This window comes from Macrotis lagotis, chromosome 1 (assembly GCF_037893015.1).
Source record: "Macrotis lagotis isolate mMagLag1 chromosome 1, bilby.v1.9.chrom.fasta, whole genome shotgun sequence".
Lineage (NCBI taxonomy): Eukaryota > Metazoa > Chordata > Mammalia > Peramelemorphia > Peramelidae > Macrotis > Macrotis lagotis.
In genome coordinates this window covers 663,760,135-663,832,223 of record NC_133658.1, presented here as the reverse complement: position 1 = coordinate 663,832,223, position 72,089 = coordinate 663,760,135, and the positions used below count along the sequence as shown (strand labels likewise).

General features: G+C 36.0%; 1 protein-coding gene across 5 annotated transcripts; it reads left to right on the top strand.

The window, feature by feature from the left end:
• The first annotated feature begins 31,892 nt into the window (after positions 1-31,892).
• NABP1 (nucleic acid binding protein 1) lies at positions 31,893-45,665 on the top strand. Of its 5 annotated transcripts, none has more exons than XR_012474209.1 (7): positions 31,912-32,323; positions 32,558-32,696; positions 38,556-38,627; positions 40,348-40,423; positions 40,884-40,950; positions 41,934-42,162; positions 44,595-44,682. XR_012474209.1 is itself a non-coding variant. In XM_074215469.1 (6 exons), exons 1-6 carry the CDS (start codon positions 32,233-32,235, stop codon positions 44,751-44,753), a joined length of 633 nt encoding a protein of 210 aa, XP_074071570.1. In that variant the 5' UTR covers positions 31,893-32,232; the 3' UTR covers positions 44,754-45,665. The 5 variants fall into 5 exon arrangements, 3 of the variants coding, with proteins under 3 accessions (XP_074071570.1, XP_074071569.1, XP_074071568.1); XR_012474210.1 differs by having other exon boundaries at positions 44,566-44,653; XM_074215469.1 differs by lacking the exon at positions 41,934-42,162 and having other exon boundaries at positions 31,893-32,323; positions 44,566-45,665.
• Positions 45,666-72,089: the final 26,424 nt, after the last annotated feature.

The following is a 72,089-nucleotide window of genomic DNA, read 5'->3' as shown; positions in this document are numbered from 1 at the left end:
TGGTTCAGAGAATGGAGGAACATGAGGCAAGAAAACCAATTAGAAGCTTATTGCGATAGTTAGGCTAGAGGTAATGAGGGCCCAAATTAGGCTAGTAGCTGTGTGAGTGGAACAAGAGATAGATTCAAGAGAAATGCTGTCAAGGAAGAAATGACAAGATCCAGCAATAGATTGGTTATGTGGGGGAAAGTGAAGAGCAAAAAATTACATATGATTGGAACCCAAGTGACTAAAAAAAATGATGATATCCTTGACAGAAATAAGGAAATTTAGAGTAGGTAGGGTTTGGGGGGAAAGATAATGTAATACAATTTGTGATCCACCTGCCTTATGGCTACTGTCTTCTTCATTTCCATCCCACCAGAAATCTTGAACTCTAACCCTGGCTTTGAGAGGTGAGCTTTTGCTTTATCCTGCTCTGAATCAAGTTTCCATATCACTTTACAATCCTTTTCTGACCATCCCCTAACCATGTCACTGAACACCATAGCCTGCATCTCCAACACCTGCTTTCTAGCTCCCCTTGCTTTCCAACTCCTTCTTCTGCATTACATTCCCGCTTTAGAACATATATTCCTTACTGATGCTGAGTGAAGGGAGCAGAAACAAGAGAACGTTGTCCATATTAATAACAACATTGTGAGTTGATCAACTGTGATTGGAAGCAGCTCCTCTCTGCAGTTCAGAGAGCCAGGACAACCCTGGGAGATCCTGGGAAAGGGAAAAAAATCCCACAGAATCTTAATGTATAGCATGGTCACTTTTATAAAACTTCTCTTATGTTTTTCCTTCCCTCCTGCATAATGGTTTTCTTTCTTTTCCCTAGGTCCTAATTCCTCTTGCACAAAATGACTAATAATGAACACAAATATACAAATACAAATTTCACCAGGCCGGTTGCCAACCAGGGGAAGGGGGGACCTCTGGGACAGGAAGCACATAGGCTGGTGGGAGTGGGGAGGGAATTTTTCCAGTGGCCTCTCCATAGTTTCTGCTATGACTCCCTATGGATTTTAACTGCCCTGAAAGATTTATGATCAGTTCAAAAGGAAGAAAGGGAGGGAGCAGAAGAGAATTAGAGTATTGGGATTTGTTAAGTGTAGAGTTAGTATGGCTATTGGGGTGACTAAAATTGTCCCACATACAATCAAAGAGCCTGAGGCAAAACTCAGAACCAATGTCACTTTATTAAAGTGTTCTTAGTCCCCCTCTAATGAAGTGGACCTCAGATCTTCCTCAGGATCTTGGATGCTTTCTTCTTCCAGGATCCTACTTTTATAGGAGTTGGTAACTAGACATAGTAATTTCATTAGTTGACATATAACATATAGGCTATAATAAACTATAATAAGCAAAACAATATGTCAACAGGGTTACTGGTTGGGCAAGGCAAAAATATCTTCACTGACTAGGTAGTCAAAAGATGAATGAACTCCTTAGGATAGAATGGAGGAGATGGTACAAATCTTACATACCAACTCGGTGATCATAAGATGGATGGGCTCCTTCTCAGGTTAGGTAGGAGGAGATGATACAAACTATACATACTGACTAGATGGTCATAAGATGGTCACTTACTCCTGTTGGACAAGAATGGTTTGGAGGTACAAAAATAAATTGAAGGACTTTCCATGAAGCTGATTAACTTCTATCTTACTGGATTTTGTCACCAAGACAAGGAAAAATAAGATGAGAGGGTCTCTAGCTAGATTCCTATGACTACACAAGTCATCTTACAATCTATAGTTCATGACTCTGGGACTTGATATACAGAGCTTATAATCACTACCCCTATAGAATCATATCCAAAATCATTGATATTGATTAGAATAGAGTAGGGTTCCAAATGAATTATCTCTCTCACTAAGTTGGAAACAGACTGCATCATAAACTATGAGTATAAAAATAGGTGGTGATCTGTCTTCTTATCCACTGATGAGTTGATCACATACCACTTTTTTAAAAAATTTATTTAAGGCAATGGAGCTAAGTGATTTGCCCAAGGTCACACAGCTAGGCAATATTAAGTGTCTGAGGCAGAATTTGAACTCAGGTCCTCTTGACCAGTGCTCTATCCACTGTGCTTCCTAGCTGTCCCAATCACATACCTCTTAAGGTCAAACCACCCATCACCTTGATAGATCTCAGTGTTAGTTGACTGGCTTTTCATAATCTATGAGCTAAGAGATGGATTGCTAACAGGACTCTTCCCTTTCTTTCAATGGATCTGAGTTTTACTGATAGCTTAGGTGCCATGACTTCAAGATGCAAAATGGAGTAGCTATAACTCCTGAAGTGACTCAGCTTCCTTGACCTTGAAATTTCCTAGTTGCCCTCAAGGACTGACCAATGAACTTCAGACCACGGTGGCCTTCCTTTAACTGGCATGGCCTAGGATGCCCTGTTGACACCCCTGGCTGTATTTCTTCCCTCTCCTTTGGAGGTCTTACCTGGAAGAGTGTTGTTCAGTTATTTTAGGCATGTTTAATCAATTCTGAGAACCACTGGACCTGCATCCATGGGGTTTTCTTGGCAAAGATACTAAAGTGGTTGCCATTACCTTCTCCAGTAATGGAGGTTAAGTGACTTGTCCACGGTCATACAACTGGGAAATTTCTGAGTCTGCATTTGAACTCAGGTCTTCCTGATTCCAAGTCCAGCCCTCTATCCACAGTTTAGTTACTACCAGAAAGAGTAGTCTATAGAAAAATTAACTTAAGATCAGGAAGACCTGGCTTCAAGTCCTGCCTCTTGAAACATTCCTGCTAAGTGACCCAGGACAATCATTTATCCTCTCAGTGACCCTAGGTAACAATCTAAGATTATAAATTATAAAACAGATTCAGGTAAGCTTTAGTAGACATATAGTTTCTTCACATACCATTTTCTACATAACAAATCACAGACTCAATTTTTTTTAATAAATAGCTTTAGTTATTTGCTGCTTAACCTAATTCTTCTCTGCAGGCCCTTTAATCACAGCAATGAACATGCAAAAGTTTTTTAGCTTTTTTTTTTCTGCACCACCTTTATTTCCAAATATCTCTCCTCCTTTATATTCCCAGGGAGTCATTCTTTGTAACAAAGAATAAAAATGGCAAAAGCAGTTCAACAAAACTAAGCAGGGGTGGCTAGGTGGCGCAGTGGATAAAGCGCTGGCCCTGGAGTCAGGAGTACCTGGGTTCAAATCTGTTCTCAGACACTTAATAATTACCTAGCTGTGTGGCCTTGGGCAAGCCACTTAACCCTATTTGCCTTGCAAAACATATAAAAAACAAACAAACAAACAAAACCCTAAGCAACACATGAATTGAGTCTGAGAGCTTATGCAATATTCCATACCTGTAGTCCCCTACTTGTGCAAAGAAGTGAGAAAATTCCAACAATGGACTTAGAGCATATGCCTGAACTATCTCTTTTTTTAAGTCCTAAAGATCTCTTCCTAACATATTTGAAGACTTCTTGTAATTCTTTTGAAATTCTGTGAATGTCAGGAAGCACACAGATTTGTCTTTCCCATGCTTTTCACACATAGCCACTAGGCTTACCTCTCTTAGTCATACCTTTCCCAATTTCTTTTTTTTTTGTCATTTCTTATACCCAAGTCATTGTTGACAATATTCTGTACCATACTTAGTCTAAGCATTCATCTCTTCATTACCATTTGAGTTAGTCTCAATTAAAATTTTTGGTACATAATAGTTTCTTACACTTTTTATTCATATATTGAATAATATTGGTGCTAAAAAGATGGATTTTTGTGTCAGGCATTTATTAGTTTGGGATCATTTGAAGTTCTATATAATTTACTAATTAAATCTAGCTCCTTCCCTTCCTTTTATTTCTCTTCTGAGTCCATTTCATTTTCCATCTTCAGTGTCTGTTCAAGATGTGCTGATGAATGAACTAGAGGGGCTATCTATCTAGTTGCATCTCATAGTCTGGATAAAAGGCATCCTTTCTCCATTTGATTTTTCCTGGTAAACAGAGCTCTTTGAATGGTCATAATCTTTGTTGTTGAAGAGGTCCTTTTGTATTTTGGGGGATTGATGCAATCAGCATATTATCAGTCACAAACAGGAACATCTGGAGGATGTCATTGTCCACAGGGAATCCCTCTTCTATTTAGACTGCGTACAGGACATCCTTCATGACTGAGGAAAGCACTTTTGAGAACATATATTTCTCTTTTTTTTGCTTGTGTAAGGTATGGCTTGCCAATTTCTGTTTGTATATGTCCTCAGTCATGGGATATCTAAATGTAATACTGATAGATAGCTCTAGAGGCATGTCCACTCCTCTTCAAGGGAGTCTTTGATTATTGCCTAGAGGGGAGCTTGCAAAGATACCATGAGGTTGACTCCTTTGGCCTTCTCTGAAAGAGCAGATATTTGACCTTGCTAGCCTCATGTTATCATTCTCTCTATCATTTAGGAGTCCTGTGTCAAATGTTTCAGGTTTATTGCACAGGTTGCACTTGATGTTGATGGTGCAATGATCATTACATGAATTTGTCACCACAGTTGCATCAACCAAGGACTATTTCTTTAAGGCTACATTCTGCTATGCCTAATCAAATAACAGTAAATATTCACTACAGCTTTCATTCAAGAGAGACAGTTGCTTTTGTGAAGCAAGTGACTTTTCTTCTCTGTAACTTACTTATTTTTACCTGTAAAATGAGGTGGTTAGATTAGATGACCTACAAAGTCCCTTCAGGTCTAAATTGATGATCTTATGAATTATGTGACTTTGATATACTATTGAAAAATTTATGAAACTTTAAAAACTTGTTTTATTCTTTTTCTCATGATTTTTCCCCTTTTGTTCTGATTCTTCTTTTACAACATGACAAATATGAAAATATGTTGAACATGATTGTACACTGATAACTTCTATCAGATTATTAGCCACAATGGAGAGTGGGGCGGGAAAGGACAGAGGTAGATAAATGTGAAACTCAAAAACTTGCAAAGAGATGAATGCTGAAAACTACCTTTGCATGTAATTGAAAAAATGAAATAAAATATTTTAAAAATTCATGAAAGTCTTCCAGTTTTTAAATTTTTATAAAATATACCCTTGATATACAAGGAAATCATTCCTATAAAGATGGTAAAGATGAGAAAGTAACGATTGCTGTTCTCTGAGGCATTAAAAATGTTTGTAATCAGAATCTCCTATTCTTTGAAGCCCCCAGATTTGGTTATACCAAATTTTATGAATTTTCTTCTATTTGTACTATGAATTTTAACCAGTATAAAATGGCACAGTGACAAAATGCAGTAGATTAGAGGAAAAATCACTGGCCTTGGAATGGAGAGAACTAAAAAATAAAACTGAATTTTAGTCCTTATTTCTGCCATTGACTTTCTGTGTGACTCTGAGCAACCTCTCTGAGCCTCAATTTCCTTATCTGTAGAATACTACAATATTCAATATTCTGTGATTTAGTTGGAAGGCTATCAGCAGCAAACTGGAGCCAGCTCTTGGGATCTGATTGTTAAATTTTCATTGTGAGCATTTATATTTTGGATATTGGAAATCAATAAATACTATAAACTAGGGCTTGATTTATTGGGGGTTTTTATTGTCTAGACTTAAGAAAGTAATGAAGAGAATGTTAATGATGTAGATAAAATTTAAAAGTATGTAATGAATACAGTTTCCCCAGAGTCAGTTTTTAAACATTTATCATTATAATCATGATTAAAACTATGTTTGATATATCCAGTAAGTCTTAATAAATTCCTTGAGGAATTAATTATTTGAGGCCCATAGAGAAGCAGCTGGGTGGTAGGTATGGTAGACAGAATGCTGGATTTGAAGTCAAGAAGACTTGAATTCAAATTAACCATGTGACCTAAGGGAAATCGTTTTCCCTTTTTGTCTCTGTTTCTTCTTCTATAAAAAAGGAATCATCATCATCATCATCATCATCATCATCATCTCATCTACCTAACAAGGTTGTTGTGAGAATAAAATGAAATAACATTTGCAAAGTGCTATGCAATCCTTAAAGCACTATCTAAATGCTAGTTATAATTATTATTATTTCTTCCCCACAGTCATATAGCTAATAAGCATCAGTAGTGGGATTTGACCCCAAATCTTCCTGACTCTAGACCCAGCATTCTATCTATTATGTCTCATTCCTCATCTATAGAAAGGGGATAGTAATACTTTTATTACTTGCCTTACAGAGGCATCATGAAGAAAGAATGTTACAAATGTTAAGCCCCATACATATAAATTTGATCTGGTATTTATGAGGAAGCTGATGATGGTGATGATGAGGATGAGGATGACGATTAGCATTTATATAGTACTTTAAGGTTTGTAAAGTTCTTTACAATTATTATTTCATTTTTATCCTCACAAAGAGATAGGTGGAGATAGGTGATATAATTTCTCCGATTTTACAGATAAGAAAGCTAGCACAGGCAGGGGTCAAGTGAGTTGCCTAGGATTCTCTCCCTGATTTCAAGCTCTCTATCTATACCACCAGCTAGCTTTTATATATAGAGAACAATTTTTTGAGAACCATGTTGATTAGAATCAGAGAATATATTGATAATTGAAATCTACAGAAAAATCTTACTTTAATCAAGTATTTTAAGTCACTTTTCTTCCTTCTATTCACATTCCCTGACCTCTTTATCATAAAGAACTCACAAGAAATACAAAGAAATGATTTGAAATGTCTCTAATTATCTATTATTCAGACTGTGAATAATAGAATAAACAATTATATTTGAGTTTAAGAAATTATCATTGTTATCAGCATCATAAACAATTATGTTGAGTGCTCATCGAGGTCCAAAACACAATATACCAAGAAATAAAAAGATGTTGGATGCCATGCCCTTCCCCCAATTGACAATAGAAATAGAGATAAACTCAGAGTAATATATATATATATATATATATATATATATATATACATATATATATATGTATATATATATATATATATATATGCATATATATGTATATATAACTGTTGGTTATATAAGTGAATGGAATAGATTTATTCCTGGGGGAAAAAGTGAGTGTAAATGACATCTCTGCAAATTGAACCTTATTGAAAATGCTCTAGGGGAGACTGATATTTAAAGTAAGCCTATAGTGAAACCTTTTATAAAGTGAAAAATTATTTCATAAAGGATGATCATCACTATGCAATAATCTCTTTGCTCCTAGATTTTCATGGGCAGGATTTTTGCTAGCTTTGGAATAAGCAACTGCCAAGAAGTAGTAAATCAAAGGGCTCTTAGTGGGATACCCTGGCTCCAAATTTGTACTAGATTTGTTATGGATTCCTGAAATCTTACCATTGCAATTTAATTTCTTTGTGACTTTTAGGTTCAAACTTTAAAATGTATATATACCTCTAGGTAATTCCTTAAATTATTGTAATAGTTATGATAAATAATTGTAATCAACAAGGGGTCAGCTGTCCACAAAATCTCTGGAATTTACGGTTCTTCCCAGTTTGGAAAGAGGAAACTGAAAAGTGAGTTCTCTATAGAAAGAATGAGAGTAGAAGGGAGACGAGGTAGTTGTCTCATGGCAGCAGCACCATGATTGTGGTAGAAACTAGCTGTCATATCTTTAGTTTCCTCTGCAATACCATGAAAAATGACTTCTAAATGGAAAGATATGTGCCTAAGGTCTTGCGTGTGTATGTGTATGTGTGTGTGTGTTTAAGTCAAGGCAATCTCTCTATTATCAGGAACACCAAGCCTCCTGTTGAGGAAATAGGGGAACTGGAAGTCCCTACTTCACCTCTCTGCCTTACTACAATTAAGTAAGGGTTTTTTTTTCCTATTAAAAAAATACATTTACCAGAATTACTATTATATTATTTCTCATAAACACCTGAGATTGACTTTCTTCTTGGGATGCCTCCCTTTATTTGTGGCATGAAAATACAGTGAGAACCATACAGGAGCCAGAGAGTCCTTTTCTATTACAGGGCTCTTAATAAATCCCAGGCCATTGTTGGAGAGTTGTGTTTTCTATCTGGAAGCATAATAAGCACTAGCCATCATCTATCTAATTTCCAATACAATGACCATATTTCCATATCTATATATGAATCTGAGAGTAATGGAATGTTCACTATTATCTATTGATCTGTAGCATAACAGAAAACAAAACCTTGAATAGGTTCTTGAAAAGAAGCAGGGAAGGCGTGGCTAGGTGGTGTAGTGGATAAAGCACCAGCCTTGGAGTCAGGAGTATCTGGGTTCAAATCCGATCTCAGACACTTAATAATTGCCTAGCTGTGTGGCCTTGGGCAAGCCACTTAACCCCATTTGCCTTGCAAAAAACATAAAAAAAGAAAAAAAAGAAGCAGGGATATAAAGAAGGACAGAATGACACTGTCTCAAAACAAACTGGGGTCATTTAATGAAACAAATGGAATGAGGGCTTTCTGTGAGTTGAAAGACCTTAAAATTGATCAATTTCTTCCACAAATTCTAATTTTTATATTTGCCTACAATTACCTATACAAGTGATTGGTAATTCCATTTGTCGTAACTCAGCTACCACATGAAGAGGAGGCAGAGAAGGAGAAAGCCTGTACACAAAATTCAGGTGTTCAAAAGAGATTTAATACAGGAAAAGTCATTGCAACTAGAAACAGGAGAGTTAGTAAGTTAACAAATTTTCATCATTCATGCATTTATTTTATTTTAATTTAATTAATTTTATTCTGATTAAAAAATAAAATGAACATTTCTATAACTGTCCAATTGAAAAATGATTGTACATAAAACTGCAAATCTATTTATTATCTATAAGTTACTATTCCTTTTAAGTATATAATTAAATTGAAACAACCTTGAGATTACATTTTACACCTATCAGACTGGCTAAAGTGATTGAAAAGGAAAGCAAAAAATGTTGGAAGGGATGTGGAAAAATTGTGATATGAATTTATTGTTGATGGAACTGTGAATTGATTTAGCAAGTATTTATTAAGCACTTACTGCAGACCAGGCAAAAATAGGATTCCTGCCCTCAAGAAGCTCAAAGTAGACAACAACTACACCCATACAACAAGTTTATAGGGTAAATGGTTGACAATCTCAGAGGGAAGACATTAAAAAGTGGGAAAAGAGGAAAGGGAGAGAGAACAAAGAGAGAATCCTTTTTTGCAGAAGATTGGATTTGAACTGAGGGAGGTGCTATGGTCTCCAAAATCTATGTCTAAATTGGGGTGATGGTGTGGCAGCTCCTCCAAGATGGTTTCTAAGCTTTTCCTTTTGAATAGAAAAATTCCCTAATTAATATGTTACAAATGTTTCTTTCTTTTAGAGGATTCTAGGATGTCCGTTGGTAAGGACTAAGCAGTTATACATTACCACCTTTTCCAGATTTGTCTTTTGGATTCTTTAATCCAGTAATTTGTCAAAGAGAATAAGTACGAGATTAGAATTCTCCCAGGTTACACAAAGTTGGTTAACAAGAAGAATATGAAATCTCTTATCTACGATTCTAAGAGCTTTGGGTTATTTGAGCCCAGATGGGTATTTATAAATTATGATTGGGTAAACAGACCTGAGGTGTTCTCAACTGATTTCTGGGGTAAAAGAAAAAGAAGGAATAAGCACTCAAGACTATACAGATATACAGGAGAGTAGCTAATTTATATAACTGGAATTTCCCAGGGACCTCTATCTCCCCACCAGTGTTAAAAAGTACCTTGGGTTATTCTCTTTGTGAGGATCAAAGGAGTTTGTAGAAGTATTTGTGATTTTCTCATATGATTCTATATACAAATGTTTAAGATTCTATAGGGGAAGGAGAATAAAATTTTGATACACAAAGATCTTAACAGAGAAGAGGGGCCTTATTCAGGAATATAGTTTTGTATTATAAATGTGTGTAGGCAGGTATGCAGTCTATCCAGTAGCATCAATTAATTTATATTACCCAGAGAAAGGAAGGCATTTGTAGTTACAAAATTCAGAGAAGCAAACATATCCTTTGCATATCATAAAAAAAGTAAAAACAAAAACAAAAAACAAACACACAAACCAAACACTCTGAAATGAGTTGTGGCAGTCACAGTTTATGGACCCTACAACAGTCATTAATCTACTTGCAGTTTATTGAGTGCAAGCAGTGAGATGTTGATCTAATTACATTTTTCACTGTTGCTATTCAATTTTCCAAACAATTTGTATTAAAATGATTCCCTTTCAGTGTAATCTTGAAATCATCTAGTCCTAATCTATAATATACCTTTAATTCTAATGTTAGATTATTGCAATAGTTTTAAAATTGTTCACAATTTTGCCTTGTATCTCATTCAATACTTAAATTAAGTTCACATATAGCTATTCCTTTTTTTATATTTGACTCATTTTTAAAAACCCACTCAATTACTTTTTGCAGATCACATTGCAAATGAAACAACCTAATAAATTGTCTCAATCATTTGCTCCTAAGCTTTTCACCTATAGCTTTGTCTCATTCTGCATTACCTCTTGGGACTTGGTGATTGTTAAGTGCCCAGGGTTTCATCTTATTTTGAAAACCAATAAATAATAATAAAATCATGACTATCACTGAAAGACAGGGAGACATTCCTCATCAGTCCATTTCCTAGAATATTCCTTTTGTGTTAATGGAATATAGAACTCTCATTTTGATTGCTCTTAGGGAAGTCAAGTCAGTTATGAAATGCCTTTTCTAGGATAAGCTTTTGTTGTTCAGTTATTTCTGTTGTGTCCTACTCTTAGAGATCCTATTTGGTATTTTTTTGACTGAGATATTTTTCCTGCTCCAGGTCATTTTTTTTGCCTTTTTTTTTTTTTGGCCAGGCAATGGGGCTAAGTGAATTGCCCAAGGTCACACAGCTAGGTAATTATTAAATGTCTGAGACTTGATTTGAACTCAGGTACTCCTGACTCCAGGGCTGGTTCTCTATCCATTGCACCACCTAGCTGCCCCTCTTCTCCAGTTCATTTTTTTTAGTTTTTTTTTTTTTGCAAGGCAAATGGGGTTAAGTGGCTTGCCCAAGGCCACACAGCTAGGTAATTATTAAGTGTCTGAGACTGGATTTGAACCCAGGTACTCCTGACTCCCAGGCTGGTGCTTTATCCACTATGCCACCTAGCCACCCCCAGTTCATTTTTACAGATGAAAAACTGAGGTAACTAGAGTTAAGTGTCCTGGCCAGAATCACAAAAATAGTAAACAACTGAGGATAGATTTGAACTCCTAACATCAGACTTGGTATTCTATTTAGTGTCTCACCTAGCTACCCAACTATACGGCTACTTCAAACCTTGATTGATACCACCTCCCTCAGCCTCCTTTCCCTTCTGATTGGAGGGTTGGAGGGTGAAGTACCAACCTCCTCCTGATGCCTTCCTTTATAGAGGGCAGAAACTGGCCTTACCTTCCTTACTTTGCATCTGCTGCCCTGCCTGGTTTCCACAAAACTAGATACTCTTTGGAATCCCATTTCTTCCTCCTCCATTCCCTATTTCCTTTTGTGCATTGACTTTCCCTTTAGATTGTAAGATTCTATAGGGCCACTGCTTTAAGCATCATTCCAAGTACATTGTAGGAGGTTAATACATATTTATTGAAATTAATCTATTGCTTAGTTATTTGCTTAGTCTCAATGGCTACCAGGGATTACCATTCACAAGTTTTTTAAAAATTACATGCACACACACATAGAAGTGTGTATGTGTGTGTGTGTGTGTGTGTGTGTGTGTGTGTGTGTGTGTGCATGTGTGGGACGGCTAGGTGGCACATTGCATAGAGCACCGGCCTCGGAGTCAGGAGTACCTGGGTTCAAATCCAACCTCAAGCACTTAATAATTAGCCAGCCGTGTGGCCTTGGGCAAGCCACTTAATACTATTGCCTTGAAAAATCTAAAAATATATGTGTGTGTGTGTGTGTGTGTGTGTGTGTGTGTGTGTGTGTATTTATTTGTATATCACTATACTATGGGTAGAGAATACTTTTAAGAGTACTAAAGTGATTTTCTGTAAATATGCTCAGTCTATAGACAACATACTTAAAATCTGACCTTTTTTTCCCATAGGAATATTCTAGCCTTCCCTTGATTTTTTAAAATTTAAATTGCTTTCTTCCATGGAAATCAATACTAAAATAGCTTTTTAATACTGACAGAATGCTCTAATCCCTTAAATAAAAAGTGCAAGGAAAGGGTATTGGGTTAGGGGCCAGACCTGTGTTCAAAATGGTATAGGAACCTCTGCCAATAAGTTTGGTATACTGGTACTGACCCTCCTCTCTTCTCTTTACATTGAGACCAGGACTGATACCTTTAAACTAAGGCAACACATCAACCTCCCACAATGAGACTGGGAATAATATCTCCAAAGAAGGACAGGGAAGAGGAAAAACCAGGGATGCATCAGGGAACCTTAAACCTGGTAGCTTTGAGGTCATGGCAAAGGAGAGAGGTCATAATGGTCTAAAAATCTCTAGGTCAATGGTGTTATTAAATAGCTACTATGTGTTAGTTCTTTGCAAGACTGTGTACATAAATACTGAAAAATAAACAATCCCTACTCTTACAAAGTACATGTTCTCTTGGGGGGGGGATAACACATATGCATATAAGCGTATATAGAATAAATGTTCCCTGAGAATGCATCAGAGAGGCAAGGAAGGCTAGAGGTCATGCCAGGGCCTGACACTGAACCAGAAACAATCTAGATGTCAGTGAATGGTTACTCAACCCCTATTTCCACAGCCCCTTCTGAAACAGTCCTACAAGTTCTAGTGTCTTATTTCCAAAATATACTGGGATGTCACAAAAAGATGATTATCTGAGGATTTATTCCATTTTCTTATTTCAGTTTTCTGATTGATTGACTGATGCAACTTAGGAGCCTCTGGCCAAGCAGCATAGTGTGAAATACAGGCTAGGGGTCAGAATTCCTCTGGGATTGTATTGATTCCTATAAAGTTCTGGGCTACCTGCCCTTACTTTTGTAATAACGTAGGTAAGAGATAAGGAGAATGTGAACTAGTCTAGTGCCAATGCAAATAGAGAGGAGAGGATGCATGTGAGCTATACCGTAGAGATAGAAGGATCAAGACTTGGTGAGTGATTGGATGCAGGAAATGAAGCACAAAAAATAGTTAAGTTCTCAAGCTGGGGTTGTGAAATGCTAGTACCATTATCAGGACTAAGGAAGTATGGGAAAGGAGCAAATTTGGGAGAGAAGATGGAGAATTCCATTTAGATTTGGAAGGCTAAGGGAGCATCCAGATGAAGATATTGAATATGAAACTAGGAATTTAAAGAGAAGTTAGTAGTAGTTACATATTTTAAGTTATCTTCAGTTGGTTGGTAGTTAAAATTATGCATTAAATTTATATGAAGAAATATATATATATATATATGTATATATATGGAGAGGGAGGGAGGGAGGGAGGGAGAGAGAGAGAGAGAGAGAGAGAGAGAGAGAGAGAGAGAGAGAGAGAGAGAGAATGATGTTCAAACAGACCCTGAACATTGTACTAGGGAAGGAAGATGAAGTATGGGAAGAAGAAAGATCTATGTCTTTACTGATTTGGAGGTATTGGACTATCCTTATTCTTTCTATTTCAAAATTTTCACTATCAATTGAGATTGTTATCAAATTTGGTTGTCATATTTTCTTATACATTATATTACTGCTCTACTCCTCAAGTGGCTAATTAGATTTGCAATATTTAACACATTATTTAGACAGGGCCGAAAATGGAAATAGACAAAAGAAAAGACATTTCTATGCCCTATTACTACTACTTCCTACTAAATTTTAGGCAATACAAAATAAATGCCACAAGGAGGTCACCTAGAAACCACCTTGGTCAGCAAATAGAACTTGATTGCTGAAGTAGTTGCCAATGGGAGAGAGGAAAAAGCCAACAAAGAATAGCACTGGTGGTCCTACATGTAAACTAATTTGCAAAACTTTACAAAGAATATGAGAATTGATTCATAATGTAGCAATGAGAGGAAAACAGGATTACTAGAAGTTTGTCTTGAGATCCAATTCGGCCAGTTCTTCCAAAGAGCACTTGAAGATGGAAGTAGAATTAGAAGATCAAACCAATGAAAATTGGAAAAAAAAAAGAATCAACATTCTTACAATAAACTATCAGTAACCAGAGCCATTTTATGTAGACTCAATATCACAGCTCCCAATAAAAACTGAAGATGGCAAACAAAAAGCCCTCAACAAAAAAATAAGAAACAAAATCATAGATAAAAGCCAAAGTTGCCAAATCAAAAATACATGAAAGAAATCCATGCAGAAGATAACAAAATTTCAGGGGTATTGAAAGACTGATTTTCTCTGAATGTGGTAGTTTTGGTCTAGCTTCTTATCTTTATTTTTTTCCTTTTGAGAAAAAAAAACATAGATGCCATTACTATCCAATAAAGTCTGCATAAAAATGTAATGGAATATTATTGTTCTATGAGAAATGATGGGCAGGCGGATTTCAGAAAAACCTGAAAACTTACACAAACTGATGCTGAGTGAAGTTAGCAGAACCAGAACATTGTATACCTTCACAGTCATATTGTATGATGATCAACTATGAAAGACTTAGGTTTCCTCAGCAATACAGTGATCAAAGACAATTCTAAAAGAGTTGTGATGCAAAAATGGCATCTACATCCAGAGGAGTCTGAATACATACAGATGAAAGCATGCTATTTTCACTTTAAAAAATGTTTTTTGTTCTTTCTCTTGGTTTTTCACTTTTGTTCTGGTTCTTCTTTCACTGCATGACTGCTATAGAAATAAGTATAACATGATTGTGTATTTATAATCTTTATCAGATTACTTGCTATCTTAGGGTGAGGGAGGAGGAAAGGGTGGGAGAAAACTTTACAAAAATGAATGCTGAAAACTATTTTTATATATAATTAGAAAAAACAAATTAATATAAAAGGGGAAAAGTCAAAAAGTCAATTTAGGAACTTCAAAAACTATTAATTTATATGCCAACTTTTTCATTGTTATAAAATCTTTATGCAAATAAACTATGCACATATTTAAGGACATCTTTGATGAAAAGATAAGAAGGGAACAGGCAGGTTTTTCTTTTTTTAAATTTTATTTATTTACACAGTATTAAAAGTCATTGTAAGACTAAACATAATCCCCCCTCCCCCCACAAAAATAGAAAAACCTCATGAAAAATAAAGTGAGAGAAAAAGAGGAAAAAAATGGACTTCAGTCTGTATTCAGATACAATTAACTCTGTCTCTGGGATGGAATGCATTCTTTATCCTAAGTCCATCAGAGGAGTTGCTTCAATATTTTTTCCACAGTTGCTATTGCTAATTGTATTTCCTTCTATCTATTCCTCCTCACTCTTAATGTTTTATTCTCTATCTCCTTTCACTTCGTCCCTCCTTAAAACTGTATTGTGGGGCAACCATTTTGAACAGGTGAGAGAGCACTGACCCTGGAGTCACGAGCACTTGAGTTCAGACACTTAATAATTACCTAGCTGTGTGGTCTTGGGTAAGCCACTTGACCCCATTGTCTTACAAAAACCTGAAAACAAACAAACAACAAAAAACATAATTAGCCCTTCTTGTCCACCCTCTCTATGCTTCACCTGAATCCTGTACTTGGAGATCAAACTTTCTTTTCAGTTCTGTTCATTTCAACAGGACAGTGTGAAATTTCCCTGTTTCATTGAAAGTCCATCTTTTCCCCCTGGAAAAGGATGTTCAGTTTTGCTGGGTGGTTGGTTCTCAGTTGCAATCTAAGCTCTTCTGCCTTCTGGAATATTATATTCCAAACCCTACAAGCCCTTAATGTAGACATTGATAAGTCCTGTATAATTATGACTGTTTTGAATTGTTTGAAATATTTGAATTGTTTTGTTCTGGCTGCTTCTAATATTTCTCTTTGACTTTGGGGGTTCTAGAATTTGGCTATAATATTACTGGGAGTTATTTTTTGAGATCTCTTTCAGGAGGTGATCAGTGGATTCCCTCAATTTCTATTTTATCCTCTGCTTCTGGGATATTGGGGCAATATTCCTGTATAAATTCTTTAAAATTGAAGTCAAGACTCTTTTCGTTGGTCATGACTTTCAGTAGCCCAATAATTTTTAAATTGTCTCTTCTAGATCTGCTTTCCAGGTCTGTTATCTTTCCAATGAGATATTTCACATTTTCTTCCAGTTTTTCATCCTTTTACTTTTGTTTTAATGTTTCTTGATTCCTCACAAAGTTATTAGCTTCCTTTAGCTCCATTCTACATTTAAAGTTGTTTTCTTCAGAGAGTTTTCTTATCTCCTTTTCCATCTGGCCAATTCTGCTTTTTTTAAGACATTCTTCTCATTAACCTTTTAGACTGCTTTTTCCATTTGACCTAAACTGGTTTTTAACACATTATTTTCTTTGGTATTTTTTTTTGTTTTTCCTTGTCCAAGCTGCTGACTTGGTTTTTTGTGATTTTCCTACATCGCTCTCATTTCTCTTCCTAACTTTTCCTCCACATCCCTTACTTGATTTTCAAAATCTTTTTTCCACTCTTCCATAACCTGAGACAAATTGCTATTTTTCTTGATGGCTTTGGATATAGAAGCTCTGACTTTGTCATCTTCTGGTCAAAGAATATTTCATAGGAAATGATATTTTTATAGTTACTCAATTGACTGAAAAGTACAGAAAAATCATGATACTACTATGTTTATTGTTTCTTGGATTTTTTAAAAAAGCATTTCATTCAATAAAGTAAAATACATTCTTAAAGGCTCTAAGTGAAGAGAACAACAGAGATTTTTGCTTGTTAAAAGTGGTTGTCACTATCATGGAGAATATCTAACCTACAATCTAAAAGTGAGAAAGATTCCCTATAGAAAATTAAATCCTCTAGATGTCCAGGTTTTGGTTTGGCACTGCAATTTACATGAAGTCTTGAAATATTGAAGAGTTCCCTAAATGTGATCTGAAATCAATAAAAATAAAGGAAGGAAAGAAAAGGAAAAAAGAATTTAGTTTATATACATAGAAAATAAAAGTAATGAACAAAAGTCTTTTGTCTGGGCTATTATATGCAATTAGAAGAATAGCTTATGAAATTGTTTAGTCGGAATCATATACTTGGACATACCTCGAAGATAGAGATAAACTAGGACCAGAATTAAATTGAAGGAAGAGAGAAGGCTTTATTTCATTTGGGAAACTACACAATACCTTCAATGTGACCCCATCAATAGTCTGATGAGAGACAGTTTGGCATAGCAGATATGGATAGAGTATTGGGCTCAGAATCAGAAAATCAGAGATCAAATTTCCCTTCTGACACTTAATAGCCATGTGACCTTGAGTCACTGACTTTATGCTTCTCAGGCAAAAGCCTAGGACTTTTCTATTCAGTTAGAAATTGTAATTTGTACTGATGTAAGAAATTGCCACGGGGAAAATTTCCCACTCTAAGAAAAATCTCAGATCCTTTGGGGAATTCTTATTTTCTTCCAGTGGTGTTATGTGGCTATGAATCACATAATTTATAAATAATCAAATATATGGGCAGCTCAAAGCTTAAGGAAGAAATTATTGAGGGTGTCAATTTGCTAAAACATCTCACTAAAAAAGTGATGTAGAAGCTCTCATCAAAAAGATGATTAACTGAAAAAAGAGCTATAAGAATTCCCTTCAGCAGCAGTTCCCTTTCACCTACTTCAATGCCTCAGTACTTCAACATTTCATTCTAGCAATGCAAATCACAAATTTTCCATATTTCAAAAACAGAATCATTTGGTTTCAGAGTTGGAAGGGAAGTTAGTGGCCATCTAGTCAACCCTATTCCTGAAAAATCATGCCTTTTATATTACACTTAATAAATTACTATCCATGAATGAACCTTTGCCCAAAGATGTCCAGTGAAGGAGGAATCCTCTGCTGCTTAGGGTACCGTACTTCACTTTAGGATAGTTCTAATGATTAAGAAGCATTTATTTACACATAGCCTAAATTTACCCTCATTCAAGTACCACCTAGTTCTGTTAGTTTTGTCCTTGGGTCGAGCAGAGCAAGTCAAATCCCTAACATGACTTTTTAAATACTTGAAAACTGCTAAACTTCTTCAGGCTAACCAATCTTATTTCTTTTAACTGATCTCTTTATGACAAAATTTCCCACAAAATGCTCTTAAATGCTCTAAGAGTAGAATTCTTGTAGATTTTCAACTCTAACATTCTACAATTTCATGATTCTATATGCTCTTATCCAATTGCTTACCTCTGGTTATTAGTTATTATTTAATTTCTATTTTCTTTTTTTAATATCTCTTTTTCCTTAGGGATAAGTCTATCACTTCCTCTATTAAGTTAGTCTTCTGTATATAAATTCTTTTCCTTTTGTATAGCTTCTGGTCACTGAAGGTGTTTCTGCAATTCACTAAACGATTGTAATAATAATATGTAGAATTATACTGATGGTGCTTTGAGCCCAAAATGAAATTTTTCCTGTCAAGAAAAAGGGATAGCAATGGGAGGAGGTTTACATATTTCCAAGAAAAACTGTTGCTTCAGACTTCCTGAGAAATAGGATAATGATCAGTGCAGCAACTGTTACAGATGGTAATAAATGTTAATGAGAATCTTTTCCTTGAATCTTTTTTTAAAGATGAAAGCAAAAGTTTTGGAGCCTCCCAATGATTTTTTCAATTAATTATTTATTTAATGCTAATAAATCATGGTTTAAGTTTTTCTCTTTTCTGTGCCCTTATTATTAGTGCTTTCTAGAGTCAAATAGAATAGGTTGGACTATTTCATTTCCACTTTTACAAATGCCATTTTAACAATAAGTAACTTTAACATTCCCAAAAAGTAGAATCTGAAAGTGAAAAGGGTTAACATTTATTGTAAAAGTTCTTATTAACTGTAACTCAACTAAGTGAGGCCTTGGAGAACATTTTTATAACAGAGACAACTGTGTTTTATATTGCAACTTTATTGAATGCTATGTGATCAATAATATATATATATATATATATATATATATATATACATATAGTCATAGCAAAATTATTTAATAGAAAACTGGAAAATAAATTATCATTTTTTGGATAACAGGCTACCTAAAAGGAAGAATGCTTCCCCCAAAATGAGAAATTTCTATTGCACTAGACTTAGATAAGAAAAGGGAAGATAAGAAGTTAAAGCCATGCTGTTTTTAAAGTCACATCTATAATAACTGAATCAATATCTCCTTTTCCAAGTAGGTTTATTACTGACAATAGAAGACTAATTATGCTTTCATTTTACAATGGTCCCATTATATAGTCTTTGAGAAAAACATGACAAAAATGAATCCAGTCTTCTTAATCAGAAGATACTGGAAGCATGATGCTGTGGCCATAGTGCAGCTTCTGGATCCAGAGGTGACTGATTTTTTTTTTATTAAATTAGATTTTTCAAGGCAATGGGGTTAAGTGGCTTGCCCAAGGCCACAGGGCTAGGTAATTATTAAGTGTCTGAGGTTGGATTTGAACCCAGGTACTCTTGACTCCAAGGTGGGTGCTCTATACACTGCATCACCTAGCCACCCCAACAGAGGTGACTGATTATTGTTGGGACCTTTGACTCTTTGTTAACCCAATTGAGATTTTCTTAGCAAAGATACTGGATTGGTCTTCCATTTTCTTTTCCCATCTCATTTTAATGATAAGGAAACTGAAGACTTGTTCAAATCTTGATTTTGTTCCAGAGGGAACTTGAATAAATCTGTTTACTTTTTTGGGCCTCAGATTACTTAACTTTAAAATTGGGAGGGGTGTTAGGCTGGAGATTATTAAAGCCCCTTTTAGTTCTAAATTTAAAAGCCTATATTCTAGGACAAAACAGAACACTTTTATATAATTTTTCAAAGCCCATGCCTCAAAACAACAAAGTACTATTAAGTATTGGCTTCCAGAGAAGGCTTTACCATCATGGTTACCACTCAAATTCTTTCTGGGTCCTAGGAGCAACCTTTATTGGGAGAATTTCCTCCTCCTCCTCCTCCTCCTCCTCCTCCTCTTCTTCCTCTTTCTCCTCTTCTTCCTCTTTCTCTTCTTCTTCTTCCTCTTTCTCCTCATCCTCTTTCTCTTCCTCCGCCTCTTATTATTATAGCTCTTAAACATTCTTAGTCTGTTTCCATTTATACAAAAAAGGTCACTCACAATATTGTATCATTATATCTTACACAATTATTTATAAAAGACAAAATAAATAATAATCATAACATCACAGGTATAGGGGCAGATGCTTCTGAGATTTTCTGACATTTCAAATTGACTTAAATCTTTGTTAGAAAGTACATTCTCTAAAGGCAGAACTTATTTTTGCCTTTTTGTTGAGTAGTGACTACTCTGGGGTTACTTCATCAACTACCCTCACACTGGTCAGTGTTCTCAAAGAGTGGATGACTACTTTTCTCTTTAGGGTTCTAGTGGTAACCTTGAGGTTGGAGTTTCTAGTAATGATTCTCTCAAGCTTCAAAAGGTATACATCCCTTTAATAATCAGGTGACCACATTTCAATGTGCTTTTAGAAATGTGTATTCATTGAGACGATTTTTTTTTTTGGTACAAAGCCTTTCTCCTTCTAGAAAACCTGGGATTATATTCTCCCCACATGCAAGAATGATCTTGGGTATTGATTACAATGATGATGAGGCAAATGTATGGAAAATGGCAAAGAATAAAGTCAAAACTAGAGATAGAAAAGAGTACCAGTAATAGTAGTAGTAGTAGTAGTAGTAGTAGTAGTAATAGTAAAAGTAGTAGTAGTATCATATATAGTATAATAGTAGTAGTAGTAGAAGTAGTAGTTAGTAATTTAAGCTATTAGTAATTATTATTAGTAGTAGTAATAGTATGAGCATTAGAAGTTAGTAATAATAATAATAATGGTAGTAGTGGTAGTAGTCCTTTGATCATAGGTCCTAGACTTGAAACAGAATTCAAATCCTCCTTTATTCACTCATTAGTTGTATGGACCTAAGCAACTTCATTAAGTTTTTTTTCTTCATTTATAAGGCAAGGAAGTTGGATTCAATGGTTTCCATTATGCCTTCGATCTCTAAATCTACATTTGATGGTTACTGGGAGTCCTTTCCAGAGTCCATAACAGGCATTCTTTTCTAATTCAAGGAGCCAAGTGATTTGAAGCTGCTTCTTTTTCTGCTTCCATCTGGGTTTGTCAGTATTTACACTACCTGTCCTCAATTCCCTTTCCCTCCTCAGAATCCTTTTCTTCTTTTAAAATGTAGCTTAAACATCATCAGCATGAAGTTTTTTTTTTTTTCTTGATCCTCCCAATGGCTAGTTTCTTCCCTCCTAAGTTACCCTGTATTTGACTGTTTTGAATATATTTGGATTTATACATGCTATATTTCTGTGGTTACAAATGTACATCTGTACTTATTTTCTCCCCTATTGGAATGTAAGCTCATTTGAATAAAGATTGTGGCATTCCTATACTCATATATGCCTCCTAAAGGTTGCTCACATACATCAATGATATTATAAATCTTTTGCTGTGAAGTTATGACTTTGGGTAAGTCAGTTTCTCAGAGCCTCTGGACTCTTATCACATTGGAGCAAATAAAACTTGAATTATCTACTTCACAGGGTGCCATATAGAAAGGCAATTTGAAAGTCTTTATGTATTAAGGAAATGTGGGTTTTGATGCTGAGCCCCCCCCCCCCCCCCAAGTCCATCTGCTGTTGAAGTTAGCAGAGAAAAAGTAGCAGCAGCAGCAGTTTTCAGTGGAGTTTGAAGCCTGGTAAGACAGTTCTAGGGCTGTTCACACCCTTCTTGTTTCCCATTGACTTAATTAAAGAGCCTAGCTGTTGTTTCACTTCTCAGAATTCTTGCATCAGTCAGGAAGTAGGGGCAAATAGTGAGTGTGCTCTTTGCTATGGGGGGAGGGAAGTTACAGTAGGGAGACCATTTCCTCTAAGCTGTAAATCTTCACCTTTCGGCATAGACTTTGCCTAAAGGCCAGGGAGGGATTTAAATGATCAAATCTGGTATAATTAAGTCCAGTTAGGGGGCAAAGTGCTTCCTGGCTGCTCAGGGGCTCCTAACACTGTTTCCCTGGTGGATGGTTGTGGGCTTGGGGAATTGCTAACTGCCTCTGTGCTACCACACCAGCTCCCTACAGAGCTCTGTTTGTTGTAATCGCTTTGCCATTGTTCACTACTATTGTTAACTTGGGATCGACTTTCCTACTTTTGAATAAAAGGTAATTACAACTGCATTTTGTAGTTTTCTGGTTGGGGCAAGAGTGTTGGATTGGGGCCCTAGTCCTGGATCTATAGCTTCCTGGCTGTGTGACCTTGATTAAGATGCAGATCCTCTTCTACCAACCATTCAATGAACAATTACAATTCTATATAAACTGTTTGAGAAAATAGGTGAAGATGGAATTCTGTCAAATGCCTTCTATGACACCAATATGGTACTGATACCTAAACCAGGAAGAGTCAAAAGAAATTAAATTATTGACCAATTTCCCTACTGAGTATGTATGCAAAAATTTTAAATAAAATATTAGCAAAGCAATTATAGCAAGTTATCACTAGGATAAAACACTATGAACAAGTAGGATTTATACCAGGAATGCTGGGTTGGTTCAATATTAGGAAAACTATCAGTATAATTGACCATATCAATAGCAAACCTACCAGAAATCATTGATTATTTTAATAGATCCTGAAAAAAATTTGACAAAATAAGCACTCATTCCTATTAAAAACACTACAGAGCACAGGAATAAATGGAGTGTTCCATAAAATGATACCAACAAGCATTATATGTAGTGGGAATAAGCTACCTAATAAGATTGGAAGTAAAACAAGGATGTCCATTATCACCACTATTAATTGTATTAGAAATGTTAGCTTTTGTAATAAGAGAAGAAAAAGAAATGAAAGGAATTAGAATAGATAACAAAGAAATAAAACTCTCACTCTTTGTAGATGATATGATGGTATATTTAGAGAACCCTAGAAAAATCATGTAAAAATTACTCAAAACAATAAGCAACTTTAGCAAAGTTCCAGGATATAAAATAAATCCACATAAATCATTAGTGTTTCTATATATTACTAACAAGATACAGTAGGAAGAGATAGAGAAATTCCACTTCAAGTAATTGTAGACCACATAAAATACTTGGGAGTCTACCTGCCAAGGCAGACTCAGAAACTATATGAAAACAACTATGAAACACTTTTCGCACAAATAAAGGTTGGGCAAATGTCAATTGCTCATGGGTAGACTGAGTTAATATGATAAAAATGACAATTCTACTTTAATTAAATTACTTATTCAGTGCCATGTCAATCAAGCTTCCAAAAAAACACTGTAGTGATTAAGAAAAAATGGTAACTAAATTCATATGGAGGAACAAAAGGTCAAGAATATCAAGGGAATTCATGTAAAAAATGTAAAGAAAGGCAGCCTGGCCATACCAGATCTAAAATTATATTATAATGCATTAATCATTAAAACTATTTGATACTGACTAAGAAAGAGTGGTGGATCAGTGAAGATTAGGTGCAAAAGAAACAACAGTAAATGACTATAGTAATCCATTGTTTTGATAAACCCAAAGATTCTACCTTCTGGGATTAAAAACTCAGTCTTCAATAAAAACTGCTGGGAAAACTAGAAGATAGCATGGCAGAAACTAACCTTAGACCAATTATCTCATACCCTCTACCTAGATTAGGTTGAAATGGGTACAGGGTTTAGACATAAAAGGTAATATAAGGCAATTAGGAGAACAAGGGATAATTTACTGGTCAGATCTATGGAAAGGGGAGTAGTTTGTGACAAAAGAAGAGATAGAGAACATTATAAAAGACAAAGTGGATAATTTTGATTACATTAAATTAAAAAGGTTTTTACACACAAAAAAAACTACTGCAACAAATGAAAAGTGATGTAGTAAGTTGGGAAAATTTTTTTACAACTAGTGTTTCTGATATAGGACTCATTCTTAAAATACATAGAGAACTAAGTCAAATTTATAAGAAAACAAGTCATTCTCCAGTTGATAAATGATCAAAGGATATGAAATGGCAAATTCTCAGATGAAGAAATCAAAACTATGTATAGTCATATGAAAAATTGCTCTAAATCATTATTGATTAGAGAATGCAAATTAAAACAATTCTGAGGTACCGCCCCACACCTTTCAATGGGACAATTTGAGTAAAAAGGAAAATGATCAATATTAGAGTGAAAACTGGGAAACCTGGGACACTAATGCATTGTTGGTGGAATTGTGAACTGATTCAACCTCTTTGGAGAGAGCAATTTTGGAATTATGCCCAAAAGACAATAAAACTATGCATGTCCATTTGTATCCTGAAGAGATCGTTAAAAAAAAAAGTAAAAATCCTACATTTATAAAAATAATCATAGTAGCTCTTTTTGTAGTGGCAAAGAATAAGAAATTGTGGGGATGCCACCAATTGGGGAATAGCTGAACAAATTGTGGTATATGTATGTGATGGAACACTATTGTTCTATAAGACATCATGAGAGGATGGGATTTCAGAAAAGCCTGGAAAGACTTGTATGACTTTGATGCTGAGTGAAATGAGCAGAACCAGAACAATGTTACACACACAAACTACAATAGGGAGTGATAATCAACCATGATGGACTTATTCATTTCAGCAGTACTGTAATTAAAGACATTCAAAAGACTTGTGATAAAAAATATCACTTGTATCCAGAGAAGTAACTGTGGAGTTTTAAATGAAAACCAAAGCTTACCATCTTCAATTTTTAAGAGTTGTCTTTTGTATTATGTCATTTTTTTCTCTTTAATTCTATTTTTACTTCTGTTTGGATTTGATTACTTTCACAATGAGGATCTATGTTTAGCAAAGTTATAAATGTAGTGCCTATATCAGATTGCTTTCTGTCAAGGGGAGTTGAGTGGGAAAGGAGGGAGAGAGAAAAATGTTAAACTCGAAACCTTGCAAACAAAATGATTGGTAAAAACTACCATTTCATGTAGTTGGAAAAAAAACAAAATATTTTAATTTTTTAAAAAAAGATGCACATCCTCTCTGGACCTTAGTCTAGGGACACAAATTTACTTCTGGAAAGGACTTTCTAAGTTTTCCAATTTAACCTCAGCATTTTAAAGATGAGGAAACAGCCCTGGAGTGGTTAAGTGATGTGTACAAGGTCACACAGCTAATAAGTAGCAGAAACAAGATTTGAACCCAGACCCTATGACCCTAAATTAAGTTTTTTATTTCCTCCTATCATTCTCATGTCCTTTTATTTTATTTACAAAATGAGGGAATCGAACCTGATAATGTCTAAGATTCCTTCTTTCTAGTTCCTTCTGGAATCCTTTTGCTGTTGTTCTGTCCCATCTAACTTTCTGTGACCCCATTTGGGGTTTCCTTGGAGTGGTTTGCCATTTCTTACTCCTGATGAAGTAAACTAATGCAAATAAGGTTAAGTGACTCAACCAGGATCATACAACCAGTAAGTGTCTGAAACTGAATATAAACTCGAGAAGATGATTCTTCCTGACTAAGTCTAGTGCTCTATTCACTATACCATGCCGCTGCCCAAGAAGACTAAGGCACTTATAGCTGTTTTCTTTGGCAAATAGGATTAATAGTCCTTAGCCAAAGGACTTAGGCAAAGGTTTGCTTTTTGCTATGACACTGTCAATGATATTGTCATGATGTAAGTTTTTCGATATTTAACTCATGCTGGTCATATGTTTTTTACACACTTTTCTAGCATTATATCAGCATTTTTGCCTCTGGGGATTCTACTTACCCATAAAATAAACATGTGTTTTTCCTTAAAAATACCTCAAAAATTTTCTATCCTGGCTATTTTGGAAAATTATTCATGCCTATGACATACTTGGGTCTCTTGTTTGCAGATGTTTGATAAGTAGTGACTAATCTAAAAATATACAGATACAATTATGTAGAAATAATTATGATTTCAAACACCCAGATCCTTCAGTAACATATTCATGTTTCTGTTATTGTCTTAAATAATTTCCAGTCATGGTGATGAATTCCTGTTATTGGGGAGGTTGATGATGGAGAATCTCCTAAGTGAAGGCCTTCTGAGTTTCAGTAGGTTAAAGGTGATCAAGTTTGTCTGCACTAATTTCAACATTGATATACTGAGTGTTCCCCTCACCTCTCCAGGAGCAGAAGACTAACAGGTAATCTAAGGAAGAGTGAGCCAGTCTAGTGTGGAAATGGGTGGTCAAATTTCCCATGTCTATTAAAGTTGCCCCTGCCAGATCATGATAGGAATATAGTCTTCAAAATTATTATCATTATGTAGACAGATCTTTAAAATCCCCAAAGGTATTTTTAGACTACATTTTGTTTTTTCAACCTGCTTATTCTTAAATATTCTGCATGGAAATTTAAGTCTAAATATCTTCTTAAGATAATTCTATTCCAACTGTAATAGATTCAAATTGTATGAAAAAATGTGCAGAAAAACTGAATCTGCCTTCTATTTCCTCTTTCACTCTTTACCAGGTCACATACTTTTGAATTATTTTCTTTATATGATTAATTCATAGGGGAATTTTTTTTAAGCCAAGCCTGAAAGACAGGGGAAAAAATCATCAGGTAAAAATTATAAGTTAAAAAAGCAACTTCGTTTTTACCCCTTCTTTATAGAATCACAAAATTAGAATTGGAAAAGACCTTAATGGTTCCATTCTCAAACATGAACAAGAATATTCTGTTATCCTTGACAAGTGATCATCTAGCCTTTTGTTTGAAGAACTTTTATAAAGGGAAGTGAGGGGGAGAGGATGTGGTCCCCTCCCATTCCACTTTTGAATATCTCTCTGCTTGCTAGGAAGTTTTTCCTTACTCTTAAATGAATCTGTGAACTCATAAACTTGGCAGCCCCCTCCTGTGAGACAGGTCATATCTTGTGCAATCCTTGACTGTTCACAATGAGGATCTACCCAAGGTGCTCAAAAAATTCCTAATCTGAATTTGGAGAATACCAATGGAGAACTTTCACTGTCAAACAGCTATCAATTGACCTCTGCAGATGACCAGACCATCTTTGCTTTAAACTTAGTGTGTTTAAATTTAAATTCCTGAATTTATCTTTTTTTTTCCAACTTCAGTCTGTTACATCTAGGTTTATCCTTTGGGGCCAAGCAGAATAAGCTGAAACTCTCTTCTACATGACCACATTTCAAGTTCCTGAAAGTCAGGGGTTATATATCTTCTTTTTTTTCCTAAGTGAAACAATACAGTTTCTTCAATTATTTCTCATTAGGCCAAAAATTCATTGTCCTTAGTCTTTCTTGTTGCCTGTCTCTGGAAGGCAGAAATTCACTTCCATTTAAATTAAAAAGTGAATTATCAAATTTTATATAACAATAACAAATCCTAAGAGAGAATAAATCTTCTACATTGGATATGCTTTTCAATTATGGGAAAGGTAGAATTTAGAGAAAAGTAAAGAAGGAAAAAAGGGGAAGGAAAAGAAAGTATTAAGGGAAAAGGAAGGAAGGTAGAAGATTGGAAGATAGATGAGGAGAGAGGGACTGACAGAAGTAAGAAGGAGCTAGGAAACCCAAAGGCTATAAAACAAAAGGGGTTAGTTATAAAGCTGGGAAGAAAGGAAGAGTAACATAGGTGGGAGAGAATATTGGAGATAGGAAAGAAAGAAAGGCAGAAAGCAATAGAGAGGGAGAAATTCTGAGGAAATTAGGGAAGAGAAGCAGCAGGTTTAGTGGGTTCTAAGGCAAATATTAAAAAAAATAATCTGCTTTACTCACTTCAACTGTTCACTTGATCCTTGGACTCTAGAATTAGTGATAATTTATTATGAATCAGTTGATTAAAGTGATAATTCCTTATTTAGATGATTAATCAGTGATTCACATGACATTGTTCTTTATTCTTAAACCTCCAGAAAATTCTCCTCTCAAATTAATATAACATCCCTCACAATAGACCTATAAGGTAGGTATTGGAAGTGCTATTACCCCCACATTAGAGATGAGAGAAGAAACAGGAGATTCACACAGATTAAATGACATGCTCATTGTCACAGAATTAGTGTCAGACAGTTGGGATTCCCAAGTCCACAGTCTTTCCTCTGTAGAATAGCTCTTGAAGGGGATGATGTGTATAGAGTGAGTGTGTAGTTCCTCTAGGTGTATGAAATTAAGTGGAAATTCTAGAAGCTCCCATTTTCTAGTTTATAGTGTTCAGTGTCTAATAGGAAACAGGTTACTAATTCACTTATCATGTACTTTGTACTTTTTAAAGCAGTGATGATTTATTATGCATGCATTTATTATTAGGCATTAACTATTAGCCCAGCACCATCAATGAACCCCACAATATAACTATGGAGATCAGAATTACAAACATGATGCAGTTTTAGTGGGAAAAGTGCATACATTGTTTTATGGAGTCAACTTTTAACCCAGGTTTTACTATGAGGGTTGTGCAACACACTGATTCCATTGGTTAGGCTAAGCCACTGTAGTGACAGGAGAGAGAGAAGGAATCATAACCACTTACATTTTACAGCTCTTTTAGGTTTAGAGAGTGCTTTAAAACCATTTTATCAATTGACCCTCATAATTAACCTGTCCAGGGATGTGGAGTGACTTGAACCTTACCTCTGATTGCCAGTGCATACACCTGGCTTATACAACAACTACACATATCATTCCCATTTTAGAGATAAACAAATGAGACCTGCAAAGGTTGTATCTTGTTCAAAGTCACACAAACGGTTAAATGTCTAAGGGAATAGGATTTTGAAACCAATGTCTTCCTTACTCCTAGCCAAATAATCAAAAGAGGGTCAAACAAAAAGCAGAAATAAGAGACTGGAGTAGAATATAAAAGTACATTGCCAAAACCAATGGAAGAAATCTCTCAACTATCTCAAGGGTGTGAGGAACCAGCTCTTACTGGTTCAAAATTTTCCATGTAAGCAATTCCCCCTTGGAAATTGGCAAACATTACAAATCAGAATTTGATTTATTATTGTTGATTGTCCAGACTTAAGAAAAAAGTGAGAGAAGATGTTAATAATGCAGATCAAAGTTAAAAGTGTGTTTTGTTTTCTGAGAGTCTACTGCTAAACATTTACTAGCAAGTCACTGAACTATTTGATATCATTCCTTCACTGGCTTTCGTACTGGTAGTAGTCAACCCTTGGAGTGGTATAAAAATGTACAATGCGCAGAGGTGGAAAATCTTTGTACCATTTTAATCTGTACTTTCTTACTTGTAACTGAAATATTCATTTTTAAGGAAAATATATATATATGAACCTAGGAAGTCGATTCCTGTCCAGAAGTCTTTGTGAATGTGCCTTCCTTGGACCTGGCTACCTAAGTAGGAAAGATTGCCTGTCAAAAGGTAATAAATTTCTGGGTTCCACCTATGAGTATTGAGTCATTGCAATTCCAGTGGTTAGAAAGAATTCTCTAAAGAAATTTTGGAACTTCTCACTTTAATTATTTGTTGCTTTGATATAAAGGCACAAAGACCTGGGATTTTATTTCAACCCCACCAAAGCTCTGGGGTTATAAAGAGGGGCAAATTCAAATTGTAATGGGAGAGATGCTTTAAAATTTTTTTTTTTGATGTTTGTCCTTTATTCTGGAAAGAGAAGAGCACATCATCAAGGAAAGTGATGCCATTGATGCAGGGAATTATGGGCATAGGAAATAATGCAATTAGAAACAAATTTTGTAATCTTCTTGTTCTGTTAAAATCCTGTAATTTTACTGATCCTGGCTCCTAGCCTGTCACTGACTTGGCAAATCCTTGGAGGGCTGCTCCTGTGGCCTATTGGAGAGTACCTGGAGCCAAGGTGCTAAAATTCCCAAGTCTCACCCTTGTCCAACCCATTATGGAAATGCATTTAAGTAAGAAGTCCCAGAAGAGCTCTTTTTTTCTGCCCTTCTTTTCTCCCTATGCTTTCTCTAAACTAGAACCACTTGCTCCTGGCCTAGGCCACTCCCAGTCTCTATTCCATGTGGTTGAACACGAGTCTGAGCCAGCTCTTATGGCTGTTTTTCCTTTCTCTCTTTTCCTCTGGCAGTGTCACCTAAAACCTTGTTGTTCAGCCTGTCCTCAAACTTGAGCTCTTGGCTCCATGGAGGCCCCTGGTTACTCTCCTATCTCTCTTTCCCTCCGGCACCTCACCTAGTCCTTTATTATTTGTCCTTTCTTCCTGCTACTTACAAGCAGCATGCTGTCTCTTCAGTAAAAAGATTTTAATCTGTAAACTTTGCAGGCTTGTGAAATAAATCCTAAGCTATTTCAACTCCAGGGCTAGTAGTGAATTCTTCACTTTCACAAGAATTATCAATATTTATTGGCAGTACCAACTTCTCAGGCAACACCATCACAAGCACGTGAATTGGATTTGAGCGAGGAGAGCCTGTTAAGTCACCGGCCTCACTTTCTCCTTCAGAGTCATCTGGGTTCAGTGGCCAAACATGAATCAGGACAACTGGAGACCTTGGATGTGAGGCGATCAAACTTTAGTGACTCACCCAGGGACATGTATATGAAGTCACATTTGAACTCCAATCCTGATTCCTAGGCCGGTGCTCTTTCTACCACTGCCTCTGCTGCCTCCTTAGGGGAGAAAATGGGCAAACAATGGATATACAAGTATAAAGGAGAGTTTCATTAAGAAGGAAGTCTCTAGGGCGGCTAGGTGGTTGGTCCTGGAGTCAGGAGTACCTGAGTTCAAATTGGACCTCAGACACTTAATAAAAAACAAAAATTCAAAAAAACAAAAGAGGGAAGGCACTGAGCTGTATGTGTTGGGCGGGGGGGATCTAGAAAGAGCCCTATCTGGAGGTGAGATCTGAGTAGATTTAAAAGGAAATTGAGGGAAGCTAGAAGGTGTAGTTGTGAGGTGGGGAGAATTCTAGTCCGGGGGAACAGTCAGATTTGGGGAGTTGTGTGAGTGTGCTGTGAGAAGTGTTGCTGGATATTATATGGAAGGAAATAAGGAGAAGGAAGACTCGAAAGGCAAGAAAGCAATCAAACGTGAGGCCGAAGGATTGTATCGAAGAGCATGACATCAGAGAGCTGCAGTCATGGCACGGAGGTGAACTGGCTTTGGGGGGGTGGGGGGTGCGCAGTCACCAGCCCTACCCCGGGTCTCCGGAACCATCCCGGGCCGGTGGTCCGCTATGGACCACGATGACCCAGACGGCCCTGGGTGGGAGGCCGAAAAGGGCCAAGGGCTTCAGGTTTGACTGAGGCAACTTCAGTGATTAAGGTCAGGGAAGGAAAAGACAAAGCAGCAGCAAAGGAGGAAGGCTTTTACTCAGCCCACCCCCCAAATTAAAATGGGAAAGCAAGACCCCCTGGGTCTGTCGGGGCTTTGGGCGAGCTCGGAAGAAATCAAACAAAGAAAAACGTCTTTTGCCTAGTGAAACAAACATCCCCGTGGGAAGGCCACAGGGGCACCGGGGCGGCCCGGCCCGCCCTGGCCTCCCCCGGGCCCCTGGGGGCAGCACGGCCCGCGGCCCCTTCCGCGCCGAGGGGAGCCGGCCCCGGCCCGTCCCCGGCCCCTCTCGGGTCCCTTTTCTACAGAGCGTGTGAAGGGGAGTTTCCGGCCCGGCCCTCGGGGCCGGAGCGCCCGCGATTCGGAGGGGCCGAGGGGCTGGCGGGCCCTCCGAGCGGGCGGGGCGGGAAGGCACAAAGGACGCGCCGTCGCCTCCAGCCCCGGGGAGCCCCCCCGCGCGGCACGCCGACGTCCCGACGCGCCGGTGGCGTCACAAGGGGCGGGGCGAGCCGGGGCTGGCCGGCCGGGCCGGCGGCGGGGCGGCAGAGTGGGCCGGCGGCTGCGGGGCCGGCGCTGCTGCACGCCGCTGCCCCTCCGCCCGGGCCCGCGGGTGTCTGCGCGTGCGCGCGTGCCAGCGAGCCGAGCCCGGCGCGGGCGTCCGCGGGCGGCGCTCGCCTTCCCTCCCGGTCCGGCTCGGGCCTCCTCGCCGCGGCCCAGCCCCCATTCCCTTCTCCAGAGGGGCCCGGCCCGGCGCGGCGCGGCGCTTGGCCTCCCGGGGCCGCGGGTCGCGCCCGGCCGTGCCGCCGCGCCGCGCCCGAGGGCTGGGATGCTTTGTCCTCGGGCCGCGCCGCCGCCGTAGCCGCCGCCGCACCTGCACGCTCCCGGCGCTCACTATGAATGGGGCGAACGACCAGCACTTGTTCATAAAAGACATTAAGCCCGGGCTGAAAAACTTAAATGTCGTCTTTATTGTCCTGGAGATCGGTAAGTCGGGGCCCGCCGCCGGAGCGGCGCCCCCCCCCCCCGCCTCCCGGCCCCCCCCCGCGCACGTGGCCGCCTCCCGGAGCCCCAGACCCGCGTGGCCCGGCGCTTTCCCTTCTGCCCCCCGGGGGAGGGGAGGGGTCGCCTTCCCCGAAAGCCCAGCCCTACACTAACGAGACCCGACTTTCTTCTTCTTCTTCTTCTCCACCTTTTTCTGGATGTTTCCAATCCTCGCAGGACGCGTGACCAAAACCAAAGACGGCCACGAAGTTAGATCGTGCAAAGTAGCCGACAAGACGGGCAGCATCACCATCTCGGTGTGGGACGAAATCGGAGGTCTGATCCAGCCCGGGGATATTATACGATTGACCCGAGGGTAGGTGTGTGTGCGGACCACTCCTCCCGGAGCACATGCATCCACCCGCAGTCTGCCAAGCACCCTACCTGCCCCCCGAGGAGGGGGAGGCACCCTTTGTTTCCTCGGAAGCTGATTCAATTTATCTAACACTCCCATTCAGGACTTTTTAGGCCGACTTGCGGGTGGGGGGTAGTAAATTGGATGGATTAGGATTAACATCCTGCCCTCTACATTTTCCTGTAAATGGGAGTATCCGTCTCTAGAGTGAGCTGCTCATTTTAGAACCTGCTAAATTATCTATATCGCATTTACCTGTTAGCCGAAAGAGGACAAACCTGAACCGGAGAGCTTGGTTTCTGTTAGGTCAAAGGTTAGGCTAAAACCCCATCCTTAGCAAGTGGGACATTTATATTTTAGCTAGCCAGAAATAAAGGCTTGCCCTTTTTTTAGATCAACTTTAGTACACCACCATGATTTTTCTGTTTCCATGCTCAGATCTTCATTAGGGAAAATGACACGTAACGTTCTGATGGAGTAAAATGTAAAAAAAAAAAAGGTAGGCTTTAAAACTAACATAGCAGATGGAAGAGTTGCATATGGAGGGGGAAATTTAGTTCCAGAATCCACAGGAACAAATTGATGAACTTATTTGGGGGTGGGTGTGATAGAAGTATTGAGATAGTAAACTAGGAAGTAACATTTGGAAGTTTTTGCATTGAGGTTGTTGTAATACTTTTCTGAGTCATAAATAGGGAAGCAGGGTGGGGATTGATAATAGTCATAATAGCATAATGTAATTAGGCCTGTTACCTTGATGCTAAGGAACTCAGAACACTTAACAGGTATTATCTTAATTTTTTTTATAACATCTCCAGGAAGCAAGCCTAAGAGCTTGTATCTTCAAAGCAGGAAGTTTATTCTTGACCATATTTGATTCATTAACAATCAACCAAGTGACTCTGTAAATCTATCTTCTTCATAGATAAAGAATTCATGAAGATAATTCCTGTTGCTTAAATAAAATTTAGAATGTTAGCATTTCCATTCTTTTAAGGATTAAAAATCACCAGATAATTATGATTTTTATTTACTTCTTTCAGGTATGTATATGGAAATTCTGACTTTTAAGGAAAGATTCTTTTAGTAGTATGATAGCTTTTATTTAGAATTTTAGATCTAGAGTTGGAAAAGGGGCAGCTAGGTGGCGCAGTGGATAGAGCACCAGCCTTGGAGTCAGGAGTACCTGAGTTCAAATCCAACCTCAGACACTTACTACCTAGTTGTGTGGCCTTGGGCAAGACACTTTAACCCCATTGCCTTGCAATAAACCTAAAAAAAAAAATTAGAAATTAGAGTTGGAAGAGACCTTAATTATTAAAAAAAATAATAAAAGCTAGCATTTACTTAATGCTTGGTTCTCTAAACAATACTTGGAGTAAAGTTAGTTTTTCCCCATTTTGTATATAAAGAAACTGAGGCAAAGAGATTTGGTGAATAGGGTCTGAGACTGTATTTCAATTCAGCTCATCCAGGCTCCCAGGTCCAAACCCAGCTGTCCTGGATGACCTTAGAATTCATCCTGTTCAAAATACCCTGCTCTTCCCCCAGTTTTACAGATGAAAAACCTGACCCTAGAAAAATTAAACTATTTATCCCTGGGTAAGTGATGAGTCCAGATCTTAACCAAGGATCGCCCAATTAATTACATACAGATCTTTCCACTGTAGTAGACTGTTGCCTTTGTTAAGGCACAACTTTCTTTTGCACAATAGGCTTTTAAAGTAGATAATGTAAGATTTAGAGCAGGAAGCAGGTTAGAGATAAACTCTCACTTTCAAAGAACTGAAAGTCAGAAAAATGACTTTTAAAGTCACATAGAAGAGACTAGAGCCTACCCAAGGTGCTATAACTAAATCCATTACTCTCTTTACACTCTGGTCTAAAGAGATGAGAAATTAGGAATAATAAAAATGGTTTTCAGAAAAGCTATCTTCCACCTATAGTAGGGTTTTAACTCATATTCCTCTATTCCAGTCTAAAGTTATATTCAGAATAATACTAACACTTTGTAAAAATTTACTTTTGCCCAAAAAAAGACTCCAAAAGCAAAATAAAAAGCCCAAATATTTTTACATTGCCAGCTAGAACTACTATCAGTTTAGTGTACTGTGACCAAGCAGCACATTTTTTTTTATTAAAGAATTTGGTCAAAGGAAAATTAACAATCTGGGAATGGAGCTGGAATTCCATAGCATAAACTGTTAGTATTAACTGAGACCACACTGTCAACCATTTGTGTAGAGAAGGGAGTTCAGATGAGGTCTGTTAAAATAATACTCAACCAGTGGTCAGGCCTAGTGTACTATAAATGTATTATATGGAAGGAATTGATGTTTTGGTTAGTTAATTTGACTTTTACAACTATGTTATAAACTCAGAAAATTAATATATTCTCAGGTGTAAGTTTTAATATATTCTGCAGTGAAGCAGGGAGGGCATAATTGAAACTCAAGGATTTAAAGAAATATTCTTTTTATAGATTTTCCTTAAATTTAAAGATTGTACTTCAGATTTATGTAATCTAGCCAAAACTCTCCAATAACTATAATTGTGCAAAGTGGAATAAATCCTAAAATTAAAGATAGCATAGTACTCAAATTCAGTATAGAAAAACATCTGAATGTAAAATTTAAAATCCTTTGTTCAGTTTTTAAATTTAGAATCTGGATTATAGATTTGATATAGATTTTAGTGTCTTAAATTTTGCTAATGAGAATACTGAGGCCCAGGATAATTTTCTTGTTCAGGTTCATCACATAGGTAGTAGTAAGAGAATTGGTATTTGAACTCAGACTCCATACAAGCAACACTGCCTAGCCACTCCTTTAGTTTTGTTTCTGGGGCAATGAGATGGGGCAGTGGATAGAGCACTGGCCTTGGAGTCAGTTCAAATCCAGCCTCAGACATTTGCCACTTCCTGGCTCTGTGATCTTGGATAAGTCGCTTAACCCTGATTGCCTAACACCCTGGGCCATCTCCAGTCATCCTGATTCAGATTTGGCCACTGGACCCAGATGGCTCTGGAGGAGAAAGTGAGATTGGTGACTCAGCACAGTCCCCCCCTCACTCAAAGCCAATTCATGTGCTTGTCATGGCATCATCACCTACCTGATGTCATGGTGGTTTTGGAGAATGAAGGGCAAAACATCAATTTTGTTGATGGTTAAAAAGCAGTAAATTGTTTTCCCATGGCTGATATGGTCTAATATATATATATATATATCTATATATATATATGCACATACTCTTAATAGGACATAACCTCAGGTCATATATATATTGTTGCCTGGGAGGAACCTTTAGAGTCACCAACTCCATCTCTATCAGTTGATGAATGAGGATGCTGAGAACCAATGAGATGGAATTTCTTGCATGGATCCAGAGCCAGTATTCTTTTTAACTCTACCACACTGCCTCTCCTTTTTATGGGATCTCATGTACAAAAACATTGTGTACAAGCTTAAAAATGTTGTCTTTATATTTTTATAATGAGTCATCCTACATCTACAAAATGCCATCCCCAGAGTAAGTCAGTATTAAATGCCAAGGTCTATAGTTGGTCTTGGTGATAGAGACAAAAAAAAGAGAAAGTTGCTGTCATAAAGAGGGTTATTGTCCAGAGACATACCTAAGTATAAATAAAATAACCTCAATACAAGATAATTTATGTGAATGTGTAGGAGGAGATAAGAAAAAGTCATTCTCAGCAGGGGAGATATAGAAAGAACTTATTTAAATGGTGCTTTTTATCAGTGGCTGGTGTTGAAAAGTACTTGATAAGTTTGAAGAGGATGTTAGTTTATGTATACAGGTCCAGTATTCAAATTATTGCCTGCTCTGACCTTTGGTAAGTTATTTAACCCCCCAACTGTAGTTTTTTTGTTCTGTAAAGTGGGAGATAATATCCTGTGCTATATAGAATTACCGTGAAGATCAAATATATTTAACCCAAGTAAAGATCTTTGCAAGATGTAAAGTGCTTTTCATTCTATTCTGTAGGTTATTTTGTAAGTGATCGAGAACAAGAATAATGTTAACCTTGGTGACTGGATTCCCAAACCAGCCCACCGATCTTTGATCTGTAATGCTTATTTAGTATAGTATAGAATTTTAACTATTCTGTCTTACAGCAGAGAGTCTCTATTTTGGGATGCCAGTCATACATCCTCATTTTGGACCCCATATTGGGATGCTAGTCACACATCCTCCTTCCCAGCCTCCCCCAGCAAGCAAACATGAAAAGGGAAAAAGGCATATATTTATCACTTGGGTATGGTAGTAGGGAGCTCTGTGATTCACTCTTGGGTAGTGGTGTGGGTAGAGGAGAAGGGATCAGAGTACTAGGGAGATGGTGCTAGGGCCTCTAACCTGTCAGTGTCCTGTCTCTGATTTTTCCCTTGCCATCCCATTTCTTGGACTAAGGTTTCTGATTCCAGTGTTTGGCCAATAAATCGTACTCTTTAGCAAGCCCATAATTCACTTTGGGGTTTTACAAGTCTGTTGCTCTAAAAGTAGATTTTCTTCCCCTGTTAAGAGTCTGGGGGATGTCTTGGTTTATATATGTGGCAATGAGTAGGTACTTGGGGAGACACAAAGAATGGACTTAAACTATTTGCATTTTTTACTAGCTTGGCTCCCTTGAGTCTCTTAGGTATTTAATCACCTGGTCAGAATTGGGCCTTGAGGTGGGAGACTGAAGGTATATAATATAAAAGGGTGGTTGTGGGGAGGGGGGAAGGCAGGCTTTGTTGGGTTCACCCTTTCTTCTCCCCCATTAATTGTAGCCTTCATTAGGTCTGCTTTAAAGAAGACTGGAAGCTGCTGCTCAGGTTGCACTTATGGGGAAAGGGGAGTTAGAGGAGAGGAGGAAAACCCCCAGCAGTTAGAAAGAAAAGGAAAGGGAGTTTCTGGAGACACACAGCTGGATGGATTTCCAGGAGATTATTGGTCTCTTTGGAAACCAGTTAACCAGGGACCCGCCTGAAACCACTTCTGCATATGGTGGGGGGGGGGGGGGGGGCTTCCTTTTTTGGTTGGTGCCATTCACATTAAATAACCTATTTAAAATTTTAGTTCATCTTAGGTACAGGCAGTGATAGTTTGGAAAAATAGATGGTTGCTAGTGTATCTCCTTGCTTCATGATATGATTTTAAACTGTTCAGCCCTTCTGTCATTTTCGATAAATTTTAGCTTCATTTCTTGACTTTTACATTAGGAATAGCATATTTTTTGCTGGTAAAATCAAATTGTCTTCTCTATTAGCATGCTAGCTTTAATGTAGAGTTAATAATTGTTATGGGACTAATGGAAACTCTATAAAGCCCTGAACTTTATATTAAATAGAATTTATTTTGGACTTAGGTAAGATTTTTTTTTTTTTTTTGCTTATGTTATGTTTGGATATTAAACTCTAATAAGAGCTTCACCTTCTGATGTAGGGGGGAAAATGTTGACATGGGATTATTGTGAATTAAATAAATTAGGCACAAGAATGCTGAATTAACAGTATCTCCTTTGAAGGAAGAGAAGGATTCAATACATTGTGTTGACCCCTTTTGGCAGTTTTTAATTGGGGTGGGGGGAGACTTGGAATCACACCCCCAGTGGCAAATTGGAAGACATAGGAAAGTTGCATAGTATTGACAGGAATGGATGAATAGGTGGTGAAGTAGCATCATTATAGTGCAGAATCCTTAAGATCAGATCATAATTCCTTTATAATAATGGAGTAAAGGCCCTCTGGACCACATCTGAGAGGAACATTGTGCACCGCTTGTAGATTAGACACATAATTGACTCTTGTTTGTTGTCCTCAGATATGCATCTATGTGGAAAGGATGTCTGACTCTTTACACAGGAAGAGGAGGTGAACTTCAGAAAATTGGGGAGTAAGTATTAAAATATGGCAGCTATGGTGTACTTGACTTGTTGTAAAATCAATGGTAGGTATGAAGTACAATTTCTCTCTGGAGATTGGTTTTTTTGGTAATTGAAAAAAGAATTGAGAGTTAAAGCTATTTGATAGCTTAACTAACATGGATGATAATGTTAAATCTGTTCATTTCTTTGAATTGTATATCTAATAAATCTGTTTCTTACATGGTTGGTCTCAGTTAATTCTAACAAAGAATAGTAAGAAATTTCTCTAAATCTCTCCCCAGAAGAACCATTCCTTTAGCTGTTGGTACATGGTATTTCCAAGATGGCATTTACTGATATCAGCTGCTGTCTTCTAAAACACAACCAAAAACAAAGCATGCAGTAGTTATTTAGGTTTAAGTTATAGGCATAAGTTAAAATTTGATTTTTTTTCTGTTCTTGGGTGAATGTGTGCTCATGTTAAAAGGACTGGCAGCACTGAAAAATTGAAGCCCTCTATTTATTCACAGTCTAGGTACGGTGCAGGCAGCCGCAATGCGAGCTTCCATACCCTGCCCTGGTAATGATCTCCACCTTGACCTGGAGGGACCATCCTCTCTGGGGGTGTAAAGGTAATCTAGCCTCCATGCTAGCCTAGTCATTGGAATGCATTATTACAAGTGTGGTATATAGTGACCCAAGTAATTATTCCATTCAACTTTTGGCTAGGACTCAGGAAAAAAGAAAAGAAACCCTACATTAATTTGAGGCCATATATGAGGTTGGAGATGAATTTGTCAAAAGAAAAGTCATGTGATAAAAAGCTTTTATAAAAAAATTAAAAATCCAGATTGAGGGAGCAGGAAAAAGCTTTGTTCAGGGAAGTTGTCAGTAATGATGAAAGGAGAATGCCATCAATTTGGTTCAGAAGTTGGTAACACTTTGTGGGGTTTAGGCCAAGGGAAAAGGTGGTTTCTTTATATTTCTTGTGTGTTGATATGTCTAAGGTTGACTAAAGTTGTTTTTAAAAAGCAAAGGTATGGAAATACTGGTCATTTAATCCCTTTAGGAATATCCTTTTGAGAATGGTAGGAATAAAAGATTCTTAGAGATTAAATGCTTAATCCATTCAATTCTGAAATGACTTCCACGTGTGTATTGTTCCTTGTCAGTTGCAAATATATTTTTCCTTTTTTTTAAGTAGGCTAAGAAAAAAATGATAGGTTGTAACAATATTACCTTTATGTTTAGATAATAGTGAGTGAACATGAGTTAGTAAATTGCAGCCTACCCTTCAATTAGCTGCCTCCTTTATGAATAATGTTGCCATTGTGAGACTAGAAATAGGGAGAACAATTTGACTGAATCCAGATAAATCCATCCACTAATTAGAACTCTAAGCATTTGTCTTATTAAGGTGTGGATCAGTAGAATTATCTTTTGATCTAAAGAATGTTGCAAGGATATTCTTATGTTTCTGATGATTGATATTGAATAATAGGAATGACATTTGCTGCTTGTGCTTAATAAATCCTTTAATGGGTTTGAGTTTCTTACAATGTTGTAAGGAGGAAAGAAGTAAGAATTTGACTTATCTTAAAACACTTTATTGTAATTGTTGAATTTGGAAGAAACCTTACTAGAAAAGAGTTTGATATTTAATTGGTTTCCCCATGTAGAAATTCTTCAGTTGCCTTTAAAAAAAAAAAACCAACCCAGCAGCCATCTAACTTTTTGCTTTATTTTCAGATTTTGCATGGTATACTCAGAAGTGCCAAACTTCAGTGAACCTAATCCAGACTATCTTGGACAGCAGAACAAAGTGGTAATTAACAGTTTTATGAGCAAATTGCTTTTTTGCTATGTACTACAATTTTATAGATGAGTTGTTAACAACCCTGTTTTCTTGGCACATTGACATGTCTTACAATTATTTTAAAAAGTTAGTAGGACATTCTCAAATCTTAAAGCATTTGTCTTCATGCACCACATACAACAAAACTTCATGCACATAAGTGTGTGTGTGTGTCTTGCCATTTTGAGGGGTGGAAAAAGTGATAGGAAATTTGGTGATTATACCTGTGCTTATATGCATTCATTGTATGAATGGTTTAGGCTGAGGTACATTAGAGAATTGTATATGGGTAAACTTTTAAAAATAGTAAATTGGGGGGTGGTTAGAAACAAAAAACATGCATTTCTGTGCTCTTTTGGTACATTTCATGGTCATCAGTTTTTTTTTGATGCTATTTACTTAAATTTTTTTTCTTAACATTTTCCTTAAGGCACATGGTGAACAAAAAAATAATTCTTCTGCAAGTAATATGGGTACAGGTACATTTGGGCCAGTAGGTAAGTCTTTATGTAAAGTCTACTACATGTGAGGTTGAAGAATATGTATTATTTGTAGATAGAACTTAATATTAATTCATGGGTTTGGTTTTTAAGAAAAAAACTTTTATCAGAAGTTTGCCACTGAATTTATAGATCTTTATTATCCTGGTGGTTTCATTTGACAAAAGCTGACTTAAGGGTTTCAAGTTTATAATTTAGCTTCTCAAGCTTAACTATGGAGTTTTCTCCTTTAAAAGTTTATTGGGAAAAAGACCAACATCAACTATATTATATTCTTAATTTTAAAAGTAACCAAATAGAAATTTACATTGGGGAACTTGTATAATGTACTTTGGAGATCAGATTGGTGGAAATTTCATTTGTTCTTATCACAAGACAAGTTTAAGGGCGATTGCCAAATTTTTTTCCTGTTAACTTTTGTATCTTTTCTTAAAAACTTCTCTTCACAATCAAAAGTGATTTATTGTGTCTGTGTCTTGATGTTTCAATAATAGTAGTGTCTGATAGGGCTTTTAACTCCTACTATTTTCTGTTTTCTCTCTGCCTTTATTTTCAGTGTAGGGAGGGGACATCTGTTCTTTTTGTAAGTGTTGATTTCTGACTTTGATACCTAAGTTAATCTTCCCTCTTCCTCTCGATGACAGCACCAAATACAGTCTAAGGCTATCATATATGCTTACTTAAAAATGTCAGTTTGGGGGGGGGAGGTAGTCTCTAGAAATGTTTCCCTAGTCTTTTCCTAGTCTGTTTGACCTTGTTTGTGTGTGTGTGTGTGTGTGTGTGTGTGTGTGTGTTTGTTTATGTGTCTGTATCTGTATCTGTCCATCTGGGTGTTTGAAAGAAGGGATATCTTTATACAGGTGTCAGTGTCAGGATCTGGAACTGGTGATGAAATGTTGTCGTTTTTGGAAATTGTGTACAAACTGGAACTGAATCAGGGCGATTCGCATTTTCATATAATCATGCCCACTCCTATGCAGGTACTGGGAGAGCCAATGGACGAGGACCTGTAAACCCACAGCTACCAGCAACAGCTAATGTTCAGCCAGTTGTGACCACAATAAGTAATGGGAGGGACCCCCGGAGAGCCTTTAAAAGATGACCTATGCCAAATGTTCACATACAGCTTGCCTAAACTACATGATGCCCTACTTGAACACTTATTGCACTTTTATTTATGGTTATCTGTGAAAAGTTTGTCCTTTATTGGTATGTTTTTATGTTTTGGTTTGTTGACAAGTGATTTGTTATATGATAATGCAATTAAGCTGCTTAAATGCCATCTGAAAGAATGGTCTATAAAGGAGGGAAAATAGTTTTGGAACAAAAAAAAAGCAAAAAGCCTAAAAGCCTCACCCAATCAACTGCACTTCATATTGGGTGTATGGGTCAGCTCTAATAGCCTCTATGAGTCTACTGTATCCTCTGTATAAACTTTGTAACTCTTATTTGACTTAATAGAGTTTTTTTTTGTCCAATATAGAAGTTGCCAATTAAAGCAATAACTTTCAAAAAATTGGTTGGAAGATAGCAGCAAGTGGTCAAATATCTTGTGACTCCAAGAAAGATTGATTTTTCTGACATAATTCATGTTACTCCATTAAGATGATTGAACAGTCTTGGGTTGATCTTTTATTACCTGAAACAGGCTAGCAGAATAATGAAATATCATCTTTTAATGATTTATCTTACAGCTGGTAATTTTATTTTAAAGCTACATTTTATTTTGGGAAAGGGCTCTAAAATATTCTTTGGCTTAATATATCAAAGGAAAATATAAATTGTTCTTTAATATTCCTTTTTTTCCAAAGTCATCCCTTTTTATTAAATGTTTTTAGATCTTTAAAATGTAAAAAAACCCTTTAAGAATTTTAGTCTGACTTGTGTATTTATTGAAGTTATGATAGTAAGTACTACCTGAGTTATAAGGAAATTGAACATAATTCAGGTAGAAATCTACAAACTTAAACCATAATTTAATAAGATGATTACTATCTAAGAACTACAGTTTTTACATCAAAAACACCTGGCATAGATTGAAGTTCCTAGAAACTTCTTTGAATGAATTTGTGTCAGACAATTTATTTTAAAAATAGAAAATTTCATCAGCAGAATTTCTGGAGAAAATTCATAGTACTTTGTCCATCAGCCAAAGATACAGGAATGCCTCTGGTAGAACTGAGTATAGCTTTATTCAGAATTTCTTGGGAAGCGGATTTTTATTTTCACTTGATAAATGATTTTAGTAAGTTCTACCAATTCTTATAGGGTGGATTATTAGTGAATTTTTCATTTGTTAGACTTATTTTTAAAGTTGACCCCTTGAATAAAACTTGCACTAATGTTAAAAAATCTACCTATTTATTTGTCCAGCCTTAAATGTTATGTTGTAGGGAAAACTTGTATGCCGTCCTGATAACCTTATATGATTACTTAAAAAGGATTTAAAAAAAACAATCTTCCCTGTGGAAGAAACCCATTATAAAGAATAGAGTTTTTAGTCTGCTTTCTTGACACAGACATTGATAAAGATTATCTTTATTGTGGGTATGTTGCTTTTCCTCTTTTTAAATCGTAGTGCTTTTCCTGAAAAACTACAAAGCATTTGGATTAAGGAGAATGATAACCTGGAATTTTTTTTTCCTTTGCCTTGGTTATTCTATTTATTTTTGGTATAGAAGTGAGTTTTTTGTATCTTTGTTGAAAGTTCATAAAAGTATCCAAAGCATGAAAGCTGCTATTTTATCCTTAAGATAGTGTTGAAAGTGGTGCTGTTTTTATGATTGGTATTCATTTTAGGATTTGTGTTGACATTGACAATGATGTCTGTCTGAGAGATTATTTAATAATACATATAATTTCCTGGCATACTTTATGGAAATGGACCTTTTAAAAAATGAATTTATTAATTCCTGATACATAATGATAAAAGGAAGATACTGTTTAATCTAGACATTCAGACTTATTTCTAAATCTGTTCTTTCCTTTTAATAAGTCAAATAATTCCAACCAGATTCCCCAGTGAAACTTTCTCAGCTTCCCTAAGGTACTTTTTAGCTATTTTGGGGTCATCTTGTTTTATTATTTTGCTCTTTTCATAAGAACTTTGCATTTCAGATGCACTTCAGATTAAGTTACAAAAAAACCAAAATCATTGCGTATGAAGCAAGTGATGTAAAGTCCTCCCCCACATCCCCTATCTCACTTTTCCCTCGTTTGAATGACTTCTAAATAATCTGACAGATAAATTACTAAATTTTATCAAAATTTTCTAAGATAAATAAAAAAAGTCATTTGGTGGGGCATTTTTATACTTTTAAAATGTAACAAATGATTCTAAAGGAAGGTTAAAGATATTCTTCACTTTAAAAAATGAAATAGAAATACTAAACATTATACAACTTTTACACTTTGGGGCACATTGATTTTCATGTATGCATTAGAAAATGAAGGATGTAGGGGGAAGGCTAAATTTGCACACTTTCTTTTAAATGTACTGTGGTTTTTAATTGGAACTACATGTCTCTGCTTTCTTTGAGGTTAGTGATATTCCTTTGAGGTTAGTAATATTCCTGTTTCAATATTTTACCTTTGTTCTCTTTTTTTTTTCAGTGCCATTAATGAATCTCTTTTCTCTTAAGGAAAGACCCTCCAATACCAAAGCAAGTGACTTACAATCTATAGTGACCTACATTTATCTAACCAGTCTAGTCTACTTGAGCAACAACACTCATCAAGAAGTCAGAGGAAGAATATTTTCCTGCTTTCCTCTCATTCCAGTTTTTCACTTAACAACTTAATTTTTTAAATGAGCACTTAAGATGGAATTATTAATATCTACTGGAAAAGTCACTGGATTAAGTTCACATAATTTCTACATCATGGTTAATTCTGAAGTGGATTTGAAGTCTCATCAGAAGATCCAGCTTTTTATGGCTTATGCTTCTCTCTTGGGCATGGGGGAGGGATGGCGGGGTCACTGAAATTTGGGAGAGTGAAAGATGAACAAAGAAACCCAGAAGAAATGTATTTCCTATAGTGGTACTTAAGCACTCTAGTGTTACCTATTTCTTTCCTCTTCCTGTGTGTAGCTTTACCACTAAAAGAATAGAGTTCACACTTGGGATATAATTTATATGTTAAAGCATTAGAGAAGTATGAATACATGTTCAACGGAAGAAAAAAATACTTTTGTTTGCCAGGAATCAGACACATGCACTTCAATTTTTTTTTCTTCTAGTGTATAATTAAGCCCATTAATAACCCCAGGCCATTTGAAGAAGTCCATCACTTAGTGACCTATATTTGTAAGGCAAACTCAATAGTCATCATTAGTAAGACTATAAGCTACCTATTATAGTTATGTTTAAAGGAATGCTTGAAGGTATGGGTCATTTTCTATACAACTGGAGTCATCAATTAGGCCATTGAAGTCTCAACCATATAGAGTGCTTATGAGAGAGTTGAAATACAATGAAGAAGTCATTTCTGATGTATTAGCATGTAACACAATTGGCAAAATGATCTCAAATTAAGGCTTTGTGATTACATATCTGAGGTTTGGATCTGGCTGTCAGCGAATTGAAGACTAAACACAGAAGCCTATACCAGTCTTGATGTCATAACTTTTCATATTCTATCACTCAGACACATATCTTGGGTCTAATCATTCCCTAGAGGTAATAAAGCTGTCTAGTGTTTTCTGTGGCAAACTTTACAGGCATGTTCTTAACTGCTAGGAGTTTCCTATTCTGCAAATGAAATACCTGTCAGGTGAACTATTTAAGCCCTGGTTTATGGTGGAAAAAAGTTGAGAGACTTGTGTTAAGAAAAATGGCAATATCCTTGTAGCATGTGCTTAGTATCCTTAATCAATCTGGAGAAAGCTATTTTTTGGAGGCAAATGGAATACCAATTTAACTGATGACCTTTAAGGCCTTGTAATTGTAGGTTTTATTAAGAGCCTACCTAAAGTCCAGCCCATTTTATCTCCAAATATATTGCCTTCAGTCTTGTGACCACATGAGCAAACTACATGAAAGTTTAACTTGGACAGCTTTTGGCAATGTTTCATATTTCCTAATCATGACAGATTTTTAGTGCCTAAGGCTGTGAACATAACATGATAAAACCTTAGTAATTCCAGAAAAGAGCAGTCATGATTTACTAGGAAATGTGGAGATTTTAAAGATGCCTTATGTTAAAAGTACAGTGCTGTGTAAGATTTTAAATGGGTGCTGTTAATTTAGGCACATTTTTTAGAAGGGCTCATCGTACAAGGCCTTTATCTTGCACAAGTTATTGGACCCTTCATAGCACAAAGTATGTTAGATGAATTTGTGATTTGTAAAAATGATTAGAATTCATACTTTAGTATCAACCTTATATTTGTAAGTAATTCCAATTTGGGTAGCATAAATCTATCAAATTTATGTCATTACCAGGTTGGTTACTAGTGCCATCTGGCTGCAGGACAGAGATGGCTTATGTCACATAAATCAATGTGGTTTATTTTTCTCAAGACCTTTCTCAACTTCCACTCCCCTATTTAAAACTGGACAGATCAGAGCTTTGGGAGCTGGTAGAATTGGCCTTGAGTTCATTATGTGACTTATGGGACATTGTTTCAAAATACACTGCCATAGTGGAATGCAAAATGTGACCCAAGTTGGCTAGAACGTAATTGCAACCTCAATTATAAATCTTCATTAAAAAATTCAGTTTTTAAGGCTTTAAAACAGCTGAATTCGGAATTTATGAAAATCGAATTTACATTCCAGTCACCACAAAATGTAGATATTTTCAACTTGTTTTTTGTGATTACCCTGAATAGGGCTATATGGGTATGGTATTGTAAATGATAACACTGGTATACATGCCTTGTCTAATTTTAGTATTAGGCTAAAACAGATTTTTGACCTCATTTTTCAAGTACGCAGCCCTTCTCAATGATTAGTGAAAGACCAATCGCGGGCAGCTATTGAACATTTTGCCAAGGTTGAGCCTATGAAATAGTTAAATACCAAAATCTGGATTAGAACCAAAACTATTTTTCTGCCCCAAGGAAAAATTAATTTTGACAACTGAAAGACAAAATTGGTAGTTTTCTATATAACATTCAACCAGCGTGAACTATGTACCAACAAAAATTAAACTGACAGTTCAAAATGCTGGTTGTAGGGAAAATAGTTAAGCCAAACACTAAAAGGAATTTAACTTTCATAAAGAAATTGAGGTACCAAAAAATTAAGAAATTCTATTGGAGGTCTTTCTAGGAAGATTCTAGAGGAGGTGTTTGAGATAATGCACAAGAGTAGAAATTCTTTACAGTTAATAGACAGTGACCAAGGTGCATAGGTGTAAGCATGAAGTGTTTGCTGTTTGCCCTAAAATCTGATGGAAATAAAGATGAAAAAGAATGCTAAGGGATCAAACATTCCCAGGAACTTTGAAGATCTCAGAATCACCCTCCTGAAGACTGGCATTTGAAAAACCACTAATCTTGCATATGTGACATGATTTAAATCAAGATGAATAAGCAAGGTCTTGAACATTTGACCTAGAAGGAATTTGTAAACATCCACTGACGTAATCTACTTTTTTCGTGGGGTAGGATGGGGGTGTGGTAGTGTAAAAAACTAGAAGTATATATACCCTCTAGTGGTTGTTCAGCTGTTTCAATCTCATCAGACACTGATCCCATTTGGGGTTTCCTTGGCAAAGACACGTGTGGTTTGTCATTTTCATTTGCTCATTTTACAGATGAGGAAACTGAGGCAAACAGGATTGAGTTGACTTGCCCAGGGTCACAGCTAGTATGTGAGGTCAGATTTGAACTTAGGAAATTGAGTCAGACTTCAGGTCTGGCACTATCCAATGTGTCTCCTAACTGCCCAGTGCCACCTACTGGGTAGGTAATAGAAATAATTAGAAATTCTGAAGCCAAGAAATATATCTCAACCTTTAGTTTCTATTTTTTGGCAAAATAGTTTCAAGCTATTGAGGTTTTGTGCCTCAGTTTCAGCACCATGTGAAACTTAATGAGCTCATCTGAAGAAGCTGTTCTGACCATTATATTAAGAAGCTGTTCTGACCATTATATTAGAAAAAGGTCACACAGTAGCAAAAGCAACTATTCTCTAAGCTCCAACTGTTGAAGCTAGCAGGGGTTAGGGAATCGGGGTGAAAACTTTACAACAAGGAGCTAGTTGCCTTTAATACTGGTGAAAGTTTTTGATGGTGGTAACTATAATAGATGAAATAACAATATAAACTTGTCTTTCAGAATTGTATTCCCTTAGCCCATTGGTATTTTGTAAAATATTAGAAATGTGATTGTTAGTAGTATTGCTGTGATTATATGAAATTTTGCTTAATATGTACTTATGTATTTATAACTTTTGACTTATATCTGTAATCTTATTCCTGTGAGCTCCCAGGTAAGAATACTTCCATTGAAGATGAGAAATTGTGCAACTGAAAATTCTTGTCACTGAGAAGTGACTTTGGCAGGGTCACACAAACATAGAGGCCAGACTGACTAAGCAGACTGTTAAACTACTGAACTGACCTCAACGTGTGTGTATACCCGTATTCTGGCACATAGCAATTGTTTATCACTCCAAATAGCATAATTAGAAAAATTAGCTTGTCTCACTTTGTCTAATTGCCTGGTACTACTTTGTTGCTTCTGAATTTTTTCCAGTAGTGAGAAATATTCAAGCAAGAAACCATGAATACTGAGCACATATGAATATGAATTCAATGTTATCACACTTAAAATGCCTTACAACCTAAGACACAGATAGGGTATCTGTTCAGCCTGGGTCTCAGAGGATGGGCTGCTCTCTGCTGAAGTTCTTAGGAATCCTAGATCTTAGGTCTGAGTTCAGAACTGATTTCATCACAGGATAAGGCTCTGGAGAATAGTGTCATGGTAACCAAACTGATGAATGCAATGGAACATCAGTGTAATTTAGAATGGGAGAAACATCTTGGTCAAATAAACTGTTAGTAATTACTTGCCCAGGATACACCCTCCTGGTGAACTGGTAAATGTACCCAGGAGACCAAATTATATAGACAAGAGGTTGCTTAGCGCAGATAGCAGAGGCAGTCGAACTAAAATAATTCCAATCGACCTCCTACACATAGAGATGTTTCTAAATAGCCAATATTGGCCTTTAGAATATCTACCTTCTTCCTTGGAAAGCACTGAATACAGCCTTCTGGGAGACTTAAAACTCCAAGCTTTAATTTTGCTATGCCTTTATTGAGGTTCACAACTGTTAGACTCTGATAATTTGGAACAGTAAAGGAAGATTATCTAGCCTTAGACTCAGGAATAGCAGGAAAGACTAGAGCCATCATACTCTTAACTCATTTTATAGGTGAGAGTTAATGACCTTGAGAAGTGAAATAACTTGACCAAGATTGTATAGTGAGTTAGGCAAGCTTATAGGTTGAATGAATCCAAACCTTATGTTACATCCTGCTTCATATCATTGATATAATTCTAGCTGTTGATGTCCCTGTGCCTCAAATTTCCTTAAATGTTAGGGATAAGCATATGTGTATTGGCTACCTTTAAGTGTTATAATGAGGCTAAGCACTTTCAAAACCTTCAAGAGCAATAGAAATGTCTATTATTGGCAGCCTGACATGGAATCCAGGACTCATGAATCCTATTAAGATATTGTTATGCTACTTTATTATCAACTGGACAGAACCTGTGGGTAGGCTGGAACTAAACAGGCTAGACAGAGTCAGGAATCAAAAGTTTAATTGCAAAGGGAGGGAAAAAATTGTAAGCAAATTCCTCATAAAAAAAAAAGGTCCTTAAAAGTCCCCATCAAGAGATGACTCAGGTTTTCTGCTATAATCCCTCCAAATCTTAAAGCTCTTCTAGTGTCTCAGGATGGATGTTCTTTTCATCCTACCCCACTACTTAGATCTCCTAATGGGGGACCTGAGGCATTGTGGGAAGATTTCTATGCTTAGAATGTAGCCCTGACAATGAGGGTTAACAGGATCAATGAGACAGGTTTGATTCATAAAAGGGCTTCATGACCAGAACCTGTCTGAGCTCAGTCAAAGCAATATAATAATGTATTTTTCCAGACTGTAAGTGCAAAGGAGAGTGGTTATACCAAACTCCAGACACAACTTGCTTGCTGGCCCTTAGTTCTGGAAAATAGGGTGTCTCCTAATGTCTTGACAATATAAATGTTCTAGCAATTCACATAAATAACTAGGATAAGTTTTATACAGCCAAGTTAAACTTTTTTTGTTCCTTCTCCTTTAGAATTTATATTAGAAACATTGTGAATGATTATTTTCCAAAGACCTACTTTGAATTTTTAGAAATCTGAACTTATTCCTAAGCTCTAATTATCTGCAATATAAGCTTAAGGGTATTAAACTGAGTCCTAGAGATGTAAGGAATGTCAGAAACCATACTCTAATGAATTAATTTAATGTAATTTCCAAAACAATTGTGTTTAGAGCAACATTCTGGAATGGGAAACATAGTTTAGATGAGGCTAAGTTCCTGTCCATGTGAAACTTGAGTGATTTGAGAATTTAATACATCTAGACGATTACTGTCAGACATATAATAGATCACAAGTATTTTAGGGAACTGCAAAAGCATCATTGTGAGTTATGTAGGGGAAATTGGGGAGAAGGAAAAATTTTTTTAGTCTTTGGGGATCACAACTTTAAAGCTGGGAGTGACCTCAGAGCCCACCTAATCCAATTCCCTCATTTTTATAGAGAAAGCCAAATCACAGAAAGTTAAGTAACTCACATAAGTTTGACTACTGCATCAGACATTACCATCTCATACCTCCACTTTCCTTCATTTCCCAGATGCTGACACTACAAACTTATCTCTACATGTACCTCCTCTTCATCCTTGGTACACTAGAATCTTTTTTGGGAAACAAAACGAAGGAGCTTTCCTTTTGGAAGTTGTGGGTACTTTAACACCCCTTAAGTAGGGTGAGTAGGCAAATGATGGAAAAATCTTCCATCCTGGGACACTAGAATGTCTCAAATCATGTCTAAAATCTTTATGTTTGATAGGGACTTTTAAGGACCTTTTTTATGGGGAATTATAAGGACTTTTTTTAGAAGACAAAGCTGTTTGAAATTGAATTCAAATTCAATAGATAATTATTAAATGGCTAATACATATAAAATTTTTGTCATAGATGCTGGGCATAGAAAGATAAAACTGCCCTCAAGGAACTTTATATTAGGAAGAGATGGGTTACAAAGTACATTTTCATTCTTTCAGGCATCTGCAGATGCTTTCTCCTTTGGCACAGTCATGTTTTCTTAGTAATATACTTGTCCATATTTTTCCTCAGATTCTCCATAGGTCATCAATCCAACAGGGGTTTTAAATTTTATTGGTATTGATAGAGCACTGCCTATTTCTGAAAGTAGAGCTTTAGAAACTGGTTAAAATATTTCATTTTTTAGTTTCTTCCTGGAAAAATGCACTGTTACTTTAGTGGGCAAGACTTTCTGCTTGCTGATTTCATTACTTTGTGAAATCTTGGTGAAAGAATCTGCTCACATTGCATAACTTCTCTACTTGCTTTTTTGGTCATACATGTCTATCATAAAATCAGAACCAAAAGGGACCTTAGAGGTGTGACCGCTAGAAAGATTCAGAGACCTGATTCTGGGTAGTCATTTTATTAATGCCAACATTTTTATTAATAAAACAGGTTAGTGACATCTTGGAAACCACAGACCCCTCATAACAGTGGGCTCACAGTTTATATGCCTTGGAAGAGTGGGTATTTCTGAAGTGGCAATCAACTCTGCTTAAGGAAGAGAAAATGAATAATACTACAATGAGAAGTGAACTCACTCTGAAGAGTGTCCTGAGACAGTGTTATCAAGTCATTTTTGGACAATGAGACTTTTTCTACATCCAGACCACTCCTAGCTTTGGGCAATTGATTAAAAAGAATTTATCCCCTCCTAAATTTGAGTAGAATACAATAGGGTTCCCTACTTTAGATAAAATTCTAAGGATGGGTGAGGTCTGATTAAGATTCAAGAGATTTAATTCAGTTTCATTAAAATCCTTCAAGAGATTGAACTTTGAAATGAGGACTATAGAAAAAGGAGAAACACTGATTCCTCCCAAATCATTGATCTATTAATAATCATTTCTATCACAGACCATTTTATATCTTGTTCTGGTCCCCCATCAACCTTCATCTACTCTACCCCCATCTTTTTAGTCAATATGGTAAGTTCATAAGTAATTAGTATAAAGGGACAATATCAGGAAATATAGTAAAGGGAAACATGTAAGTCATATCCAAACTGTCCCAAAGATCAAAGGAGTATCATTTTTACAAATTGTATCATATACTGACCAAAATTCAGTAGTAAGTGCTGAATTAACAGAAACTATCTAGGTGCTATTGTCAAGGTTCTTGGACCTATGCTATGAAAATCTTAGACAAGTACCAGACAACAGCAGTAAACCCAGTAGATCACCAAATGACTTCGATAATTTTGAGATAATATAGACATGTTAACTTTAAAGTTTCACTGACTATGAGAAGATACATAATGAACCAGTTCCAAAGTGACACCTATAAGAGTTTGCTTCCCCAAAACCCTAAAAAATGAGAATTCAAACTTCTGCCTCTTAACCCCAGTCTTTTTTTTAAATTTATTTTTATTAAAGATATTTGAGTTTTACAATTTCCCCGCCAATCTTGCTTCCCACCCCCCACGGAAAGCACTCTGTCAGTCTTTACTTTGTTTCCATGTTGTACCTTGATCCAAATTGGGTGTGATGAGAGAGAAATCATATCTTTAAAGAAGAGAAGTCTAAGAGGTAACAAGATCAGATTATAAGATATCTTTTTTTCTAAATTAAAAGGAATAGTCCTTGCACTTTTTTTCAAACTCCACAGTTCCTTATCTGGATACAGATGGCACTCTCCTTTGCAGACAGCCCAATATTGTTCCCAATTGTTGCACTGATGGAATGAGAAAGTCCTTCAAGGCTGAACATCACTCCCATGTTGCTGTTAGGGTGCACAGTGTTTTTCTGGTTCTGCTCATTTCACTCAGCATCAGTTCATGCAAATCCCTCCAGGCTTCCCTGAATTTCCATCCCTCTTGGTTTCTAATAGAACAATAGTGTTCCATGACATACATAGACCACAGTTTGTTAAGCCATTCCCCAATTGAAGGACATTTACTTGATTTCCAATTCTTTGGCACCACAAACAGGGCTACTATAAATATTTTTGTACAAGTAATTTAACCCCAGTCTTGACTCCGTTACATGCTATTCAGTGTTCTCAGTTCTAATCCATATTACATGAGTGATATACTCTCTGCCTCTGTCCTTCCCCATACTCTTACCTTTCAATGTCTTCCTTTGCTGATTCATCTGTTTCCACACCACCTTCCTTTAAATCCTCTTTGCCACTTGTCCTTGCATTTATGGGTTTTTGTTCCCACGTTTTTTGTGCTCGATTAAAATGTGATTCCTCTCTATTTCCTACTACCAGTTTAGCCTTTTATGACATGTTCCAAAAAATTGGGCATGCCTGCCTCTGAATCATAATTGTATAAATTAAGTATCAATTCAGCTCATCAACTCCATTTTATAGATGAGGAAATGAGAATTGTTACTTAGCCAGTATTAGAGAACTTGTAAGTGGCATGGGTGGGATGTGAATCCATGACTTTGATTCCAATTATACACTTACCACTTGTCACTTTTACATCTGATGCATTTTTGGAAATAATCAGTATCTCATATGCAATTATTTGTTTTTTTGAGTCACCTCTGACTTTGGTTCCTCAGATTGTGTTTTTTCTAAGAGTTATAGAATGTTGGGGCTGCTAGGTGGTGCAGTGGATAAAGCACCAGCCCTGGTGTCAGGAGTACCTGGGTTCAAATCCTGCCTCAGACACTTAATAATTACCTAGCTGTGTGGCCTTGGGCAAGTCACTTAACCACATTTGCCTTGCAAAAACCTAAAAAAACCAAACAAACAAACCAAAAGAGTTATAGAATGTTAATAAAAGAGAATGTGTTGAATAAAAAGATGGGTCTTTGAAAGAAGAAATGAAGAAAATTATCAGAAATTACTCTGCTAAAAACTTACTTGAAATGAATATCTACAAAAACATTAATTATCCAAATCAATAATATAGGAATTAAAGAATCTTTAAAAACTCAATATCAAAAACGTAAATAAGCCATGAATTAACACAAGAGTGAAAAAAACAGCTGCTGGTTTACAAGTGAATTGAGGTAAACATTTAAAGAATAATTCTTTTTTATAGAAGCTTAAAATTAGAGAAAGGAGATGCTCAACAAATTCCTTTAATAAGATCTATATGGTCCAAATTAGGAAGTAAAATGTAGCAAACAAGAACTATAATCAATAAACATGAATGCAAAGCTAGGCAAAAATTAATAAAATATTAAATCATATAAAAATTTTCATTAGGATCAAGTGGTATTTATTCCAGGAATTCAATAAGAGTTTACCAGTAATTATCATATTACCATATATTTTGGTATTTATTGCTATTATAATTATTAGTTATTAACTGATGCAAAATGCACTTTTGAAAAATGCAATCTTTACTTGTGTTAGAAACACTAAAAAGTGTGTTAGGATTGAGTATTTCTAAAACCTAGAGACTGTATTATAAATTATAAAGAAATATGGGAAGCTTTTCCAGTAAGATTAGGGATGAATGTTTCCATAGTAATTTGATGTTATGAGTTATAGCCATAGGAAAATAAAGAGAAATAAGAGCTAAAATGATTTTTATTTCATCATAATCATATAATATAGTAATTTCATTGCAATATCATAGTTTACTTAGAAAATTCAATGGAGCCAACAAAAATTTAACTAACTTTAGGAAAGAACTATGCAAAATACATTTATAAAAATTACAGAATTGGTGCTTCTGGATTAAAGCCAAGATGGTGATGTGAATCTAGAAATTCCAGAGCTCTTCCCAAAACAACTTTAAATGAAGCCTCTAAATAAACCCTAAAACTACAGATCCCATAAAAAAGTGAAACAAGTTCTCTATTCAAGATATCATGGAGGAAGTTCAATAAAGTTATGTCTTCTGGGTAAAAGGGAAGTATGGTCCAGCATAGTTGGGAGAGCTGGAAAGCCAACAGGAGACTCAGCCACAGCATAGCTCAGATGCCAATTTAGCAAGCCAGCAAAGCAGCCAACCCCAGTTTGGAAGACACAGTTTGAGCCCTGGAAAGGCTGGTGCAACAGTCATAACTGTAGGGAACAAACTGCTGCACAGGCAGCAGCTTAGCAAGTGGAAAGCCAGGGCTATCCTAAAGAAGGGAACAAACTGCTGCATAGGCAACACCATAGGAAACCAATAAGCCAGGGACTAGATCTCAGTTAGCTTTTAGGACTAATAGAAGAAAAAGAAATGGAAAGAATAAGCAATGAGGAAACACTTTCATTCTTTGTAGATAATATGATTTTATACTTAGAAAACCCTAGAAAATCAACTAAAAAGCAAACAACTTTACTAAAATAGCAAGATATAAAATAAACCCACATAAATGATCATTTCTATATATGACCAATAAAGCCCAAGAGCAAGAGATAGAAAAGTTCCATTTAAAGTAACTAGACAACATAAAATACTTGGGAATCTACCTCCCAAGACAAACCCAGAAACTATTTGAATACAATAACAAAATACTTTTCACAGAAATAAAGTTAAATCTAAACAGCCAGAAAAATGTCAATTGCTCATGGTTAAGCCAAGCTAATATAATAAAAATGACAGTTCTACCCAATTTAAATTACTTATTTAGTGCCATACCAAAGTATCAAGCTTTTTTACAGTTAGAAAAAGAAGTAACAAAATTCAACTCAAGCAACAAAAGGTCAAGAACATCAAGGGAATTGATGAAAAAAAATGCAAAGCTGTACCAGATCTAAAACCATATTATAAAGTGTCAGTAATCAAAACTACCTGACACTGGTTAAGAAACAGATTTGGATCAGTGATTAGATTAGGTAAAAAACAAGCAGTAGTAAATAACTACAGTAATGTCCTGTTGATAAACCCAAAACCACTAGCTTCTGGGATAAGAACTCACTATTTGACAAAATCTGTTGGGAAAACTAGAAAATAGTATGGCAAACACTAGGTATAGACCCACATCTCTCACCCTATACCAAAATAAAGCCAAAATGGGTACAAGATTTTGACATAAAGAGTGATACCATATACCAAATAAGAGGACAAGAAATATTCTCTGTTGGATCTATGGAGAAGGCAGAAGTTTATGACCAAATGAGAGATATAGAACATTATAAATTCCAAATTATTGATTTTGACTATTAAAGGTTTTGCACAAATAAAATCAATTTAACCAAGATTAGAAGGAATTCAGAAAGCTGGGAGACTATTTTCAGTTAGTGTTTCTGATAACAGAACTCATTTCTAAAATATATAGAGAACTGAGTCAAATTTACAAGATTACAAGTCATTCTCCAATTCATAAATGGTCAAAGGATATGAACAGGCAGTTTTCAGATGAAGAAATTAATTTATAGTCATATAAAAATGTTCAAATCATTATTGATTAGAGAAATACAAATTAAAACAACTCTGAGCTACTATTTCACACTTATCAAATTGGCTAAGATGGTTAAAAAGGAAAATGATCAATTTTGGAGAGAATGTAGAAAACTGAGACATTAATGCAGCATTGATGGAGTTGTGAACCGATCTAGTCATTTTGGAGAACAATTCAGAAATATGCCCAAAGGGCAATAAAACTGTACATACCCTTTGATCCAGCAATACCATTACCAGAACCTGTTTGTCAAAATCAGATCATTAAAAATGAGAAAAGTTTTGCATTAAAAAATATTCATAGCAACTCTTTTTGTAGTGGCAAAAACTGGAAATTGAGCGGATGCTCATCAATTGGGGAATGGCTGAACAAGTTATGGTAGAAATCATGAGTGGTCAAACTTTAAAGAAGCGTGGAAAGACTTGCATGATACTGAGTGAAGTGAGAAGAACCAAGAGAACATTGTACACATCAACAGCAATACTGTAAAATGATCAACTATGATGGATGCAGCTTCTCTCAGCATTAGTTTAGTGATCAAGGACAATCTTAGAGACCTTAATGGAAAATGCCATCTGCTTCCAGAGAAAATATTATGGAGACTGAATGCAGGCTAAAACATACTAATGTCACTTTTTAAAACTAATTTTATTGTATCTTTATTTCTCATTTTTTTAACTTTAGTTCTGATTTTTCTTTCACTACATGACTAATATGGAAATATGTTGAACATGTTTGAACATTTACAATTTATATCAGATTACTCCCTGTCATGGAGAGGAGGGAGGGAAGGGAGAAAGGCAGAAAACTTGCATTTGTTGAAAGCTGAAATGTTGAAAACTACCTTTGTGAGTAATTGTAAAAAAAAATAAAAATTAAAAAAAAAATTACAAATATTTCTGTGTTGCTAAGAAAAACCAGTAAACAAGGATATCTAAGCTATTTATTTAGGCCTAACCCTTCTCTAACCACTATACCCTCTCTCTTTGGAGACATTTCTCTTTCCCCTTACTCTACCACCTTGCCCCAAAAACCATGCCTTGAAAATCAAAAGGAAAGCAAAGCAATAAAGACTCTATCTTGCCACCAATTCAGTTAATCAGACCAACTCAAATATAGAGAAATTCTAGTATAGTTAATCTCTGTAAAAATGAATAATTTTTTTCTTCTGGGTTCTAAGAACCCAGGCAGAGACAACACTCTGGCAAAATGCTATAATTTTAAATATTTTTTTCTTCCAGCTACATTTGCAATTCAAGTGGCTAATGAAGTTTATCATAATTACTGGTTTAAGAGAAAACAAAGTCATTTTAAAAAAGTTAATTTTTTTAAAAAAGATTAGATCTCTCTGTCTTTCCTAGGTTAGAAATACTGAAACTACTCAAGGTAATTTTACTTTCTTTGCTTTTGACCTAGGTTGGTTTGGCTCTTCTTAGACATCCTCAGAGCTCCCTGAAATTGAGGTCTAATTAGTGTTTCCCATTGCAGTATATATATATCTCTATATGACAATCTGGTATCTGGGGTTATAGATATGTACTATGATGCTTGACAGTTATCACAACTTGTACTCTCATGATCTGAAAGAAGACATCAGTCTTCCATTCTCTATGAAAGGGTGCCAGAAAGGAAAAATCATCAACTTATGATTCAGGAATCCTGACCAGTTTCAGCAATGTAGATCCTGTCTTTGGTTTCATGTATGATTTGATTACATTCTCCAGGTCCTGGGTTTCTAATATTTGCTTTTATTACAGGTACCCTCTTCAGATACCTTACTCTACTATCATAAATTCTTGTGATTTCTTGGATTCCCTTCCACCCAAATATGAAAGTAAAGCAGACTGAACCTGTTAGTCAAAGTCAGATTATCTGCCAAAAAGATCAGGGCAAAACCCTCCAGGAGTTGGGATGGAGGGGAAGAGGAGGGGAAAATGCTGGAAGATTTGCACCCACAACAGCAGATAAGGCACCCAACTTGAGCATCCTGATGTCCTTGACTATACTACAGATAGAAAGGAGAAAATAGCCAATACTACTATAAAAAATAATGGAAAATAGCAAAAATCAAAAGGGGGTTTGGTGCTGCCAGATCATAATTTATATACAAGTCAAAAATTATCAAATCTATCTAATTCCAGGCAAAATATAGAAAAGCAGATTATTAGACTAGATTATATTAGGAAAACCTAGAAGCACACACACACACACACACACACACACACACACACACACACACACACGCAGAGTAGTATGCAAAAGTCCCAAGAACATAGGGTAAGTGACTCAAGAATCAGAAATCCTGGAAGGCAGTTTTATGGAAAATAATTTCTTATACAATGAACCACAAGTTCAAAATGGATATATGATCAAAGCAAAAATTAGAGAAGAATGGAATATTATATCTTAGCTCAATGTGGTAATGGAAGAATTAGACCAAATAGAAAAGGTTATAAAAGACAAAATTAACAATTTTTATATAAAATCAAAGTTTTTGTACATAATCAATGCACCTAGAACTAGAAGAAATGTAGGTTACAGAAAATAACAGCATTAAAAAATCTCAGACAAAATTTTAGTAGTCCAAATCCATAGGAAATAAATATAAAGCTAAAAGATTAAGAGTAAACAAGTGGTCAGAGCTTATCAAATGAGTTGAATGAATTTGGAGAAATAGTTTCCAAAAGAAGAAAAACAACTATTGACAAATATGAGAAACTAATAACTGGTAGTAATCTGGAATGCAAATTATAACAAATATTATACTCATCCTATTTGCAGTATTGGAAATTCAGTATTACAAGATCTATGAAAAGTCAAGCATGCTAATTCATAGTTGCTGAAATTTCAAATTAGTCAATCATTCTGATGATAATTTGAAATTATTGACTATATGTCAAAGAAGTGAATGACTGCAAGACCATACAGTTATTCCTTCAATATATTGTGGGTCACCATAAGAAATTTTTTTTTTGCAAGGCAATGGGGTTAAGTGACTTGCTCAAGGTCATACAACTAGGTAATTATTAAGTCTGAGACCTAGTTTGAACTTCTGACTTCAGGGCCAGTGCTCTATCCACTATGTCATCTAACTGCCCCTTCATAAGAAATTTAATAGAAATTTTCTGGGATTTTTGCTGAAGCTTCAATCAACATGTGAAAGTCAGCAGCTGAAACAGATCCTAAAATAACATACTTAATCCATAATTTATAAAATGGTATTGAAAACATTCCCTAAAAGAAAAAGAAAAAAAATTCAGATTTCTCCTCTGGTATGAAGAGAAGGCCAAAAAACTTATACAGATTTCTCAGTCACTGGGGTGCCACATTCTTAACCCCCACCATGTGGAAGAGATAACTGTATGCATAAAATATTCATAGTAGGATTATTTGTGATATTATAAAGCTACAAGCAAAATTACATATCTATCATTTGGGAAATGTCTAAAGAATCTGATGAGTGAATATAATGGAATACTACTGTATTATAAGGGATGATAAATATGGAGAATTCAGAGAAACTTTGGGAGATTTTGATGAATATTGAATGAAGACATGTCAAAAAGAATTATCTAAAATGACTATGTATATGTATATGCTGATGTATATATTACTATATATACAATATCTGCCACAATTTCTTACTTGAAATATCACCTCTGGTAGACTGGTTCCTCTCTACCATTGGTGGGTTTTTCCTGGAGTCCCTATTTGGGAGAGGGGTCTAGGTCAATCAACTTTCAGCCCCTTCCTGGTTGGGCTCGTGACTTCCTAGACTTCTATGCCATGTCTTTGGCACCTCCCTCCCGCCTCTACCCTCTCAGCTACTTTTTTTGATGTTGTCTTCCTCCATTAGATTATAAACTCCTTGAGGGCAAGGATTGTCTAAAGTAAGTATAAAATTAGAAAGAGAGGACAATTTTGCCTAGGTGCTTCCAGGCAATGTATTTTTTGGAATTTAAAAAAAATGTTTAATCAGAAGAGTACATTGTACCAAAATGAAGTACAGCAATGAAATAATATAAGGGAGTGTGGTATGCTGTGTTGTTTTACCCATGTAGATTATATGTATACACATGAATTTTTCTAGATGTGGATTACAGAGAGGTAAGAACAGATAGATATATTTAGAATATCTTCCCTACACTCTGCTCCAAGGGAAAATTTGATTCTTGTCAGGAAGGGAAGCAGGAGGTCAAGGCCAGAGACTGGCTTCTCAGAGAGGGAGATAGTGTCAAAACAGAATTATGTTGGTTAAATATTGTTAGTCCAGGAGAAATGATTTTCATGGTACCAGCACATGGTAGGCACTTAATAAATGCTTGCTTATTGAAAAAAAATGTTTTATTTATATCTTTTTTTATTCTTATCCTAATCATTCTCAGATTCATTTCCTATCTCCAAACCTCAAAATAACAAAGAAAAACAAGTCAAGTAGGCAAGACCAGTGGTCATTGTGACCTCATCTGACAGCATATGTAATTAATACTCCACACCTGTTGTCCCCGCTCCCAACTTCTTTGTAGAAAGGAAGAAGATGATAAGGACTATTCCTTAACAGAGCTGTCAAACAATTCATTGATTGCATTGTAATATGTATCCAACTATGCAAATGTTCTGAGGTTGGAAACTCATTCATCTGGGATTTGGAGAAAGGATGAGTTCTTGATCTATTTATCATGAGAGATGATTCAACCAACCAATCAGTAAACATTAATTAAGCAACATGTGCCAGATGCTAAAGCATACAGAAAAAGATAAAACACAATTCCTGTTCTCAAGTAACTTGTAATTTAATGGGAGAGATTACATGTAAGCAATATGTACAAAGCAAGCCATGTGCAGGATAAGAAGAAAATAAGAGGGAAGACTTTGGAATTAAGAAGAGTTTGGGAAAGTTTCCTATAGAAGGTAGGATATTAATTGGTACTTAAAGGAAGAAAGAAAGGTCAATAGGAGGAGTAGAGGAAGGAGAGTTAAGGGAGACAGCCAGGGAAAATTTCCAGAGCTGAGAGATGGAGTCTTGGAACATCCAGGGGGCCAGTGTCACTGCATCAAAGAGTAAGTGTTGGGGAATAAGTTGTAAGAAGACTGGAAAGGGGGTTACCTTGTGAAAGACACTGACTGCCAAACAGGACATTTTGTATTTGATCCCAGAGGTGATAAAGAACTACTAGAGTTTATTTAGTAGGGGAAGGGCTGCCATACATTTTAGGAAAGTTATTTTAAGAGGATGGATTGGAATGGAGTAAGACTTGAGACAGGATAGTCTTCTAGCAAGCTTTTGCAATAGTCCAGGTGTGAGATGATAAGAGCCTAAACTAAAATGGTGGAAAAGTCAGAGGAGAGAAGGGGTTATATTTGAAAGACATTGTAAAGGTGACATTGACAGACTTCAGTGACATATTAGATATGGGAGTTGGGGTGAGAGATAATGAGAAATCCATGATGACTCCTAGGTTGTGAGCCTAAGGGCCTGAAGATGGTATTGTCCTCTACAATCACATCAGGGAAGATAGGAATGGGGTATTGTTTAATGAGGAAGAGAGATCTGTTTATCATATATTGATTTTAAGATATCTACTGGAGATCCAATTCAAGACATCTGAAAGGTAGGTGGAATTACAAGATTGGAGGTCAGAAGAGATAATGGGGCAGGATAAATAGATTTAAGAATCATAAGCATAGAGATGGTAATTAAATCCATGGGGGTTGACAAGATCATCAAGTGGGGTATGTAGTATTGAAGAAGAAGAGAAAAGTGTCCAGGACAGAACCCTGAGGGATGCTTACAGTTAGGGGGCATAATCTGGATTCCAGACCAATAATTCTGAAGCAGACTATGTAGTTCTTGATAAAATTGATTCTAGCTGTAGGATATGGTGTACATTGAAAACTTTTATTTTATTAATTTATGCATTACTAGAATAGTCTTATTGTAAGAGTAAACATAATCCTCCCCTCCAACCACAAAAATAGAAAAAATAAAGTGAGGGAAAAAAATTGTAGTTCAGTCTGTGTTAAGATACCATTAGCTCTTTCTCTGGTATGGATTGCATTCTCTATTATAAGTCCATCAGAGAAATTGCTTCAGTATTTTTTTCCCACAGTTGCTATTGCTAATTGTATTTCCCTCCATCCATTCCTCCCCATTCCCATTTATTCTGTTCTCTCGCTCTCTCTCTCTCTCTCTCTCTCTCTCTCTCTCTCTCTCTCCCTTCACTTTGTCTATCCTTAAAAGTGTGTTGTGAGGTAGCCTAGTAGAGCAGTGGACAGAGCACTCATCTTGGAGTCAGGAGGATCCAAGACCAAATCCTGCCTCAGACACATGGTCATGGGCAACTCCACCACCCTGCAAAAAAACAAACAACATGTGTTGTATCTGACTTCTCTCTCCTCTATCACCTACACTTCCCCTCCTCTCCCCTGTTTCCTTTCTCCCATCCCCTTCCTCTCTTTTTTTCCTCTAGGGCAAGATAGATTTCTATATCTATATTAAGTGTTTTTGTTGTTTCTTCTCAGAATCATTTCGATGAGAATGAAGGCTCACTCATTCCCCCTCACTTTCACCCCTTCCACTCTATTGCAAAAACTTTATCTTGACTTTTACAAGAAATATCTTAGCCCATTCCACCTCTCCTTTCCCTTTCTCCCAGTAAATTCCCTTTTCACCCATTGACTCCATCTTTATATTATACCTTCATATTCAGCTCTCTCCTGTGCCTTATCTATATATACTCCTTCTAACTGCTCTGTTAATTGATCATATGAGTTATCAGTATCATCTTCCTATGCAAGAATATAAGCAGTTCAACATCATGAAATCCCTCATAATTTGCCCTTCCCTTCTGCCTAGAAAGCATAATTCTGGAGGAGGAGCTAGCAAAGAAGACAGAGGAAAATTAGGAGAGAGTGGTGTCCTGAAAACCTAAAGAGAAAAAAAGTATGAGGAAGGAAAGAAGTGATCAACAGTACCAAAGGCTGCCCAGAGATCAAGGGAGAACAGAATTGACTATCTGATTTGATACTTCAAGGTTATGGAGAGAGAGAGAGAGAGAGAGAGAGAGAGAGAGAGAGAGAGAGAGAGAGAGAGAGAGAGAGAGAGAGAGAAAAGATGGTCTCTTCAAGGAGTTTAACTATAAAGAGCAGAAAAGATATAGGATGATAATGATAGCAGGGAAAGAAAGATCACTTAAGTTTTTTCAGGATGGAGAAGATATCGACATGTTTGTAGACAGGAAATGAACCAGGAATAGGAAAAGGAAAGATTGAAAATAAGTGAAACAGTAGGGATGACAGAGGGGAAGACAGGATTGACTGGGATTGCCTGATCAAATAGCAGGGTTATCCATAATAAGGAGTAAGACCACTTCACCATGTGGAACAGGAGTGAAGGAAATAGTGACAGAAGGTATCTGAGTAATAGGAGATGAGAAGGAAGGTGGAAGAGGGAACTCATGGTGAATGGCCTCAATTTTTTTTTCTGTAAAGCATGACCAAAGTTCTCAGCTGAGAGGATGGGGGAAAGTGGAAGCTTAGAAAGTTTGAGAAGATATGAAAAGGTTTAGAGGAGTTGCTGTAGATAGTAGGCTAGTGAGTTAGGAGGGAGGTATAGTAGGATTGCTTAGCAAAAATGAGGGTCCAATTGAGATTATGTAACATAAAATTTTAGTGAAGTCAGAATAGTTGCATGTTTTTTCTACATCTTCATTAAGCAGTACTTGTTTAGAAGTAAAGATGACCAATGGTGGGAGTGATCCAAAGCTGAGACTTGACTTGGTTTAATCAGTGATATGATGGGGGGGAATAGAAATTCAACAAAAGTATTAGACTAGAATTGATTTATCAAAGAATCAAGAAAGGGAGGAAAGGGTGGCTAACACAGGAGAGATGATCTGAGAGAAAATTGAGGGTTCAAGGTATTGAAGAAGGTCATGGTGAGGATGAAAAGTAGGATTTTTTTGTAAGGGAAGGGAGAGGGATGTAAAAACCCCCCAATAAATTATGGTCATATAAAGGGATTTCAGAATTCTTTTTTTTTTTTTAGGTTTTTGCAAGGCAAATGGGGTTAAGTGGCTTGCCCAAGGCCACATAGCTAGGTAATTATTGAGTGTCTGAGGCCAGATTTGAACTCAGGGACTCCTGACTCCAGGGCTGGGGCTCTATCTACTGTGCCACCTAGCCACCCTGATTTCAGAATTCTTGAACATAGGAGTGGAATATCTTTGAATGATGGCAAGAGCTGGAGTATGTCTGTCTTTGTGTTGTGGATGAGCAAGGTTAGAGGCATAGTTCATGGGAAGTGAATAGGTTGAGGAAGCGGGCAGTTAGTGTTTGAGAATGTCAATATGTATGTTAAAAGTTCCAAGTATGATAGCAGGAGTTGAAGAGGAGAGGACAGGAACCAAATTCATTGAGAAAGGAAGGGCAATGACCTGGAGATCTGTAGACAACAACTACTTGGAATTTGATTAGGTGATTGATATGAATAGTATGAACTTCAAAGGATGAGGGGTTATTGAGTGATGGAGGAAGAGATAGAATCTGGTGGGGGTCACAGTGGGAGCAAGGACTATTCCAATTCCCTACCTTGATAAGTGAGCCGAGGAGAATGAGTGAAGGAAAGGGTGACTATGGAGAATGTCATGGGGATAAAGGGAGCCAGGTTTCAGTAAGAGTTAGTAGAGGGAGCAGAGTTGTCCAACAATGCATTGAATGCTTTGGGAAGTAATGAGGATCCAACATTGCAAATATTTGGACAAAGGTTGTAAATTCATTGGTCTGGAATATTGGAGAAAGGAAAGGGGGAATGGGAGGGGGGAAAATTTAGGATGAAAAGAAGTTTGTTGCCTATGAAATAAGCATTACAGAGGGCAAAGTAGAAGGAATGGGTAGACTTGGGTTGAAATTTTGGGGTCAGAGAGTTGAAAGAGATAGGAATGGGCAATCAAGTGGTGGGTTTGGATAATGATCTACAGGAGTTCAGAGTCACTGGGACATGGAGGATATGAGCAGGCATGAGAATGTTCATTCCTGGGTGAAGGTCAACAAAGGACAGGTCCAATTGGAGGTGGGAGGTCTGAAGTCAAAGGGAAGATTCCTTTTCTTTGTATAGGAGACTTTCCACGTTCCAGTTGGGAGGTTGGGCTGGCAGCAGGATGTGGAAATTGTGCTGTGCTGGTACAAGAAGATGGCAGTTCTTGCTTTGGGGGAGATGGAAGATGTCTAGATTGTTCCCTTGCTGCTTTTCCTTAGATGCTGTGGTCTTCTGATCTGAGGAGCTTGGGGGTGAGGCAGTTGCAGAAAACTATGGATTCCCTGCACAGTAAGAACTTCGGTGGTAGATTGAACTAAATTATCTTTGAAGTCCCTCCCACTTCAGATTATGAACTTTTCTGACTTTTTCTAACTTTTCTTTGGGATTTTAACACAATTTTTTAAGATAATATTTCAGCAAACTTTAAGGGTAACTAGGAAAGAAATCTACTTATCTAGTCTGTGTTTTGTGATCTCCACACAAATCTCCTTAAAGCAAAATCAATATGCAATAAAATGCTTATTTGCTTGGGTTGCTACTCTGTCAAATTTTCTCACTGATAAGTGTTTTAGGTCAAATACACTGTAATTTACTTTTTCCTTTGTCCATTTGCTATAACTCTGCTTTTTTTTGAAAAAGTTTTTTCCTAAACCTCCATTTCTTTTCTTTTCTTTTGTTGTTGAAATAACTATTGCTTCCAAGAAGGGGTTGTGCTAAGCTAAATGATTAATCTTTTTCAGGACAATTTTTGAAAAAAAACACAAAGTGACATATAATGTAGTTATGACACTTTACGATTTGCAAACTTCTTATATTCACTGTGAATTAGGCAGGGAAAGTATTATTCCCATTTTATGAATGAGAAAAATGAGGGTTGGAAAGATTAAATGATTTAAATACCCATAAATATGTTGTAAGTGTCTGAGTCTTAGGTCTTCTGACTTAAGGTGCTGTACCAGAATGAATCCTTAAAGAGAAACTGACTACTTGCTACTGGTTGGGTAGCAAAAGGGAAGACATAAAGCCTCAAGTCCTTAGTCCTCTATCCTATCCCCTTCCCCAACCTCCAGCTATTTCTCACTTTATTCCCAAATTTCCCTTCCCAGGTTTAGGAATGATTGCCTGGTGACATCGCTGTTCATTCTTGTGTCCTTGAGGAGACATATACAGTTAGCTGGTAGTAGTGCAGCTTGCCTGCGCCTTCTATCTGAACACTTATGCTTAAGTCCCAAACATGAAAGTGTAAAGGAAATGTACTTAATCTTTGTTTGCCTTTTTTCATCTCTCTCTTTCTTGTCTCTGCTTCTACCTCTTTGTCTCTCATCTCCTTGACTTCCCCCATCACAAACACACTCCTTTGCTTAAAGCAGTGAAAAATTATAAACGGAACTGAGAAAAGTTAGGAATTCTAGATTTTAATTAACTTTTCCATTGATTTTTGTGTAAATCTGGATGAGTCATTGCTCGTTAATAAATGGGGAAGAGATCTTAAAGATTAATGAAGTTGCTGAGGATGCAGAGAATGAGACTTAGATACTTACACATTTCTTTTCCTCACTCCATCCAATAAATATTATACATGTCTTCCATTAACATACAGAGCCAAGTCATATGCCTTTAAGCAAATAGGCTTTATTCCTGAATGTCATTTCTCAAAGTATGTTTTGCCCTTATTAGTTGTAGATGTGTCCCTGGGGGTCACAATGAAGGATCATGAAGCTCACTAACCCATAGACTTCCATATATATATCACAAGGGGAAAAAAGTACTGAAAATATTTAAAGAACTATGATCCAATAAGAATCTAACATAGTTTCTATTAATATCCATCTTTCTGGATTTTTCATATACAATTATATTATCAGTGATAACTAACCATCCACAAATGATATCCCACAATGAAGCAGCATGACATAGCAGCTAATTTCAAAGACCTAGGTTTGAATCCTCCTTCAGACTAGCTATATGCCTTTGGGCAAGTTACTTTACCAATTGAGCCTCAGTTTCTTTATTTATAAAATGAAAAGGTTGAGCTTAATTACCTTTGAGATCTCCGCTCTAAGTTTATGATTCTTTGATCCCCATTCTAGCTTCTCTTGCCCTATCTGAGCATTGACTGATCTTATAATGCAGAATCACAGAATTTGAGAATTGGAAGGGATCTCAGTTACCTTCTAGTCTAGCCCATACACCAAAGGACCCCCTAATATAATATGCCCTACAAGTGACCATCCAGCCTCTACTTGAAGACATCCAAGGAGGGAGAACCCACAACCTTTTGAAGCAGTCCATCCCATTTTATTAAATTTTATTGTTAGAAAAATTTTTGCTGATATTTAGCATACAGTTGCTTATTACTCCTGGTCCTGCCTTCTGGGACCAAACAGAACAAATTGTTCACCATAACAAATATAAACAAAATATAAACAAATCTTCTACAATATGACATATTTCAAATACATGAAAGTAGTTTTATCATGTCCTCCCTGTCTCCCCCTCTGTTCAACCTGAGTCTTCTTTTCACCACCTAAGCATTCTCAATACCTTCAACTGGTACTCATTTATCTTGTATTATAGTCCCTCAAACATCCTGGTTGCCCTTCTCTGGACACTCTCCAACTTATTAATATTCTTCATAAATTATGGTACCCAGAACTGAAGGTAATATTCCAGTTGAAGTCTGATGATGGTAGAGTATATAGTTGAACTATCCTTCCTGATTTCTAAAAGCTATGTTCCCTTTAATGCAACCCAAAATCTGAAGCATGGGACAATGGGATTGATAACTGTCAAACACAAAGTTACTATAATCATTTACAATTGTGTTTTGATTGCCTACTCCATTCTACTGATCCACTTTTTTATTTCTTAGCTAATACCATATTGTTTTGATAATCGTTGCCTTATAATATAGTTTAAAATCTAGTACTGCTAGTCCTTCTTTCTTTACATTTTCCCCATTCATTCCTTTGATATTACTGATCTTTGTTGTTCCAAATGAATTTTATTTTTTTCTAACTCAATGAAATTTTTTTTGTAATTTAATTAGGGTGGCATTGGGTAAGTAAATTAGTTTAGGTAGAACTGTCATTTTTTATTATATTGACTCTGCTCACCCATGAACAATAAATATATTTCCAATTATTTAAGTCTGACTTTATTTGTCTAGAAAATGTTTTATATGTTCATGTAGTTCCTGGTTTGTCCTGTCAGGTATGATCTGAGGTATTTTATACTGTCTACAGTTATTTAAAAAGGGATATCTTTTTTCTCTATTCTAGAAAGTTTTTGTTGTTGATATATAAAATACTGATGCAAGTTATTTTATGTATATATCATATACATAATATTTCTTGTGAAAATTATTGTTTCAACTAACTTTTTAGTTTAATCTCTAGGATTTTCCAAATATAGCATCATATTGTTTGCAAAATAGATATGGTTTTATTACTTCATTGCCCATTCTGATTTCTTCTATTTCTTTTTCTCCTCTTATTGCTATTGCTAGCATTTCCAGCACAATATTGAAAAATATTGGTGATAATGGGCATTCTTGCTTTACTATTGATCTCATTGGGAAAACTTCTACCCCATATACAAATAATTCTTGTTAATGATTTTAAAGAGATATTTCTTATTAAGAAAAACATTCATTTATATCTATACTTTCAAATGTTTTTAATAGGAATGAACCTTGTATTTTGTCAAAAACATTTTTCTGCATCAATTGATATAATCATGATTTTGTTACTTTTATTATAACAAATTATATTGATAGCTTTTCTTCTGTTAAATCATCCCTGCATTCCTGGACCATAATACCCAAAGTTTGTGGTCTATTATTATAGGCTCCTACCTAGTATTTTATTTAGGATTTTTACATTCATATTCATTAATGAAATTGGTCTATAAAATTTTCTTTCTGTTTTTACTAATCATAGTTTGAATATCAGTACCATATTTAGGTCTTTCCCTATTATTCCAGATAATTTATTTATTATTGAAATTAGTTGATCTTTAAATGTTTGGCAGAATTCACTTGTAAGTCCATCCATCCTAATGCTTTTTTTTTTTGAAACTCATTTATGGCCTGTTCTCTTTCTAAATAGGTTTATTTAGATAGTCTCTTTTTTCTTCTGTTAACCTAGACAGTTTATATTTTTGTAAGTATTCTTCCACTTCACTTAAATTAATAAATTTATTGGCATATAATTGGGCAAAATAATTCCTAATAATTGCTTTGATTTCATCTATATTATTCACTCTTTTCATTTTTGATGCTAGTTATATGGTTTTCCTCTCTCTTTTAAAAAAACATATTACCTAATGGTTTATTTTATTACCTTTTTCATAAAACAAGCTTTATTTATTTTTTGATGGTTTTCTTACATTCAGTTTTATAGATCTCACTTTTAATCTTTAGAATTTCCAATGTATTATTTAATTGGGGATTTTTAATTTGTTCTTCTTCTAGTTTTAAAAATTGCACATCCAATTTATTAATTTACTCATTCTCTATCTTATTACTATAATCATGAAAAGATTGAAATTTTCCTCTAATTACTGCTTTTGTTGCATCTCATAGATTATCATTATTCTTTTTGATAAAAGTATTTATTGTTCTTTACCTTATTCTTTAACCCACTTATTCCTTAAGATTAGGTTATTTAGTCTTTAATTAATTTTAATCTTTGTCCCCATGCTCTTATTAAATGTGATTTTATTGCATTATGATCTGAAAAGGATGCATTTAATATTTCTGCTTTTTTCAATTGACTATATGGTTAGATGCCCTAATATATTTTGTAAAGGAACCATGTACTGCTAAGAAAAAAGTATATATATATATATATATTTTATATTTCCTTTCTAAGTTCTTCAGATGGCTATCATATCTAGTTTATCTAACATTCTATTCATTTATTTGACTTTTTTTGTTTTGTTTTATTTTGTTTTGTTTTTTGGTTAGATTTATCTAGTTCTAAGAAAGGAAGTTTGAAATTCCTCATTATTGCTGTCTTGCTATTTATTTCTACCATTCATGTAGTTTTTCCATTAAAATTTAGGTGCTAGAGCATTTTTTGCATATAGTTATAGTACTGAAATTACTTCATTATCTATTACCTATCAAAGTGTAGTTTTCTTATTTATCTCTTTTGACTAAATCTTTCTTACCTTATACTTTGTCTGAGATCATGATTGCTACTCTTGCTTTTTTTTTTGCATCAGTTAGGGAATAATAAATTCTACTCTAATCCTTTATTTTCACACTATGACTAGTTCTCATTTTAAAATGTGTTTCACTTAAACAGCATAATGCCAGATTCTGGTTTTTTGCCTCTTTTGATAGGAGGTAGGTACTTCATCTTCAGCCTTCTTTTCTTTTGCTTAATTACTGATCAGAGTTGTGAAATTTTCCAGTTATTTTTCCATATAATTTTATCATTGTAGAAACTATTCTTCTAGTTCTTTTCATTTTAATCTGCAATAGTTCATAGAGATTTTGCCAATTTCATCTAAAAGTATCCATTTGTCATTTTGTAAGGTGCAAAAATATTCTATTACAAAATATATACAGAAATTCATCTATATTTTTGTTCGTAGATCTTTTGCCAATATCCATCTTGTGGGTACCCCCCCCTTAGTTACCCAAATAGCTACTATAATTATTTTTGTATAGATGGCTTCATTTCCTCTTTGATCTTCTTGGGATATAGACCTAGTAGAGTACTGTTAAGTTAAAGGGAATGCACAGTTTAGTATCTTTTTAGACATTCTTCTAAGTTGCTTTTCAGAATGACTGGATCAATTCACACCATCCATGCATTAGTGTATCTTTTTCCCAAAGGCTGACCAACAATTGTCATTTCCTCTTTTCTACCATTTTTGTCAATCTCGTGTGTATAAAGAAGACATCTCAGAATTTGCATTTTTCTAATTTTATTAATGATTTGTAGTATTTTTCTTTCATGTAATTATTTCTAGCTTGGATTTCTTCCTTTGAAACTTGACATTTATATCATTTTATAATTTACCAATTGAAGAATGAGTCTATCACAAAGATTTGAATTACTTCCTTTTATGTCTTTTACCTCTAATTTCCAGTCTCCCTACCAATATTTTTTGACATTCATTTTAAATATTTTGAATTCTAATTTTTCTCCCTCCCTTCAGCACTTTCAACCCATTGAGAAGGTAAGCAATATGATACTCATACATGCAAAGCTATGCAAAATATATTTCTCAATTAGTCATGCTGCAAAAAAGCAAGAAAGATAAAGTGAAAACAATATATTTCAATCTGCACGCAGAATTAATCTCTGGAGGTGGATAGTATTTTTTTTTCATGGGTCCTTTGGAATTGTCTTGGAGCATTACATTGATCAGAGAAGCTAAGTCTTTCACAGTTGATCATCATTATAATATTGCTATTATTATGTATACTGTTCTGCTTCTACT

Excerpts from the sequence above, each read along its gene's own strand:
- NABP1 (XM_074215469.1), top strand. The coding sequence starts at position 32,233 with ATGAATGGGGCGAACGACCAGCACTTGTTCATAAAAGACATTAAGCCC. Across the intron at positions 32,697-38,555 it reads ATTATACGATTGACCCGAGG|ATATGCATCTATGTGGAAAG; the intron begins GTAGGTGTGTGT and ends TGTTGTCCTCAG. Across the intron at positions 40,424-40,883 it reads TTGGACAGCAGAACAAAGTG|GCACATGGTGAACAAAAAAA; the intron begins GTAATTAACAGT and ends ATTTTCCTTAAG.